We start from the raw sequence: 72,089 nt of genomic DNA, 5'->3' as shown, positions 1-72,089 counted from the left end.
ATCATCATCATCATCATCATCATCATCATCATCATCATCATCATCATCGTCATCATTATTATTGTTGTTGTTTTTGTTATTATTATTATTATTATTATTATTATTATTATTATTATTATTATTATTAGTGGTTTGTGTTCAGTATGTTGTACAATAGTGGTTTTTGGATGCATTTTTTAAAAATTTGGATGATTATTTCATGTTTACTTACAGAAAGGTAGAAGAAAAAGTATTCATGTGTTTTTCTCTCTCAAGTGTCAAAATAATTTGTCCAGCCTTAGTAAGCAGAAAAATTATTATGTTATGATTACTGCTCATTTGATCCTGGAAGGATAGAGACACTCCAGCTAGGATGCTACAATAATCACTGTAAATATATGTGAAGTTTTGGATCTAGCAACTCATTTTACAGCAATTTTCCTCTATGTATAATTCATGCAGGAACCCACAAATAAGGTTCTTTCGAGTAAAAAGCCTCTGGGAACTGTATCAGCTAAAACTTTCAATAGCTGCTACATGACCTCCAAACAGAGGCCTTCTCTCAGCTGCTTGCCCAATCAAATCTTCTTTTCAAATCTGCCTAATATCATCTTGCATTTGGAACGAGCGAGTCACTATGCAGTTTGTATGAAAACTAAGGTGATGAGTGGACAGAAAATGGGAACATGGAGGTGAATTTTCCTTGGGTAGTTATGGTAACTGTCAGAATTATTAGATGGAGCTATTCATTTATGTTGCCATCAAATTTCATTGGTGTGATTTTTGTAAGAGTAAAAAAGGGAGAGGGGTTGGATTGGCATGTGACCTATGAATTGTCACTGCTGCCCTAGGGTTTTTCTAGAAATTTGATAGGACAAAAAGCTGATGGAGTTCTAATGAACCCTCATTTTATGCTTAATATATCTATATGTATAAAGTTACTATTGCAAAAAAGAAAAACCTCATAATGACTTGGGTGATTTAATATGAAATAGTTAAAGATTGGCATTTGTAAAATGGAAGTCTACTCTTGAAATTGCCAACACTGCAGGTAGCTTTGTCAATCTTATTCAGCAGTGGGATGATTATCAGCTAACCAGAGATAGAAAGGTGTGCCAGAATCGCTTCTGGCTCTCTTCCTCTTTTTCAAAACTCACCCCAAGCAGGTTTTGCTGGTGATCTAAGGTAGACAACTTTAGCTGGAACTCATTTTCTGTCCTGCTGACATAACTGTTCTACATCGGGAAGATGCTTTCCTGGCAGAAGCTGCCATTCTTCTGGTGAGACACATCATCCGTCAGACAGAACATTAAACCATTTACAATGAAGGCCAAACCTATTAAAATGAGATCCATTTGGGGAATATTGCACAAAAAAAGGCTGGTCTTTAACATTAAGAGCAGCAGCCTACTTCCTGCACTCAGCATTTCCATTTGAAAACAAGCCTGCTAAATGACTCTTCTGCTAGCATTCTCATTTGCATCCCCAAGAGAAGGCATACAGTCCATGCTAGGGCATTTACTGTATCTCTTGACTGCAGCCTCATCAATTTTTCTTCTTGTCAGGGAAGGAAAAAAGTTAACCAAACACATTAGTAATTCTGATTAACTGCAAATGGCTTAAGCCCAGAGGTGTCCCCATGGTGCAATTACCAGTCTCCCCCTTCACAGTAATACAAGAAATATTGGTTTATGTTCATGTAAGGCTATGATTCTGCAATGACTCAGTTCTCAGTATCCAAATATTTGCAGCTAGACAGGCTCTCACACTAGGAGGAAAAAGCCTCTTAACTTTATGGAGCAATCCATAAAAGTGTAATCCCAGAGATTTTTTGTTTTATTGGGAAAAAAATATGAAAAAATCAGGAAAAATATGGTCTTTTGTTTCTTAATGCACAATTTGACTTGAAACCATAGCACAGTTGTAACGTAATGCACAAACATTTCAAGCATTTAGTTTCATTTGGAAGAAGAGAACCTTGCCTGATTGCTTGGTGGCCCCCACGTTTGCTTACTTCTGAAGCACCGCATTACTGCTGTGAAATGAGGACCATCAAGGGAAAAGGTCACTGTTGAAAACAATTTCTACATCTATGCTGTATAAAAGTGTAAAGGTCAGCACTGACTGAAGAAGCAGTAGCCAGAGACTGGCTGAAATTCATTGCTGCTAGCTCCAGTCACACCAGAGACACAACATAGGGATAACTACCCAAAGGAAAACCTAGAGTTCCTTTCCAGGGTGATCTGCTTCCCTTGGAAGTCTCCTTATCAGAAAATGAAGCTAAACCCTGAGATGTGGACTTGGCTATATTGATGCTTGAGGTCAAAAGTTCTGCATACTCAAGAAGAGAAATCAAACACCATTAAGCTCAGAAGAGTTTGGGAGAGTGAGGAATAGATTGGACAGTTGTGGAAGGCAACCACACGCAACTATTGAATGGACTTGTGGTCTGAGACAATGTAGATGTAGGTCACCATGTGCTTATTTTCTTCAAATTCAAAGTATAGCACATATCTGAATTTGATCTTTACTGTCTTGTACCCTAGCCAAAGCTTAAACTGTGAATCTGTATGATTCACTTACCTATCTTAAACATTATTCAATTGACTCAACTTGCTAGGTTTCATGATACACTGAATAATAAATTAATCACCTGTGTTATGTACTGGGCTCATAGTAATACCACGTGGGTTGCTGGAGCAGCTAACGGCTCTCCAGCAACCCAGACTACAAGTCTCCAGCGCTACAATTGGCTATCCCTAGGTGGCAATGGTTGTTTCAAACCTATTGGCTGCTGCCTAGGGGCTAGACTATATATTGCGGCTAGTTGCAGCCATTTGCTCAATACAGATTCTGCACGAAATAAAATATGAGTTTCCCTGTAGTCAGCTACCTCGTCTTCATTCCTGTGCCAAAGAACCCGCTATTTAACAACCTGGATTGAACAAAGAGAACATGTATGTTAAAATGTAGTCAGCTATTTAAATGTAGTCAGATAGTTTGAGATTCAATGTGTTGTTCAAACACAATCACACCATAAACTACAGCTTGGCTTTAGACTCTATTTTCAAATACCTGAGAGTTTCTATCCTAGCAGAAGGAGTGTTTTATTGCTTCTCAGGCAGGACACAGAGGCAAACATGCCTCTCCAAGGTAAATCTGGGGCATTGGATGAGGTGAATGAAGGAATTGAAGCTTGAGAAATGAAAATGGAATAGGTGGCAGTAACATTTTTTTTTCCTGTTCTAGGCTTACTTTTCTCCTTTGTTCTTGAGGGCAATAGGGGCATTTCCCTTTTTTCAGGGATGCTGGATGGCCAGTTCCTCAGTCAGTAAAACTATGTGTGCAAGGATTTTTATATTCGTATTCCATGGCTTCTTGCAGAATGATTGCAGAGTCATCATTCCAAATAGTTTTAGAATCCTCCCTGGAATTTGAGCTATCATCAACAGAGATGGATGACTTCCCAGCTGGGAATCCTCTTATAGAACTCGGAACCAGTTTAAAGAGGACTTTTAATCATCATCTCTGTTTCATACTGAATAAAGGAACAGCAAGAGTGAATGATGGGACTTTTGTGGCAGAGAATTGTTTTGGTGATGCACTAAATCATAGATGCCACCTCACAGAGACTGGTACTCATATAAGAGCAATAATGCAGGGCATGAAGCCATAATTATTCAAAATTTACTGCTGTTTTTTATGTGTGACTTCAATTTTCTCAGCAGAAGAATGCAACCCTAATCAAGAGGCAACCCAAACTTTTTAAGTTCATGACAAGATAAAAATATTATTTCTCAATAATTTAATTCTGACTTTTCTTCTAACTTAGTAGCAGAAAATGCAAAGTACTTCTGTAGGTGCCATACACCAAATAAATAAATAAGGAGCATAAAGTAGCTAAACAAAACAGAAACAGGAAGCTTGCTTGTTTTCTCATCATGTGAAAATGCAAGTGAAAGATAAACTCTAATACTAGAGTCCACTTCACTGAAGATGTTACCTAGCCTGGTAACAAAATGTTCAAAAAACAACCCACAAGCTTGGAGAAAGAACCTTCACCCTCAAGTATTATTATCAACAGAATGTTGACTGATTGCTAACCATAATATTTAAGGGGTGCACCATTTGCTTCTAAATAGCTGACAAATACTTTTTGTAATGTATTGGCCATTTCTGTTAAAATCACTTGCTTAATGTCTGATCACTTGCTTAATGTCTGACCTACTTTTCTGTGTTCTGTAACAGTTGCTGTTACTGAGCCAGACTTGCTGTCTCCAGGCTGATAATTAGGTTTGGGGAGGAAAACTGTTACTTTAAACCTATTGGCCACTGCCTAGAGGCCAATGGTATAAATAGCTGCCCAGCAGCCATTAGCTTGCTTCTGTTCTGTTTTGAGTTAATAAACTTGTTTGCTGTTTCAACACCTTGTCTCGCTTAATGCCTAAGAACTGAAGTTATAACACTTTTCTTCTCCTTCTTGGTATGCTGCACTATTCAACCAGAAAATATCTTGCCCATTTCATATACCTATATATTTGCTTTTGCTAATTTTTGGAAAGACACTATTTCTTCTAGTTTTAGATTTTACCTGATGTGTGCAACTGTTCTTAGTGGTGGACTATATTAGGTTTTTTTTTTTACATTTTATTATTATGCAGTAGCTTCCTAATAAAGTAGTTTTGTGAATAATTCCAAACTTCTACCATTAAGGTAGCCTGCTGTTCTTTTCCTAGAGAATGGTATGTATTTTAAGTGGAAGAATATTCACTATGGTAATTCTGCAAGGCAATCAAAGAGAATGCCAGCTAAAGGGTAATGTTATCATGCTCTGACTATCAGGACAGATGTCTCATTTTCATTTCATTGCTCCTTTCCCTTTCTATTTTTCTCAATATCTTCCTTTGATACAGGTTAAATTCCAAAATCACCGTTTTAAGAGACATATAGGATTTGTCAATTATGCCAAACCTAAAGTTAGCTAAGAATCTCAATAAAAAAGTCCAGTCAAGTTCTTATAATGGTGAACTTGCTTCAGATAATTGAAAGAATTAATGGTTATGTTTCAGGGCCATGTGTCATACCAGAAGTGGTTTTAAAATTACAATAGTACTATTCAAAATGAAAGGATCAAAGAGAAAATTACACTTTGAATAAAATACTACTGAATACAATATCAAATCAAATACCAAAAATAAAAAAGCATCAGGTATCTTACACCTGATATAATATGGAAAACGTGCTAGTCGTTTCCAACTCTAGGGGCCGGTGCTCATCTCCATTTCAAAGCCAAAGAGTCAGCATTTATGAAGCCGCTGGGTGAGATCATTCGTGGTTTCGGGGTGGGGTATCATCAGTACGCTGATGATACCCAACTTTTTCTTTCCACCCCGAACCAACCCAGTGATGCCCTCGCCGTGATGTCCCGGTGCCTGGAGGCGGTCCAGGTCTGGATGGGGAGAAACAGGCTTCGTCTCAATCCCGCCAAGACTGAGTGGCTGTGCATATCGGCATCTCAGGTCAACCAGACTATTCCATCTCTAACGATGGGGGGTGAGGTGTTACCCCCCGTTGATAGGGCTCGCAACTTGGGCGTCCTCCTGGATTCACGACTCAATTTTGAAGACCATATAGGAGCCGTGACCAGGGGGGCTTTTGCCCAGGTTCGCCTGGTGCACCAGTTGCGTCCCTATCTGGACCGAGATGCCCTACGCACAGTTACTCATGCGCTCGTGACCTCCCGTTTGGACTACTGCAACGCTCTCTACATGGGGCTGCCCTTGAGGACCACTCGGAGGCTTCAACTGGTGCAGAATGCGGCCACGTGAGTTGTAATGGGGGTCTCCCGATACTCCCATGTACTCTACTCCACGAGCTGCATTGGCTTCCGGTTGCCCTCTGGGTGAAATTCAAGGTGCTGGTCATTACCTATAAAGCCCTACATGGCTTGGGTCCGGGGTATTTGAGGGAACACCTGCTGCCAGCATCAAGTTCCCTTCGTCCAGTGTGCTCCCACAGGGAGGGTCTTCTCAGGGTCCCACCGGTAAGAGATTGCCGGCGGGTAACACCCAGGGATAGGGCCTTCTCAGTGGGGGCGCCTGCCCTCTGGAACCAGCTGCCAGTGGAGCTGAGGACTGCCCCCGACCTCCGTTCATTCCGCCGGGGCCTGAAGACCTGGCTCTTCGAGCTCTCTGGCCCAGGCTGAGGATTAATTTATTTTAATTGGGGTTTTATTTGTACAGGGACAAATTTAATCTTTTTTAAACTGGTTTTAACTTTTTTATTTTTGGTTTTTAATTCCCTGTAAACCGCCCTGAGTCCTCCGGGAAAGGGCGGTATATAAATGTAATAAATAAATGACTTGATGCCAAAGGTGCACAGAACGCTGTTACCTTCACACCGTAGTGGTCCCTATTTTTCTACTTGCATTTTTACGTGCTTTCGAGCTGCTAGGTTGGCAGAAGCTGGGACGAGTAACAGGCGCTCACTCTGTTATGCGGCACTTGGGATTCGACCCACCAAACTGCCGACCTTCTGATCGACAAGCTCAGCGTCCTAACCCACTGAGCCACTGCGTCCCTGATATAATATGAGCACTATATAAATGCAATAAATAAATAATAAATAAATTGAGATTTTCCAAGATGGCCTGTGACATGTGACACTTAAAACAGAAAACTGATTATGACCTTCTAAGATATTTAAAGCGCAGTTAAGAATTTGATATCTTTTAATACCCCTGAATATTTGCTAATTTCAGTAGTTGCCTTGCCTAGTATTAAAATACTTGACCTCTGCTTACTTATCTCTATACTGATTGCTTTATTGCCCATTCTTTCAGTTTGGAGAAATTCTTTAGTAGTTGTTTTGTGTTTGTTTTTGTTAGGAAAATCTAACTTGGCTGTGGCAGCCAACATCCCTAATTTTCTGGTAACCTCTTTCAATTTCAATTCCCTTGTCAAGTTCCATGTTTCAGGGAGCAAGAACAACATGGATTTCAAGAAGGTCTTTCTAATACTACTCTGTCTATATACAGATTAAGGGGATCTGCAAGAGGGATTTGCCACCCTCTGTTACAGTGAGTTAATTAAGATGGAATCTCTTTGTCACTCCGTTCTCCACTTCTCTGAACACCTTTCTGCAGTAGACATACAACTGACATTTTTCTAGTTTTTCTGAAATCTCTCATACTCTTAAACATTAATTGGTATTAACTCACTGCCAATTCATCCATGTAGCTTTCTGCAAATGTGGTTCTGTGGTGGGAAGAAGGAATAATCTTGAGGAGCAGGAGGAAGTACTGCTACCAAGACAGTGGTCTTATAAAAGAAATCTGAGTCTAGGGCAGAACTGAAATGTGGGTATCTCAGACAAGACTTTCAGTTACAGTTCTGGCCTGGACTCAGATTTCTTTTATCCAACTGCGATCTTGGTAGCAGCTTTTCCTCCTGTTCCTCAAAGTTATTCTTCTTCCCTTTACAAGTTCAGATTTTTTACTGACATTCTTCAACAAATGCTGTAAAAGATGATTATGGATAAATCAGTTTTACCATAGCTTTTTAAGCTGCATGAAATGTAGCCCTATGTTTCATACTAGCCTTTCTTTTCCACTGCTCAAGCACTGAAGACCTTCCATTGAGGACTGTTATGATTCATACATGCCTTAACAGCATTTGCACTGTCAATATTTCAGAAGTCTACAAAGAAATCTTAGAACAGGAATCTCACACTTTAAAAACTAGGGTAGTTTAAGAAGCCATTTTTAGGCATCACAATTTCTGTTAAACACTCTTTAGGAGTCAGCAATCAATTCTCACTAGTGAACACTTTAAAAGGAGAAAAAAACCCTTTCAGACTTTCTGCTCTAGACAGCATATATTACAAAATTTGCTTAGCAATATTCATTCATTGGGCAAAACCACTGAGAAGCAAAAGTGGTCCCTGCTAATAAAGTGCATAGGCAGTGCTAGTCCATGGCTATATAACATCTCTAGGTTGCTATGACTGGGTCCAGGACAACTTACCAAGGCCAATTCGCCATGGCCAACTCACCGCAACCAACTTGTGATGGCCAACTCACCACAGAACAACTTATTGCGGGACAGCTCAACATTTCATTCAGTTACTTTTACTATTGGTGACCAGGTTTTCGTCAAAATTATTGTAACTCTTATATTTCTTGATTGACTTTATTTTATTATTATTGGCCATGGTTCCATCAAAATTAATTTGGCTTTTGTATTTGTTGAATTGTCCTCCAACAAGCTGTCCCATGGCAAATTGTCCTGCATGAGTTGGCCACAGTGAGTTGGCCATGGTGAATTCCCCATTCCAGCTGTAACTGGTGATGCCACCTCCTGCCAATATGAAAATTTTTATTTTTAGAATGATTCAGAAAGAGTATGGTATTAGTATTTCTATGCTTTGGCACCCTAGACCAGTGTTTCCCAACCTTGGTCACTTGAAGATGTGTGGACTTCAACTCCCAGAATACCCTAGTCAGCTATGCTGAGTGGGGAATTCTGGGAGTTGAAGTCCACACATCTTCAAGTGGCCAAAGTTGGGAAACACTGCCCTAGACCATTGCCTACTAAGTCTTACTCTAAAGCCAGTTATACATATAGGAGAGTGATCATGTATTTTAGGATATTTCAATTTATAGAAAGACTATAGGTAGTCCGTGCTTATGACTATTCATTTAGTGACCATTTGAAGTTATGAAAGTACTGAAAAAATGACTTGCAGCCAGTGCTCACACCATGTGAGGATTGTTCCTGCAGTCATGTGATTGTGCTTGGGTGCTCAGCAGCCATTGCAGATTTATATTGATAGCAGCTTCCCACAGTTACGCGATAACCATTTACAGCCTTCCCAGCCAGCCTCCCATAAGCAAAGATGGTTAAGAAGCCAGTAGGAGATTGCAACTTGCACTCATATGATGTTTCATTTAATGACAGTTTCATTTGGTGATGGAATTGCCAGCCCCAGTTAGGTCCATTAACTTACATCTTTTCTTTTAAAGAATATGATTATAGCTCCTTTAACTTCCTCATTTCTCAATTTTGCAATAATAATAATAATAATAATAATAATAATAATAATAATAATAATAATAATAATAATATTGCAAGGGACCTTGGAGGTCATCTAGTTCAACCCCCTGCTTAGGCAGGAAACCCTATGCCATTTCAGACAAATGGATGTCCAGTCTTTGGACAGTGTTGGAGCAGTCACAGCTTCTAGAGGCAGGTTGTTCCACTGATTAATTGTTCTCACTGTCAGGAAATTTCTCCTTAGTTCTAGGTTGCTTCTCTCTTTGGTTAGTTTCCATCCATTGCTTCTTGTCCTTTAATATGTGTATCTGCTTGTGGGAAGTGACACATTATGAATATCATATTAATTTGAATTTTAAACGCCTCTTATCTTAACTCAGGCAGACAAAGCCCACTTATTCCTCAAACTGACCAGGATAAATGCAGTTTATTTTGCACTTTGGACAGCATTCATTAAATCCTTAGACCCTATATGTAAAAGTAGAGGAAAAGAAGCAAGCAATTGGCATTTAGCTTCTGCCTTATTTTAGGATAAAATATACATTACATTAAATGTGTTATTTACAGCAGCTTCAAAGTTTTCTAAACAATAGTTACATGTATAACCTTGATTTCTCAATAGTTACATTGCATATGGAGGAAAATCTTAACCTTCCTTTCCTTTCTACAGCTCTATTAAAAACAAACAAAAACCTTAAGAAAGCTTTACTACAATTATCAAAATCAACAAAGCTAATGTAAATGCCAGTAAGTGTTATCTTTCTTATCATTATTTGCATATGGAGTGTTTTTCCACGGAGATTTTGGCAGAAAGGGATGACATGCATTGCTGTTCCAATAAAAATCAGTCTTAGTATGAATTATAATAATTTTTTAAACAATGTGATTGGGATCTTATACAAGCAGATGGTACAACAAGATGTATCCTTATTTCACAATACACTTCCAGCTGCACACTCCTCTTCATTCCATCCACCCTCAAATTTCCCAGAGTTCTTTGTTATGTCATAATCATCATGTCTACTATTCTGTAGGCTTGCTCGTTGCTGGGGTATCTTTTGCAGATTACCCCCTACCACCTCCCCAAGTTTCTGTTTGCACACATTCACATACTATATGACAACGTGAGAGTTCTTTTGACTAGGCTGGTATCTCCTACTACAGTGTTTCTCAACCCTGGTGGTTTGAAAACATGTGGACTTCACCTCCCAGAATTCTCCAGCCAGCATAGCCGGTGGATGGATACATTACAAACAAACTCTGCACACCTATTAAAAGCATAATATAAGTCCCTTTCGATATTATATCAGGATCAAAGGTCTTTGCTGCTATGAGATTAGTTATAAAGAGGCACTTTCCCTAGATTTGTGCCTTATGATTTATGTATCCATTACTGAAAATGAGCTGCCACACTGAAACCATTTGATCTTCCTAGCATGCTAAATCCTAAAATAATAGTAATGGAATTAAAAGGCACCACAGGTGTCATGCCTCTAAACTGGGACAAGAAATGCTATGCTTTAAATCAGGAATAGATTTTGCAGCCTCTCTTTAAAATTTATTTTAAATATGCACGTAAAATGTTTTTTAAAATAAACTGCCAAAAAGTATGAATGTAGTGAGGATACAGTTGCAAGCTTACGCATTATGCACTTGACTCTTTTCCCCTGCTGAATATTCTGCATTTTCTTGCTGCCTTCTAATGTAGAAAGTGACAGTTCATGATCTCAGGCCTAGAAGAAACTTAATCATGATCAATTATTTTAATTCTCCAGTTATGAGCAGCAGGTATTATTCTGTCAATCCAAAGATAGTTTATTAGCAATAAACCTCCCCAATATCAGCACTCCCAGTAATTGAATAGGCTATTGCTTTCAAGACATGAAAACATTTCTGTAATGAATGTGGTAAATCCCATTCCAAGTGATTTAGGCATTAAGCTGAAGTAAAACCAGATTTGAAGTATCCCCCCCTGCCTCCCAAAAAAAGGGGTATCAACCCATTTCCCATTTTTGTTTTTGCTTTTTTTCCCATTGGAATTCTTCCCATGGAGCTGAATGAAAGTTGAAAAACAGAAGCCCCAACTCATACAAGAGATTTGATTTGGAGGTCAGGAAGCTTGATGCCATATATTGAATCTATATGACTTTATATGAATTATACATGTACTGTATTCATTTGCTTTTGGGGGAGTCTGTGACCTGAGTTCAGCAACTTTGTGTGTTGTATTTGCAGGAGATCTGCATTGTGGAAGCAGCTGGTTGAGAAAAAGCATTTCAGAAGTAAATGCTCATGACTACTACCTTTTTCTTTTTCTCCTTTTGTGCCTTTCACCTTTCTTCCACTTCTTTGACCTTGATATATATAGGCAATGGCTTGAAATCTTAAACAATCCAGGATTCTTTTGGTTGCCCTTTACACATGTCTTTCTGACAACCAAGCTATTGAAGGAAGGAGGATTGTCACATGACTCTTCCTCAGAACTTCAGGAAAGAGAGGGATTTCTCCAGTGTAAAGTGATTGATGGCAGCGGAAAAACCCAGCCAGTAGTTTGGATTATTATGTTTGGCAAAGAAATTAGGGTTGGGGTTAGGTTTTCTTGGGCTTTATGTTTAGACTTAGTGTGAGTGTATGGAAAAATGGATAAAGTAAATACTTTTATTGACACAATACTAATGCCCATAATGCCAGTTCAAGAATTTTCCCTAGTCTATATTGCAGCGTTTACTTATACTTCTTACATGAACTAAAATCTACAATTGTCACAAAACCTCAACCTAACATTCATCTATATACTCAATTTAACCAAAAATCTGAATGGTCTAACTAACTCAATGCAAAATTCACCCAACTGGTAAATTAATAATATGCTCTAATCCAAATCTACACACACAATCACAACCACAACATAAACCTAAGGCTATGATTAACATAAAATCTCATCTTTATGCTAGCTCTCACACTACACTTATAACAGCAGACTAACCTAGCCCCAAATCTAACATTTCTCTCTTCAAGTTAGTTTTTGTGGATGGTTTAGATCACGGGTATCAAACTTGCTGCGTCACATGAGGTATCACAAATGTATTGTGACTTTTTTGCGTTGCCAGAGCTACAGTGGGCATGGCATCCACATGATGCAACCAGCCCATGAGCCGGCAGTTTGACACCCCTGGTTTAGATGATTTTTTTTACACACCTATGTTAAATTTAATATAATAAGGATGTGGTTCCCTGTTTGTCCCACACATAATGTTTTCTGCTTTCCATTGGCTCTTAAAAAGTTTCTGTTTCATTTTACACTAGTGATATCCTTCTCTTTTTGACAAATAATTGTCTGAAAAGTGGCTGGTATTGCTAAAAATAAAGCTTTAGCAACCATCACGCTAAAGTGAAAATTACGATTTTTGGAAAACAGCCAAAGTAGGTCATAATGGCTTGTTCAAAGATATTTCATAGAACTGTATACATGATTTAGAAATTGGACATGTGTTTTTAATGAGACAATGCCTTGCATGTTTATGAAGATTGCATTATGGTAGTATCAAAGAAAATAGAGCTTATTTTACATTTGCATTTTATGAAAGGGAGTAGCTTGTTGAGCCAATTTCAAACTCTGCTAGAACAAGGATTTATTTCAATGCTTGGGGCTGAAATTTGTGATTTGCAAATCATTGTATGATGGCTCTGGAAATTTTACAGAAAGATGTTTTTGTCAATGATGATTGGTGCTTCCATAAGGAGTTCCTGCTTTTTTTGTTCAAACTGAGCTCAGCCTCCTTTCACTGATCCTTTACATTTATAAATTTGATTAAATATAATAAACATCTCACAGACGGATAACAAGTCTTTGCTACTGAAGCGTTGTAAGACTTAGACACCAGTGCTCACTGATCAACTGCATTCATATTCTTTTCCATCTGTGGGTAAATCTGGGTTGAATCACCGTAGTGAGCTAAGAGACTGGAATGCTCATGCAGTTTAGGAATGTCTGATGAGCCATCATAGTCTTCATAGCAAAATAGCTGAGAATAGATCAGCAGAAGATAGTTATATAATCTCATATAAATTGTGCCAGCATGAACCTGGAGCTTTAAGTTTTCAAACTATGTCAGAGACAGTGATTTATGGGAGATACAATTAAAATCCAGGGACATTAAGATTCTGCATTCTTCTATCCCCAGATTAAATACCTGCCTCAATATTTGCTTTATTGTCCATTATCATCTTCTGCTCAGTACTTAAAATTCAGAAGATGCTTTTCATTCAAAACAATGATACTAATCAGTCCAAATAAACTAGCAGATGTTTGTTTATTTATATCTCATTTTTATTATTTTTACCAATAACTCAAGGCACTGAACACTGAACACACACCTTCCTCATTTTATTTTCCTCACAGCACTTCTGTAAGGAGAATTGGGCTGAGAGAGATTGATTGGCTCAGGGTCACCCAGCTGACTATCATGGACAAGGTGGGACTTGAACTCACAGTCTCCTACTTTTTAGCCCAGTGCTTTAACCAATACACACCAACACACATACACAGACACTCACAGTTACTGGATTTATGACTTCAGTAAACAGTGACATAGGCTGGGAAAATGGGAGGGTTTCGGAGTTTTAAAAGGATACTACTAAAATTTTATCTAAGAACTGAGTTTAATCAAAGAAAGCTTATGAAAATGACTAAAGAAAATAGAAATTTAAAAATTATGCTGAGAACAACACAATAAAATATTTCCAAAGCTCACCAAATGGACTAAAAAGCTTTCAGATTGTATTGCATATTTCTAGCGGAAACATTGTTGATACTCACCTGAACATTTCTCCATGTAGGAGAAATAATGCTTGAGTATCCTGCTCTATTTGGGTTTCAGTAACACTGGGAATTAGCAATAGACAACTACCATTTGCTCTGCTCTTAAATCAATTTAATTCCAATTAACTTACTCTTTTTCCAACTCTGATCTTTCCCTATTGCAGGAACTGAGTCATTCTTTTAGTGTTGTGGTCAGAAGCTGCTTGTAGAGTAAAAGATTTGGCTTCTAACTTCAAGGTTTTGTTTTTTTAAATTTTAAATTATTGTTGCTTGTGGGGCAACAGAAAGATTTCTAGATATCATTTTGCCTGTAAGGAAAGATTTGGAATAGTTTTCGGTGCAGTGCTGTTTCTAAGAGAGTTATATGCAATTTTTTTCTTTTGCTTCTTTTTATGATTTTTTTGAGCAGGGGCACTTTTCTCTGTTTTAGAGTATGATTTTGCCTACAGAGACACTGGCATAGCCAATACATGCCAATATGTCAGAATCATAAATAGAGGTATAATTTGTTATGTGTTATATTGTGCAGTATCTCAGTTTCATACCATAAGGGATAGATCCAAAGTTGACCCAGCCCTAATCCCCCCAAATAAAAGTGAGAACTAATGATCTACAAGTTTACTTAAGTATTTTTTTTATTTTTTATTTTTAATTTATTCAATTTATATACCGCCCTTCTCCCATAGGACTCAGGGCGGTTCACAAGGTTTTTTAAAAAACAGATACAACAATTACAAAACTTAAAATCAATTAAAAGAATTATATAAACCTTGCAATAAAACCCCAGGTAAAAAACAGTTAAAATCCCAATTAATATGCTCAGACCAGGCCAGAGAGCTCAAAGAGCCAGGTCTTCAGGTCCCGGCGGAATGAACGAAGGTCAGGGGCAGTCCTAAGCTCTACAGGCAGCTGATTCCAGAGGGCAGGCGCACCCACAGAGAAGGCTCTCCCCCTGGGTATTGTCCGCTGGCAATCTTTTACCGGCAGTACCCTGAGAAGGCCCTCCCTGTGGGAGCACACAAGTCGAAGGGAGCTTGATGCCGGCAGCAGGTGTTCCCTCAGATATCCCGGACCCAAGCCATTTAGGGCTTTATAGGTCATCACCAGCACCTTGAATCTCACCCGGAGGGCAACTGGAAGCCAATACAGTTCGCTGAGCAGAGGTGTTACACGGGAGTATCGGGAAACCCCCATCACAACCTGCGCGGCTGCATTCTGCACCAGCTGAAGCCTCCAGGTGGTCCCCAAGGGCAGCCCCATGTAGAGAGCATTGCAGTAGTCCAATTGGGAGGTCACAAGCACATGAGTGACTGTGTGCAGGGCATCTCGGTCCAGATAGGGCTGCAAATGGCGCACCAGGTGAACCTGGGCAAAGGCCCTCCTGGTCACGACTCCTATATGATCTTCAAAACTGAGCCATGAGTCCAGGAGGACGCCCAAGTTGTGAGCCCTATCGACGGGGGTAACACCTCACCCCCCATCATTAAAGGTGGAATAGACTGGTTAGTCCGAGATGCCGGTATGCACAGCCACTCAGTCTTGGCAAGATTGAGACGAAGCCTGTTTCTCCCCATCCAGACCCAAACCGCCTCCAGGCAACGGGACATCACGGCGAGGGCATCACTGGGTTGGTTCGGGGTGGAAAGAAAAAGTTGGGTATCATCAGCGTACTGATGATACCCCACCCCGAAACCATGAATGATCTCGCCCAGTGGCTTCATATAGATGTTGAACAGGAGGGGAGAGAGAACCGACCCCTGAGGGACTCCACAAACGAAAGGCCTCGGGGTAGACCTCTGCCCTCCCATCAACACCGATTGCGAACGGCCCAGGAGATAGGAGGAGAACCACTGTAAAACAGTGCCTCCCACTCCCAACCCCCTGAGACGCCGCAATAGGATATCATGGTCAATGGTATCAAAAGCCGCTGAGAGATCTAATAGAACTAGGACAGAGGAGCAACCCCTGTCCTGAGCCCACCAGAGATCATTCACCAGTGCGACCAATGCTGTCTCCGTGCTGTACCCAGGCTTGAAACCTGATTGGTACGGGTCCAGATAATCAGTTTCCTCCATGAACAGAGGAAGCTGATGCACCACCACACTCTCCACAACCTTCGCCAAAAAGCGAAGGTTGGAGACAGGACGATAGTTGTCCTTCAAAGCGGTGGGGAACACACCCTCACTCAAAGAGGCAGATATTACTGCCTGGAACCAGCTTCGTGTCTCCTCCCAAGCCGCATAAATCAGCCAAGAGGGACAGGGCTCCAATAAACAGGTAGTGGAACTCAGCCTCCCCATAATCCTGTCCACATCATCAGGGGAAACAGGATCAAACTCAGTCCAGATAACATGCTCAAGACCATCCAATTCCTCCACATCCGACTCTGCCCAGTTAGAGTCCAAACCGGCCCGGATCTGAGCGATTTTGTCCATCAGATGATGACTAAACTCCTCGGCCCGCCCCTGCAAGGGCTCCTCTCTCACCTCCTGATTAAGGCGGGAGCGAGTCACCCTAAACAGGGTGGCCGGGCGATTATCTGCGGATGTGATGAGGGCAGCGAAGTAATTAGCCCTCGCCGTCCTCATCGCAGCAAGATAAGACCTTATAAAGGTTCTTAGCTGCAATCGGTCAGATTCGGAATGGCTGGACCTCCAACCGCTCTCTAGACACCGTCTCCGACGCTTCATCTCCCGGAGCTCCACAGAAAACCATGGAGCCCAACGGGATCTGCGCCGAGTCAGAGGTCGCAAGGGTACAACACAGTTGAGTGCCTCAGTGGCTGCCTTTTCCCAGGCATCAACCAAGGCATCAACTGGGTTGTGAGTAGTGATTCATCACCGCAGAACAAATTATGATGCAATAAAAACCTTTCAAAAAGTTTATTGCTCTATCACTCATTGTATGACTTGCATCAAGAGCTCATTAGCACTTGGGGGAATTTTAAATTCTTTCATATTTGGCCTATGTTTGACATAACCTGAAATATTGAGAAGTTACAGGATTACCTTTCACAAAAGGCATATGTATGTTTTGTTTATTTTCCTGGATGGCTTTTAACATCTCTTGCCTCCTGGAAAGCTCAAGAAACTAAACGTAGTTTCATGTTGGTTTGGCTTGGATTTCTTCTTAGACATGCAGTAGTGCAACAAGAAGATATTGAAAATAAAATACTGTTCTTGCTAAGAGAAAGACTTCATTTCAGTTGTGCAATAGCTTTGAAAATAAAATACGATTTTGGAGTGGAAACTCCCTTACCTGGAGCAATAATGCAGTTTTTAAAAATAAAATATTGACCTTTGTAAGAGAAATTTTTTATTTCAGCTTTCAGGCATTTTAGAAAATAAAATATTGTTGCATATGTAAACATCCTTTACTGGCAATAACAATCTCAGCCATCCCATTATATATCACACTACGGCATCTGCTGGCCTCTGTGTTTGTGTATGTATGCATACACAACATACACACATATTTTAGTCACTCCCATATCCTTTTTTATGGTGTGATAACTAAGAAAACACAGCATCTAACATGGTAGTTAAACAACATAGGCAACAATGTTCATAGAAGTATGATGGCAATAGCAATGGGAGAAATCCCTCCCTTTTCTGATTATTTCTTGCCTGTTGTAAAAATCAGATTTTTCTGTGGCAGATTTTTTTTTGTGAGATAGCCTCATCCAAACTGACTGACTGACACTGCCACATTGGAACAATATTAACTGTAGGAAAGTTCTAGAGAACATTTTGTTGCAGCAAAGTTGCTACCGAATCTTGCACTACTGTTCTGATGTGAGCTCATAACAATCTCCTTATAAATTTCATTAATTTAATAGATTTTTAAATAGTTTTTGAACTGTACCTTTATTGAATTCAGTTTAGATGCTGCACAACTGAAAATGGGAAGCTCACAATATAATAATCAAAGTAAGATACAGAACCAAACAAAATGGGGTCTGACTATGTTTTTGCCCTATAAGCAGGGCCCTATCCATCTTAATCCAAGGCCTGAGGAAAAAAACCCAAGTCTTTAAGACATGAAACACCAACAGAGGGGGAGCCATGCAGATTTCAAGGGGAACTCATTCCAGAAGGCAGGCACTGTTAAGTTTGAATAGACGATCAACACCGTGAGGTTTAATGCAAGAACGTTTATTACACACACATAAGTCAACTGCCGATTAACCGTTTAACTCCCCCTTATATAGTCTACTACATTCAAACAATGGCCAATCCCCAGCCCAGAAACTCCCGCCTAAATTGCACTAGCCAATAATTGCACCCAGAGGTTCTCGCTTCTAGGATGGCCATTTAATTAATCTACAGACACAACACCCCTTCCCCCCCACTACTGTTATTTATTAACATACCGTATATACTTGAGTATAAGCCGACTCGAGTATAAGCCGAGACCCCCAATTTCACCCCCCAAAACTGGAAAAAGTTATTGACTCGAGTATAAGCCGATCCGCCGTTCTGCAAGCCTGAATACACAGGAATACCCTGTGTGGCCGCGGCTCGTCGGCAGGTCTCCGTTCCTCCTGCCGACCTTTGGGGAGGTTTGGGCGCCTCCCCAAACCTCCCCAAACCTCGGCAGGTCTCCGTTCCTCCTGCCGACCTTTGGGGAGGTTTGGGCGCCTCCCCAAACCTCCCCAAACCTCGGCAGGTCTCCGTTCCTCCTGCCGACCTTTGGGGAGGTTTGGGCGCCTCCCCAAACCTCCCCAAACCTCGGCAAGTCTCCGTTCCTCCTGCCGACCTTTGGGGAGGTTTGGGCGCCTCCCCAAACCTCGGCAGGTCTCCGTTCCTCCGCGCAGACCTGCCGACCTTTGGGGAGGTTTGGGCGCCTCCCCAAACGTCCCCAAACCTCGGCAGGTCTCCGTTCCTGTTTGGGCGCCTCCCCAAACCTCCCCAAACCTCGGCAGGTCTCCGTTCCTCCGCGCAGACCTGCCGACGTTTGGGGAGGTTTGGGCGCCTCCCCAAACCTCCCCAAACCTCGGCAGGTCTCCGTTCCTGTTTGGGGAGGTTTGGGCGCCTCCCCAAACCTCCCCAAACCTCGGCAGGTCTCCGTTCCTCCGCGCAGACCTGCCGACCTTTGGGGAGGTTTGGGCGCCTCCCCAAACGTCCCCAAACCTCGGCAGGTCTCCGTTCCTGTTTGGGGAGGTTTGGGCGCCTCCCCAAACCTCCCCAAACCTCGGCAGGTCTCCGTTCCTCCGCGCAGACCTGCCGACCTTTGGGGAGGTTTGGGCGCCTCCCCAAACGTCCCCAAACCTCGGCAGGTCTCCGTTCCTGTTTGGGGAGGTTTGGGCGCCTCCCCAAACCTCCCCAAACCTCGGCAGGTCTCCGTTCCTCCGCGCAGACCTGCCGACCTTTGGGGAGGTTTGGGCGCCTCCCCAAACGTCCCCAAACCTCGGCAGGTCTCCGTTCCTGTTTGGGGAGGTTTGGGCGCCTCCCCAAACGTCCCCAAACCTCGGCAGGTCTCCGTTCCTCCGCGCAGACCTGCCGACCTTTGGGGAGGTTTGGGCGCCTCCCCAAACGTCCCCAAACCTCGGCAGGTCTCCGTTCCTCCGCGCAGACCTGCCGACCTTTGGGGAGGTTTGGGCGCCTCCCCAAACCTCCCCAAACCTCGGCAGGTCTCCGTTCCTGTTTGGGGAGGTTTGGGCGCCTCCCCAAACCTCGGCAGGTCTCCGTTCCTCCGCGCAGACCTGCCGACGTTTGGGGAGGTTTGGGGAGGCGCCCAAACCTCCCCAAAGGTCGGCAGGAAGAACGGAGACCTGCCGAGGTTTGGGGACGTTTGGGGAGGCGCCCAAACCTCCCCAAAGGTCGGCAGGTCTGCGCGGAGGAACGGAGACCTGCCGAGGTTTGGGGACGTTTGGGGAGGCGCCCAAACCTCCCCAAACAGGAACGGAGACCTGCCGAGGTTTGGGGACGTTTGGGGAGGCGCCCAAACCTCCCCAAAGGTCGGCAGGTCTGCGCGGAGGAACGGAGACCTGCCGAGGTTTGGGGAGGTTTGGGGAGGCGCCCAAACCTCCCCAAACAGGAACGGAGACCTGCCGAGGTTTGGGGACGTTTGGGGAGGCGCCCAAACCTCCCCAAAGGTCGGCAGGTCTGCGCGGAGGAACGGAGACCTGCCGAGGTTTGGGGAGGTTTGGGGAGGCGCCCAAACCTCCCCAAACAGGAACGGAGACCTGCCGAGGTTTGGGGAGGTTTGGGGAGGCGCCCAAACCTCCCCAAAGGTCGGCAGGTCTGCGCGGAGGAACGGAGACCTGCCGAGGTTTGGGGACGTTTGGGGAGGCGCCCAAACCTCCCCAAACAGGAACGGAGACCTGCCGAGGTTTGGGGACGTTTGGGGAGGCGCCCAAACCTCCCCAAAGGTCGGCAGGTCTGCGCGGAGGAACGGAGACCTGCCGAGGTTTGGGGAGGTTTGGGGAGGCGCCCAAACCTCCCCAAACAGGAACGGAGACCTGCCGAGGTTTGGGGACGTTTGGGGAGGCGCCCAAACCTCCCCAAAGGTCGGCAGGTCTGCGCGGAGGAACGGAGACCTGCCGAGGTTTGGGGAGGTTTGGGGAGGCGCCCAAACCTCCCCAAACAGGAACGGAGACCTGCCGAGGTTTGGGGACGTTTGGGGAGGCGCCCAAACCTCCCCAAAGGTCGGCAGGTCTGCGCGGAGGAACGGAGACCTGCCGAGGTTTGGGGAGGCGCCCAAACCTCCCCAAACAGGAACGGAGACCTGCCGAGGTTTGGGGAGGCGCCCAAACCTCCCCAAAGGTCGGCAGGTCTGCGCGGAGGAACGGAGACCTGCCGAGGTTTGGGGAGGTTTGGGGAGGCGCCCAAACCTCCCCAAACAGGAACGGAGACCTGCCGAGGTTTGGGGACGTTTGGGGAGGCGCCCAAACCTCCCCAAAGGTCGGCAGGTCTGCGCGGAGGAACGGAGACCTGCCGAGGTTTGGGGACGTTTGGGGAGGCGCCCAAACCTCCCCAAACAGGAACGGAGACCTGCCGAGGTTTGGGGACGTTTGGGGAGGCGCCCAAACCTCCCCAAAGGTCGGCAGGTCTGCGCGGAGGAACGGAGACCTGCCGAGGTTTGGGGAGGTTTGGGGAGGCGCCCAAACCTCCCCAAACAGGAACGGAGACCTGCCGAGGTTTGGGGACGTTTGGGGAGGCGCCCAAACCTCCCCAAAGGTCGGCAGGTCTGCGCGGAGGAACGGAGACCTGCCGAGGTTTGGGGAGGTTTGGGGAGGCGCCCAAACCTCCCCAAACAGGAACGGAGACCTGCCGAGGTTTGGGGAGGTTTGGGGAGGCGCCCAAACCTCCCCAAAGGTCGGCAGGTCTGCGCGGAGGAACGGAGATCTGCCAAGGTTTGGGGACGTTTGGGGAGGCGCCCAAACCTCCCCAAACAGGAACGGAGACCTGCCGAGGTTTGGGGACGTTTGGGGAGGCGCCCAAACCTCCCCAAAAGTCGGCAGGTCTGCGCGGAGGAACGGAGACCTGCCGAGGTTTGGGGAGGCGCCCAAACCTCCCCAAACAGGAACGGAGACCTGCCGAGGTTTGGGGAGGCGCCCAAACCTCCCCAAAGGTCGGCAGGTCTGCGCGGAGGAACGGAGACCTGCCGAGGTTTGGGGAGGCGCCCAAACCTCCCCAAACAGGAACGGAGACCTGCCGAGGTTTGGGGACGTTTGGGGAGGCGCCCAAACCTCCCCAAAGGTCGGCAGGTCTGCGCGGAGGAACGGAGACCTGCCGAGGTTTGGGGAGGTTTGGGGAGGCGCCCAAACCTCCCCAAACAGGAACGGAGACCTGCCGAGGTTTGGGGACGTTTGGGGAGGCGCCCAAACCTCCCCAAAGGTCGGCAGGTCTGCGCGGAGGAACGGAGACCTGCCGAGGTTTGGGGAGGTTTGGGGAGGCGCCCAAACCTCCCCAAACAGGAACGGAGACCTGCCGAGGTTTGGGGAGGCGCCCAAACCTCCCCAAAGGTCGGCAGGAGGAACGGAGACCTGCCGAGGTTTGGGGAGGCGCCCAAACCTCCCCAAAGGTCGGCAGGAGGAACGGAGACCTGGGGAGGTTTGGGGAGGCGCCCAAACCTCCCCAAAGGTCGGCAGGAGGAACGGAGACCTGCCGAGGTTTGGGGAGGCGCCCAAACCTCCCCAAAGGTCGGCAGGAGGAACGGAGACCTGCCGAGGTTTGGGGAGGCGCCCAAACCTCCCCAAAGGTCGGCAGGAGGAACGGAGACCTGCCGAGGTTTGGGGAGGCGCCCAAACCTCCCCAAAGGTCGGCAGGAGGAATGGAGACCTGCCGAGGTTTGGGGAGGCGCCCAAACCTCCCCAAAGGTCGGCAGGAGGAACGGAGACCTGCCGACGTTTGGGGAGGTTTGGGGAGGCGCCCAAACCTCCCCAAACGTCGGCAGGTCTGCGCGGAGGAACGGAGACCTGCCGAGGTTTGGGGAGGCGCCCAAACCTCCCCAAACGTCGGCAAGTCTCCGTTCCTCCGCGCCCTGCCTGCCTGCTTCTTTCCGCTGCGGAAAGAAGCAGGCAGGCAAGGCGCGGAGTTTGGGGAGGTGCGCGCGCACCTCCCCAAACCTCCCCAAACTTCGGCAGGTCTCGGACGGCGGTGGCTTGGGAGAGGTGCGGGCGATCCCGGAAGCACCAAAGCCTCGGCCGCGCACAAGTCCTCGGTAAGTTTTTTTTGTTGACTGGAGTATAAGCCGAAGTGGAATTTTTCAGCCCAAAAAGTGGGCTGAAAAATTCGGCTTATACTCAAGTATATACGGTAGTCTTTCAAATATAATGGTGGCTTGTGAACCCTGGTAGGGTATCTATTACTCTTGTTGGCAACAGTCTCATTTGCTGTCTGGCCATTGGCTATCATTCCAGATGTTTGGGCCACTGGCTCTGATGACACAATGTCAGTGTTTTGTTGTTGTTGTGTTTTGTTTTGTTGTTGGACTGGGCGTCTATGAGATACACTTGAGCTACCCACCGGAAACAACTCCCAATCATTATTGCCCAGTTGTGGCACTGTGTTTGGTAGCCCGATTTGCGTTTCCACTCCTACCTCACCATATCCGATGGTTGCTGAGCTAGGGTGGTCAGGATTGAATGTGACATCCTGAGCCTGTGGGTATGGGCCCACATCGTCTTGCACAATTTCTGGGGCCCTTTTCCTTAATTGGTCAATATGTCTCTTAATTACTCTATTCCCTTCCCCCTCAATAGTGTAAGATAACGGCCCCGTGACATCAATGACCGCTCCCGGTACCCATTTGTCCCCCAGACCATAGTTCCTGGCCCATACTAAGTCCCCAATGTTGAGAGACCGGGTTGGTATAGCCGCCTCAGCTTCAGTGGGTAGTCTATCAGGGTGAAGTCTGTCCAGCTTTGTGGTTAATCTTCTTCCCCACCTCATTTCAGCCGGGCTCTTCCCTGTGGCTGTGCACGGTGTAGTATGCTGTGACAGAAGGAATTGTGCCAATCTCTGTTGCCAGTTGCCGCGGATGATCCTTTTCAGAGCGTCTTTTGTTGTACGGACATTGCGTTCAGCCAAGCCATTGGTGGACGGGTGAAAGGGTGCTGAAGTTGTGTGCCTAATCCAATTGGCCTTGAGGAAATCCTGAAATTCAGCAGAGGTGAATTGGGGCCCATTGTCAGAGACAATCATATCAGGTAACCCATGGGTGGCAAAGAGGCCCCTTAAAACCTGAATTGTTGTAGCCGAAGACATTGATTTAACAGGCACAACCTCCAACCACCGGGAAAAGCTGTCTACCACAACTAGGAAGGTTAGGCCCTGAAATGGCCCTGCGAAGTCAATATGAATGCGGGACCATGGATTCCTAGCCACCTCCCACTTGTGAGTTGTCGTGTGAGCCTGTTCCGGCCTAGAACGTTGGCATAGATAACACCCAGCTACGCACTCTTCAATTGCTGAGTCTAACCCAGGCCACCACAAATGGCTTCTAGCTAGAGCCTTCATGCGTACTATTCCCGGGTGACCTTCGTGTAGTTCAGCTAATACTGACTTCCTATGAGTCTCTGGGATCACTACTCGGCTGCCCCACAGAATGCAACCCAAGTGAGATGATAATTCATCTTTTCTCCTAAAATAGTGTGTGAATTTAGGGTCCGGATTTTTATTGGGCCATCCCCCTTGAACCCAGGCTGAGATTCTGTTAAGTATTAGATCTTTCTTAGTGGCCGCTGCAATGTCCTTTGCAGTTAACGGGCACTCAGGTATTTCATGTAAGGACAAAATCTGGCCCGCTGGTGCAGGATCACCCTCAGTGTCAGTTAGAGGCAGTCTGCTTAAAGCATCTGCATGGCCCATCTCTTTGCCTGGTCTATGTTTTAGGGAGAACGAGTATGCTGACAGGAAAATAGACCACCTCAGCATCCTAGGAGACATGATCTGAGGTGTCTGCTTATCCGTGGTAAACAATCCCAGTAAAGGGTTATGGTCAGTGTATATGGTAAAGTTCCTACCATAAAGGTAATCATGGAACTTTTTTACACCTGCCACTATTGCTAATGCTTCCCTGTCAATTTGGGCATAATTCCTTTCAGCTTTTGTAAGCGTCCTGGAATAATATGCAATAGGCTTTTGTTGACCCTTGTCATCCATATGGCTGATGACAGCTCCAACACCATAAGGTGAAGCATCACACGCTAAATAAATTGGCTTATTTTCAATAAAGTGTGTAACAGTGGAATGGCTAGACAAGATGTCCTTTAAAGTTTGAAAACTGATTCTATGTTTTTCCTGCCATTGCCAAGGGGTTTTCTTGTCTAAAAGTCTATGCAATGGTTCAGCAATAGCAGCTTTATGTGGTAAAAATGTATGATAAAAATTAACTAATCCTAAAAAGGCTTGTAATTCAGCCTTGTTCCTTGGTTCAGGTGCCAATTTAATTGCTTTAATTTTTTCACTTGTTGGGTGAATGCCCTTCTCATCAATTCTAAACCCTAAAAATTCTGTTGATTTAACCCCAATAAAACATTTTTCCCTTTTTAATTTAAGTCCTGCAGATCTAAATTTCCCCAATACCTGTTCCAACCGGTCAGCTAAAATTTCTTCAGTTTTTCCAGCAATCAGGACATCATCAAAGTAAGGGCATACACCTGGTATGCCCTTTAAGGTCCTCTCCATCACCTCCTGAAAGATGCCTGGAGCTGCTGCAATTCCAAATTGAAGCCTGTGAACTCGAAACGCCCCCTTGTGGGTAACAGTTGTTTGGGCCTCGGCGGCTTCCTTAGACACGGTAAGCTGTAAATACGCCTGCGCCAAGTCAAGCTTGGCAAAGATGGTGCCGTCCTGGATCGTCGCGAGGACCTGCTTCACCGTAGGGACCGGGTAAGCGTGTTTTTTCATTCCTAAATTTAGAGTGGCTTTATAATCGGCACAAATCCTCACATCCCCATTAGGTTTTAGGGGTGTGACGATTGGTGTCTCCCACAGGCCTCCCTCGACCGGTTCTAACACGCCTTGGCCTACAAGCTTATCAAGCTCGGCCTCGATTTTTTGTTTAAGGGCGAAAGGCACCCTCCGGGCCTTCAACCTAATAGGTTTTACTGCGGGGTCCAAATTAAAATTAATGGGGGGGCCTTTATATTTACCTAAAGTTCCATCAAATACGTCTGCGAATTCATCGCAAACAGATTTGAGGGTCTTACTTTGAATTGTATTTATTCCCCCTACCCAAATTCCTAAAGCAGGGAACCAATTGAGGCCTACTAAACTAGTTCTTTGGCCCTTGGTCACTAACAGGTCCAATGACCCATTGAACCCCTTATAAGTAACCCTAATGGTGATTTTTCCTTTAATTGTTATGGGGGATTTTTGAAAATTGGCTAACTGGATTTCGGTCGGTTTAAGTGGAATTTTGTGACCACTTTTCCATTCAATGTGCTTCAGGGTTTCGCACGAAATTATTGATACTGAGGCCCCTGAATCTACCTCCATTTTGCAGGGTATTCCTTGCAATTGGACTACAATTTTTAATTTAGGCCTCAGTATGTGATTGATTTTTTGTTGTCCTATGTGGTTGACTCTCGCCCCCTCCCCGCGGTTGGATTGTCGTACCCTAGGTCTAGGGGTCTCTATGCCACGAACCCAGGGGGTTACCTTACCTTCGGCCCAGACGTCCAATTCGTGAATTCGGTTGTCTCGCGTCCGGTTGCGGCAAATGGCCTGGATGTGGCCGGTCTTCCCACACGATCTGCATTTAGCTGAGCGGAATCTGCAAGTTGATCTGGGGTGGTTACCCCCACAGCTCCCACATCTGGTGTCCGAGTCTCTCGGTCTGGGCTGGCTGTCCCTTGGTAATCTTTGCGCTGCTTGTGGCTGTTGTCTCCGGGCCTGGTCTGGAACTTCGGTGCGCGATGGTCTGGCTGCCATTTTACCGAATCTTCTGGAGATCTCAGCTATGTCGGCCTCCCATTGCTGGTCCACCTCCCCGCTGTCCACATGGCTTTCAAGATTGATTTCGGCTGAAGGCCCCATGCTATTTTGGGGGGGTCTCGCGTTCCCGTTGATTCATAAGTCAGTAACTCATCGAGGACTTCCTGCAGATCTCCCGTGGGCTTAGCGATTATTCGATTTTGTAGATTTTCGTCCCGCAAGCCGAGCACCACTCGATCTCGGATCCTAATTTCGAGGTTGTCATATTTGCACCTCAAAGCCGCCTCTCTCACCGCTGCCACGAACTGTGTAATCGATTCGCCAGGTCTTTGATTCCTTTTTTCGAAAATCCGTCTCCAAAATAATTCAGACCTTTTTGGCGTGAAGTGAACCTTCAATTTCGCCAATAAGTCTGCATACGAGACGCTGGACACCGGCAGCGGTTGACACAGGCCGACGGCAATCCGATACACGAGGGTACCGCTAATGGTCAAAAGAGCTGCGGCTTTCTTTCGGTCGTCCGTAATGCCGTTTACTAACAGGAACCCTTCAACCTGGCCAACATATTCTTCCCAGTCTTCTGGAAATCGCGGATTGAACTCTTTCAGCGAGCCGACTTGTGCCATTATTAGATTTTATTCGGCAGCGTTGAAATTTGGTTGACTGCATTTAAATTTTCCCGCCTTGCACACAGCTGTCATTCGCCATTCCTTCACGGATCCGCCGTCTATCCCACCTTCGTCGCCAATTGTTAAGTTCGAATAGACGATCAACAACCGTGAGGTTTAATGCAAGAACGTTTATTACACACACATAAGTCAACTGCCGATTAACCTTTTAACTCCCCCTTATATAGTCTACTACATTCAAACAATGGCCAATCCCCAGCCCAGAAACTCCCGCCTAAATTGCACCAGCCAATAATTGCACCCAGAGTTTCCCGCTTCTAGGATGGCCCATTTAATTAATCTACAGACACAACAGGCACCATAACAAAGAAGTCATCTTTCTGGGTCCCAATAGATGGCACTATTTAATTGAAGGAAGCTGGAGCATGCCAATTTTGTAAGCATGTACCTGCTAGGCAGAAACCACGGGAAATAGGCAGTCCCTCAGATAAACTGGTTCTTTGCCATATAGGCACACTAAAACATATGGGCAACCGGTGCAGTTTATAAAACAGAGGTGTTATTTCAGCATACTGTGTCCATAATAGTCCATGTCACTGTATTGTATGTTTATTAGAGGTATATTATTAAGCTTTATTCACTGTACTTCATCAGAGTTATCTTGAGCCTGACTTAATTTTATCTGTTGCAATGTCTTTGCTGCATGAAATTTATCCACTATGATCTTCACATTATGTTTTTGTCAAAACAACACTGATTATTCAATCAGTCAATAATACATTGATGTTACTTCCTGTATTTAAGGACAAAATTAGGATATTGGGAATATTTATGATCCACTAACAGCTTTCAAGTAAATGTTATCAGCCTTTTTATTTTGTATCTCAGACAGCCACTGAATGCAGCATGGATGCACTTTAAAATTTATACAGATAATGACTACTTATTAAAACAGAAGCAAGAACAGAAGCATTCACAGCTTCTGAAGGCAGCTTGTTCCACTGATTAATTGTTCTAACTGTCAGAAAATTTCTCCTTAGTTCTAGGAGTTCTAGAAGTTCTTGCTTCTCTCTTTGGTTAGTTTCTATCCATTGCTTCTTGTCGTGCCTTCAGGTGCTTTGGAGAATAGCTTGACTCCTTCTTCTTTGTGGCAACCCCTGAGATATTGGAACGCTGCTATCATGTCACTCCTCGCCCTTCTCTTCATTAAACTAGACATATCCAGTTTCAACAGCTGTTCTTTATAGGTTTTAGCGTCCAGTCCCCTAATCATCTTTGTTGCTCTTCTCTCTACTCTTTCTAGAGTTTCAACAACTTTTTTACATCATGGTGACCAAACTAGATGCAGTATTCCAAGTGTGGCCTTACCAAGGCATTATAAAGTGGTATTAACACTTTACATGATCTTGATTCTATCTCTCTGTTAATGCAGCGTAGCACTGTGTTGGCTTTTTTGGCAGCTGCAGCATACTGCTGGCTCATATTTAAGTGATTGTCCACTAGGACTCTGAAATCCCTCTCACAGTTACTATTATTGAGCAAGGTACCATACCTGTGGATTTGGTTTTTCTTGCCTAAATGTAGAACCCTACTTTTTTCATCATTGAATTTCATTTTGTTAGATAGCACCCAGTGTTCAAGTCTGTCAAGATCCTCCTGTATCTTAAGCCTATCTTCTGGAGTGTTGGCTATTCCTGCCAGCTTAGTGTCATCTGCAAATTTGATGAGTTTCCCATCTATCCCCTCATCCAATCATTGATGTAGATGTTGAAGAGCACTGGGCCCAGAACAGATTCCCCACTACACACTTCCTTCCATGTAGATGCAGTTCCATTGAGGACCACATGCTGAGTACGGCTAGCTACGAATCCATCTGGTGGTGATGATGTCTAACCCACATTTTTATATCTTATCAAGTAGTAGGTTGTGGTCTACTTTATCAAATGCCTTACTGAAGTCCAAATAAATTATATCCACAGCATTCCTTTGGCATTCCTCTGGTCCACTAATTTTGCCACCTGGTCAAAGAATACAATAAGATTTGTTTGGCAGGATCTCTTTTTGACAAACCCATGTTGGCTTTTGGTTATGACTTTGTTTGCCTCTAAGTGTTCACTGATTTGTTGCTTGATTATCATTTTCAGAATCTTCCCAGGTATTGACGCCAGGTTGATAGGTCTATAGTTTCCTGGATCCATTCCCCCCCCCCTTTTTTTAAGACAGGAACTACATCAACTCTTTTACAGTCCTCTGGTAGTTCCCCAGTGCTCCAAGATCTAGTTCAGTGGTTCTGAGATCACATCTGCCAGTTCCTTCAGAACCTTGGGGTGTAATCCAGCTGGTCTTGGTGATTTTGAACTCATCTAGGGTGGACAGGTGCTCACTTACCATTTTCTTCCTATTTTAACTTGTGTTGCTAATCTGTTTTTTATGGTACTATTTTTGATAGGTTGGACTGTTTTTTCCCCCCTTTGTGTGAAGATGGATGCAAAAAACAAGTTAAGTAGTTCTGTTTTCTCTTTGTTGCTTGTCATCTTCTTGCCACTTTCTCCCCCTAATGGACCAATCATTTCCTTATAATAATTGATTTATTATAAGTTCAGCTGCATTCACTTTGGACAAAAACTGGAGTTTTCTAATTTCCTATTTACATTAAATTGAAAGATCCTTCTGAAGCAAAATATAGAAATGTCAGCAAAAGTTTAAAAAGCTTCAGTAAGCTTATCAGAGGAAATCTGCATAGAGCAATCTTCACATATCTATGTAAAAATATAGTTAAGTAACAAGATCTGTGTGGAAGCATTTTGAATAACAGTAGCATATGCAAACAAATATACACACTTATGGACACACAAAAATAATGGCAAGATTCCACACTTTCCAAGTTATAGAAAAAGATGCTTTTTCATACAGTTTTAAGGAATTACTACTTAATTAAACTTTGTTTTTCTTCTTCTGTCATGGACTGTGGACCATTTTTTTCTATGTTGATCTTAATTAAACTTAAAAACAGCCACAGATTGGTCTGGATCAACATGGTGGATAAGGGTTTCCTTAATTAAGGTTTGCTGAATAAACTCAGTAGGCTGGATTTACAAATTGTACTAACTCATAAAACATTTTTTACAAGCCACAATGCTTGGCTCACATAACAAACATGGATATGTCTGGTTTTGGTTTAGCATGTTGTATGAGCAAAGATGTCCTGTATCTTTATGTGTTTATGTCCTGTACTCAATGAACAGTCCTTAATGGTACTACATTACAAGATTCCGTCTTGGGCTTAAGATTCCGTCTTCAATATCTGCATAAATGACTTAGTTGAGGGAATAAACTCATCAAATCTGCAGATGACACTAAACTGGCAGGAACAGCCAACATCTCAGAAGACAAGCTCAGGATCCAAAAGGATCTTGACAGACTTGAACAATGAACCCTATCTAACAAACTGAATTTTAATGTGGAGAAAAGCAAAGTTTTACATTTAGGCCATAAAAACTGAGGGTATAAGTACAGATAAGGTGAAACCTGGCTCATAAACAGTAACTGTTTTTGAGCCAGATTGTTGGGGGCAATTAAGCTGACTTTGTAATAATGCCGCTTGGGGTGTGTGTGAAAGCCCTAATAAGCAGGCATATACATAGAATGAAGGCTACTGCTAAGCTTGTAAGCCGCCCTGAGTCTTCGGAGAAGGGCGGGATATAAATGGAATTAAAATAAAATAAATAAATAAACTTTGAGATAGACCTTGAAGTCCTAGTGGACCATCACTTAAACATGAACCAGCTGTGTGCATCAGCAGCCAAAAAAGCTAATATAATCCTTGGTTGTATAAACAGAGGCATAGAATCAAAATCAAAGCTATCCTCCACCCTCACCTGGGCCCCTCTGACCATCTCTCAGTGCTGCTAATTCCAGCATATAAACCTTTATTAGCCAGAGTGAAACCTAAGGTAAAGCAGGTGAGGGTTTGGACAGAGGGAGCTATAGAAGCATTACAAGACTGCTTTGAGTGCATGGATTGGGGCATGTTTAAGGAAGCAGCTACTGATAACCAACATACAAATGTTGAGGAGTATGCCACCGTGGTGTCTGCATATATTCAGAAGTGCATAGAAAACGTCTGTGTCCTAAAAAGCATTGTTGTGAGGGTGAAAGAAAAACCGTGGCTGATTTATCAGGACCGCAAGATGCTGAAAGCATGGAATGTGGCTTTTAAATCTGGTGACATGCTGGCACTTAAAACAGCCAGAGCAAATCTGAAAAGTGCCATAAAAGGTGCAAAGCAAGCCCATTGCCAGAAAATCCAGAACTTTTTTAAGGACCCAAAAAACATCAGGCGAATGTGGCAAGGAATCCAGGCCATTATGGATTACAAGGTGACTCCATTGAGATGCAAGGATGACACAAACTGAATGCATTTTTTTGTAGATTTGAGGCATCAAATAGCACTCCTGCTAGGAAAGCTGTCCCCCATCCTGATGAGCAAGTGCTAAGCTTTGATGTCACCTCTGTCTGGAAAACACTGAGGAAAGTTAACATTTGGAAAGCAGCAGGCCCAGATAACATCCCTGGACGTGTCCTTAGAGAATGCACAGATGAGCTGGCTTGTGTTCTCACAGATATTTTCAATCTCTCATTGCAGCAGGCAGTGGTCCCATCGTGTTTTAAGATGGCCATCATCTTGCCAATACCAAAAAAAGTCCACAATTACAGGCCTCAATGATTATCGTCCAGTTTCACTGTTATCCACCATTATGAAATGCTTTGAGAAGCTGATAAAGGACATTATTGTATTTAGCCTCCCACCAGCATTTGACCCACTTCAGTTTGCCTACCAACCAAATCGCTCTACGGAGGATGCTATTTCTTCCATTCTCCATCTGAGCTTGAAGCACTTAGAGGAAAGAAATACTCATGTGCGTTTGTTGTTTGTTGACTTCTGTTCGGCATTCAACACAATCATTCCCCAGCATCTAGTAGACAAACTGGGCCTTTTAGGCTTAAACACTCCTTTGTGCAACTGGATTCTTGATTTTCTTACCAGCAGGCCCCAATATGTGCGAGTTGGACAAATACCTCTAATATTTTTATTTATTTTTAATTCCATTTATATCCCGCCCTTCTCCGAAGACTCAGGGCGGCTTACAAGCTTAGCAGTAGCCTTCATTCTATGTATATGCCTGCTTATTAGGGCTTTCACACACACCCCAAGCGGCATTATTACAAAGTCAGCTTAATTGCCCCCAACAATCTGGGTCCTCATTTTACCTACCTCGGAAGGATGGAAGGCTGAGTCAACCTTGAGCCTGGTGGGATGCGAACCTGCACTAATTGCAGGCAGCTGGTGTTACTTAAGGAGGCATTAGCCCACTGCTCCATTTTCTTGAGCACAGGTTCTCCTCAGGGCTGCATCCTAAGTCCGCTGCTGTTCACCCTGTTGACCCATGACTGTTGTGCTAGGTTTGCCACCAACCATATTGTGAAGTTTACAGATGATACAACAGTAATGGGCCTTATTCATGATGACAATGGGGGCACTTACTGCAAGGAGATCTAAGGGTTGGTGAACTGGTACAGCCTAGTTTTAAATACCAGAAAAACCAAGGAAATCATTGTCGATTTCAGAAAAGGCAGTCACAGCCACACTTCTTTGTGCATTAATGATTCACCTGAGGAGATGGTTGCCAGCATCAAATTCCTGAGTGTGCAGCTAACAAGTAGGCTGGCTTGGCCACTCAACAGTGGGCACAGCAGCACTTGCATTTTCTGCGTCACATGAGAAAAGCACATCTTCCTTCTCCTCTCCTTACCACCTTCTACAGGGGGGCGATCGAGAGCATCCTGTCATACAGCTTTATAGTCTGGTTTGGAAGCATCACTGCTTCAGACAGGAAGGCGGTGCAGAGAGTGGTGAGGATGGCCGAAAAGATCATTGGAAGTTCCCTCCTTCCCATCCAGGACATAGCACAGAAGCTTAAGCAGGGTCTGCAAGATTGTCTGGGACACTACACATCCTCTTCACAACCTGTTTTCCTTGTTACCTTCTGGGAGGAGGCTTCATGGTATCCGTAGCAGAACATCCAGATTCAGCCGTGGTTTCATTTGATACAGCATTAACCTTGTGAATTCTCAAGCTTCCTCCTTCCATTATATTTTCAAGATGGACAGTGTTTAATATTTATTTGTTATGTATATGTAGGGATGTGGGTCTATACATATGCTGTATATAGTATGTTAGGTGTGTGTCATGTATGTGTTCACTTTGAGAGCGGGTAACTAAATTTCATTTTTGATGTGTGCCATTGTGCCCACAGTAAAAAAAAATGTCAATAAAGGTCATCTTATCTTATCTATCTTATATGAAGTATTGGTAGCGCTTTATAAATCCTCAGTAAGACCACACCTGGAATACTGTATCCAGTTTTGGTTACCACATTACAAAAATGATGAGACTTTGGAAAAAGTGCAAAGAAGAGCAACTAAAATAATTAAAGGCTTGGAGACAAAAATAAGAAAGGTTGCAGGATTTGGTTTGGCTAGTCTAAAGAAAAGGACTAGGGGTGACATGATTTTCCATTATTTAAGAAGCTGCCGCAAAGAAGAGGGAGTCAACTTATTCTCCAAAGCACCAGAAGGCAGGACAAGAAATAATGGATGGAAACTAATCAAGGAGAGAAGCAACCTGGAATTAAGGAGAAACTTCCTAACACAATAATTAACCAGTGGAACAGCTTGCCTTCAGAAATTGTGGGTGCTTCATCACTGGAGGTTTTTAAGAAGAAATTGGACAGCCACTTGTCTGAAATGGTGCAGGGTCTCCTACTTGAGCAGGGCTGGACTAGAAGACTTCCAAGGTGCCTTCCAGCTTCTCTTCTCTTCTCTTCTCTTCTCTTCTCTTCTCTTCTCTTCTCTTCTCTTCTCTTCTCTTCTCTTCTCTTCTCTTCTCTTCTCTTCTCTTCTCTCCTCTCCTCTCCTCTCCTCTCCTCTCCTCTCCTCTCCTCTCCTCTCCTCTCCTCTCCCTTCTCTTCTCTTCTCTTCTCTTCTCTTCTCTTCTCTTCTCTTCTCTTCTCTTCTCTTCTCTTCTCTTCTCTTCTGGTTTGTGTGAATCACTAGCACAATTCCTTTTATAAAACTGAAGTTTGGCCTTAAACTTTGGCTATATTGGATGTGACCTAATAGTTCTACATGTTACAAGATAATCAATGCTGGCACAATTGAGCCAAGATTGTCTGCATTTGTGAGAAGCCAAGGTAAGCATCAGTTTTCTTTTCCAAATTGATCTAAAAAAATCTTTGATGGAAACAAGCCTAGGATCATCAAGTTGTTAAATTGTTTAGCAGATTATGAGGAGGCATAAAGGAAAGAAACTATTGCTACTGATCAATATGGCAGTGGTAAACCAACAGCCGAGGTGCCAGTCAGGAAGTCTGCAAGTATGATGATCTTATTCCACTGCTACACCTAGCCCTGGATTACTTCTTTTGACATCTTGGCCCCCAACCTACTTTTCCAAAGCCATTTCCCAAAAGCCCAAGATTTTTCTTTCATTTCCATACTCCTGATAACCAAAGTCTCAGCATATGTTGTACTGGAAGCATTCTAAAATGATTGACAGAACTTAGCATTTAATTGTTTGGGATGAGTTGTCTAATTAAAAAAAGAATTAGTTTTCTAGCTGGCCAAAAGCAATATGCAAAACAGAGGAGGAGGAATGGCATCTTATTTTAATTTCTTAATCAACAAATGATTTGAGTCTCTCTCTCTGTGTGTGTGTGTATGAGAGAGAGAGAGAGAGAGAAAGAGAGAGAGAGAGAGAGAGAGAGAGAGAGAGAGAGAGAGAGAGAGAGAGAGAGAGAGAGAGAGAGAGAGAGAGAGAGATCAAGAAAAATGATTTGCTTGACTCCAAGACCACTCATATAATATTTCTAAGATGGATGCTGTTAAATAAAATTATCTTGTATCTGTGGTAAGGATCTTATTTCATTTTAATTAACAGCTAAAATGGAGCTTCAGCTTTTTTAAAGAAAAAAAATAAAAGCATTCTTTCAGATGTTAAAAAATAAAGCTCCCATTCATAATCTGATCCTCTGAAATACATCTATTCCTGCCTTTTAAAAAGTAATCAATAACCACCTGAAAACCTAATCAGTGATTTATGAATAATAAATCAACTTTCCATTTTAATGGATATAAGAACATTCCTATAAAAGGTCATAGAGATATGATCTTACCAAATGTTCATCAACAAGGGGGTTAAATTGAGATAATCCAAGGTTGTGTTTATTCATCTTTATTTATCAATTATTGCTGTAGCTTTTGATCCAGCCTGATCACAGGAATATTTTTAGCATTACATCTGGATTAGCAAAACGTATTGTGGACATCCTGTACCTTTTTAAAAAAATTCACTTGGATGAAAGAGAATTTGCTCTTTCAAATTAAATTGAAGAATTGAAGAGCATTTTGAAATTCAGAAGAGATTTGTCCATGGATAGTGAATTTTCATTATGAAGTGATCAAGGGATGTATGTGTCTGTGTAAACATCCTGTTAATCTCATACAATTATCTCTCCAGTGGCTTGCAATTTCCCTGGCTTCTCTAGACAGACATAATTCGAGAGAATTTGAGATTGTCAATAGCTGCTCTGCTCTTACTAGTAAGAGACAATCTAGCCCTTAAGAGAATATAGGAATATTTAGTCTATTCTGGAGAAACTCAGGGAATAATTCACTGAATGTCCATAAGTTTAGTGGAGAGTTTTAAATGGTTATTTGGGTCTATGTTCTGTATAGGTTTGGTGTGTGCCTTTGCAGTGGTGATCTGTCTGTTAAGTGAGTTTCTATGTATTTGTGAAAATTGTCAGATGAGCTTTTCTATTTAACTCTTTAGGTCCTCCAGGTGTCTTGATCTAGAGACTAAGTCATGCTTCAAAACAGATCTGGATTTCTTCAGAATAGGAACAACCAAAATAGTCTGGATATTTCCCAATGGCCTGGACAATATCCCTTTTATTTTTATTGTTTAGGTTATTGTATGGATTTATACTGTTACTCCAATTTTATTTCTACCATCTAAGAGATGTATAAGCATCATATTTTAGAACAAACTATGCAGCTCTTTCCTCCAGTCATACAAATCTTAGGATTGCCCATGAATGAAGTGGGATTTAATAATAGTTTTCATTCTGGCCTGTTGAGTACCTCTAAGGGCAGAAACATTCTTCCACAATGCGCTTGTGAAAATGTCCTGCTGATTATGATGTTAAGCTAATGCATATGTTTATTATTATTAGTTCCAATCTGTTCTTATTTATTATTAGTGGTTGCATTATTAGAGTTGCAAATATATTTTCTTGTTTAAATATTCAAAGCAGGCTAGACAGAACTAACTGATGTTATAAACACCATAGAATAAATGTGAGCTAAAATAGGGCATGAATATAGTTTCTAATAAAATCATATTCATTTATTGCAGACCAAAATGACTATAGCCATTTGGATTACTGTTGATTACAAGACTTTCATCCAATTCTTAATCATCTGTTTGTCCAAAAGTTTTTAAAGCTAAACAATAGCTTTTGCTATTTAGATATTTTAATATCAGTTTAATTTTCAATTCTATTATATGTGAGTGTGCTTTTTTGAAAAAATGCCTCCCACCCCCTTCTGTATATACACCACAGAATTTCACAGTTTAAACAAATTACAAAGAGATAAACTACTTTATTTAGTACACTTGGAACAGTTTGATCTCATAGACCTGAACATTTATTATTATAAATCATAAATATTTAAGATGTTCCTGGAATAAAGTTTCCCATAAACTTAGACTACAGTCTCAGTCCTACCCTCAATTATGTTTCTTGTGTAAAGTGACAATTAGGGAAGTCTTTTTTTGTTCATTAAGTTTTCATCATTCTAATTGAGCAATGAGCTAAACATTTATTTCTTCAAACATAACTGGAGAAAGCTCTTCTTATTGCTTGTGGCTCCTCTCCAGCTTCTCTTTTTCTTCAAGCTCTTCCTATACAGAAGCATACATGGTTAGTGTTGGAAATGGCTATTTAGGGTCCATCAAACCTAAACCCTTACTCAGTGGTGGGATTCAAATATGTGAACAACCGGTTCTCTGTGTGGATGCTGCTTCCGGAAGTCCATTCTGGGCCAGAGCAACAAAAAATTAGCTACTGGTTCTGCCAAAGTGGTGGGAACTGGCTGAATCCCACCACTGCTCTTACTCAGTGCAATGGTCCAGGTCAAAGCATACATAACAAAATTCTATCTAGTCTCTTTTTGATGTGCTATAAAACCCTGTCCACCTAGCAGTTTGAAAGCATACTAATATGAGTAGATTAATAGGTATCACTTTAGTGGGAAAGTAACAGGGTTCTGTGTGCCTTTCACATATAGCTGTGCTGGCCACATGACCATGGAAAATGTCTTCAGACAATGCTGGCTCCATTGGCCAAGAAATGAAGATGAGCATCGTGCCCTAAAGTTGGACACGACCGAATGGGGAAACCTTTACCTTTTATAAAATCACGTACTCCAGCTTTACATGGAATTTTCCTCGACTATCTGCTTGATTTTGATTGACCAATTCTTCTCTTTTTATTAAGATCAGGTCAAAGTCCGTTGATCTCATCACTCTTTCCTTCTTCCTTTGAAAGAGGACATTGTACATCCAAAGTGCACCCATGCTTTGCAGAATTTATTTGCCATCAGCTATAACAATATCTGAAATCAGAAGTTGCCTGTTACCATCAGTTCTTGCTTATCTGAAACTTCTGCAGTTTGTTTCAGGCATCATTCAGATTCCCCCCCCCCCTTTTTAAGATGGTAGGCTATAGTCAATTTCAACTGTAAAGTTGTTTTTATTTTCTTCCCCATTTAATTTTAACCAGATGCTCTCTGAGTTTTTTGTTCATTCTCTTGAATTTCTCTATGTACAGTTTTAAAGTCAGATAATGGCCCTCAATTTCTTTTCCTATTGCATTTATTCTCTTTGAACTTGTTATTTCCTTTCATTTCTGCACTCCACCAAACTTCAGTTACAGTACATCTATCAAATCACATTTACTTTTCTTTAATAAGAGTTCAATTTAAGATTGTTTATTTTTGCATATTCCATATCTACGCATTATAAACTTCAAAAGTCATGGATATTATTTTTCTGACATCTCACCTGCTGTTTTGTGGGAGGAAGGTTGCTAAGATTTCTGAAAACTCCTCCAGTTTTTTTCTTTAATATCTAAGATAGAGTCAAGAGCTTGGGAAATCAGGAGATTCAGGCACTTCAAATGAGTATAAAGATTTATTACAGGCTTAAACTCTCCACAAGAATTTGACCAACTGGCCATTAAGGGAAATGCCCCAGAGATAAGAGAGGCATTCAAGATGGGCTGGACTTAGATCTCTTGCAGGTGTGCTGGAATCATGATTTATGATGCATTTGAGCCTCCCTCAGGCTCAGCCTGGTCATCTCCTACAGTTAACTGTTAGGTACCGGTGAGACAGATGACAAGACGTCGAGGTTTCAACTGAATCTTTATTGTGGTTGAACTGAGGAGCCTTCACAACTCGGCTCCTTTAAATACTGTTGCCAACAAACCAGTAACCAATCCACATCCTTAAATGGTCCCGCCAGAACGGGCGGTCCAATGGGACGGGAGTTAGGACGCCACCTGTTGTTGCCGGGCGCCTCACAGCTGATGTTCAGCTGGCTGTCAGCATAACTAGCTTTAACTTATCTTACTATATAACATTCCCTTCCCCCCCCAACATGAGAACACAATAACAACAATAATATCCTTTAAACAGATGACCTATGACCTTACAAAATCCTGCAGGTATGCTGGGGGCCTGCGGATCCTGTTGGAACGTCGCAGTGGTAGTTCTGCCCTTCCAGGAGATTGGCTAAGGTCTTCCCTGCTAGCCACTGGGCTGGGATTGGGGTCCCCCATTTGTTCCCCCAGGTCTTGGGATGCCTGACTAGTGTCATGACTGTCCCAGGTATGTGTGTTTGGCATGTCGTCAAGAGAGGGCCCTTCAGGTGTTAGAAGGGTTGCTGGGTCAGATGTTGCTTCTCTAGTGTTAGTCTCACCCTCTGGCTGGTTTTCGGGGGATCGCTTCCGCAACTGATCTAAGTGTCTTCTAAATTGTCACCCCCCTTCCCCCTCAATAATATAAGATACAGGACCGGTTTTAGCAATCACCACCCCTGGAACCCAAAAGTCCCCTGATTTGTAATTTCTGGCCCATAAAAGGTCCCCCACTGTCAATTCTTTTACGGTGGGGTGATGGTCTGGTTCTGTCGCCACACGATCAGGGTGTAGTCTGTCCAGCTTTGTCTTGAGACGACGGCCCCACCACAGTTCCGCTGGGCTTTTGCTGGTGGTGGTGGATGGGGTGGTGTGTTGGCTCAAAAGGTATTGTGCCAGCCTTTGGTGCCAGTCTCCGGTGATGATGCGTTTCAGGGCGTCTTTTGTTGACCTTACCATGCGTTCTGCAAGGCCGTTAGTCTCCGGGTGGAAGGGCGCTGATGTGATGTGTCTAATCGAGTTGGATCTGTTGAAGGCCTGAAAATCAGCAGACGTAAATTGTGGGCCATTGTCAGACACAATGACATCAGGTAGGCCGTGGGTGGCAAAAAGACCCTGCAGTACCTGTATGGTTTTGGACGAGGTCATGCTGGATACTGGAATTACCTCCAACCATTTTGAGTAACTGTCCACCACTATGAGGAAAAGGCGGCCTTGAAAGGGCCCTGCATAGTCAATGTGGATTCTTGACCATGGTGTAGAAGTTGGTTCCCATTTATACACTGGGTGGTGTGGTTGATTGGGCCTGGATTTTTGGCACTGATAACACCCTGTAACCTGACGTTTGATTTCTTTGTCCAGGCCAGGCCACCAAACATAACTACGGGCCAGGGCCTTCATCCTAACAATTCCAGGGTGCCCTTCATGTAATGCTTGTAATACCTTGTTCCTTAGGTTATCGGGGACTATGACCCTGCTACCCCAAAGCAGGCATCCTTTATGTAATGAAATCTCATTTCTACGGTTAAAGTATTGTTGGAAGTCTTTGTCTGGGCTATGTGCCTGCCAGCCTGTGGCTACCCAGGCTGATACTCTGCTTAAGATTCTGTCCTTAGCTGTGCTGTTGGCTATGTCTTTGGCTTGGATGGGTGAATCTGGGAGGTCCTGGATGGTCATGATATTACAAGCTGGGGCTGGGTCTGGCTCGATAATAGATAGGGGTAGCCTGCTTAGTGCGTCAGCGTGTCCCATGTCTTTCCCTGGTTTGTATTTTAAGTCATAAGAGTAAGCTGACAAGAAGACAGACCAACGTAAAACTCTGGGGGATAGCATTTGAGGTGTTATTTTGTTGGTTGTGAATAATCCCAACAGAGGTTTGTGGTCGGTGTAAATGACAAATTTCCTACCATACAGATAGTCGTGGAATTTTTTAACCCCTGCCATGAGAGCTAATGCCTCTTTATCTATCTGTGCGTAGCTCCTTTCTGCAGGGGTAAGTGTCCTGGAGTAAAAAGCAATTGGCTTTTGCTCCCCTGTATCTTCTAGATGACTGAGTACTGCGCCCACACCATATGGAGAGGCGTCACAAGCTAGGCAGACAGGCTTCCCTTCAATAAAGTGAGTGACAGCTGAGTTTCTTGAGAGCAAGTGTTTTAAAGTCTGGAAGCTGTTGTCATGTATTGTGGACCATTTCCACGGGGCATTTTTGTCCAGCAACCTATACAGAGGCTCTGCAATGGTTGCTTTGTGGGGTAGGAATGAATGATAGAAATTGATTAACCCCAAGAAAGCCTGTAGTTCTGCCTTATTCCTAGGGGTTGGGGCCAGCTTAATAGCTTTTATTTTAGAGTCAGTGGGGTGGATGCCATGAGCATCAATCCTAAACCCTAGAAAGTCTGTTGATTTTACTCCTATGTGACATTTTTCCCTTTGTAGTTTAAGCCCGGCAGTCCTGAATCTGCCAAGCACGGCTCTAAGCCTGTCAGCTAGCTGATCCTCCGATTCCCCGGCGATCAGCATGTCGTCAAAATAAGGGCACACACCAGGGATACCTTTCAGCATTTTTTCCATGATTTCCTGGAAAATTCCAGGAGCTGCGGCAATTCCGAATTGCAAACGATTTACGCGAAAGGCTCCCTTGTGTGTGACAATTGTTTGAATTTCAGCTGTTTCGCGGGAAACTGGAAGCTGGTGATACGCCTGCACCAAGTCAAGCTTGGCAAAGATGGCGCCGGACTGTATCGCTGCGAGGACGTGCTTTACTGAGGGGACCGGGTAAGCATGAGGATTCAAGGCCTGGTTAACAGAAGCCTTATAATCCGCGCAAATTCTTATTTTACCGTTTGATTTTAGGGGGGTGACAATAGGCGTTTCCCATTCTCCCCCCTCCACGGGTTCTAGAATTCCCTGCCCCACTAATTTATCTAGTTCTTTTTCTACTTTTTCCTTTAAAGCGAACGGAACCCGTCTCGCTTTGATTCTAACGGGTAGAATTTCTGGGTTAAGTTTTAATTTTACTGGGCCCCCGGTGTATTTTCCCAACCCCCCCCAACACGTCTGTAAACTTGTTACAGATGGAGTCTAGGCTATTGGCTTGTACGTTATTTATTCCCCCTAGCCAGATGCCCAGGGCTGGGAACCAGTCTAATCCTACTAAATTCGTTCTTTTGCCTTCGGTTATTAGAATTTTTAAAAGACCCTGGTATTGTTTAAATTTAACTTGAACCGTGGCCTGTCCCTTTAATTTAATTGGGGAACATTGGAAGTCTGTTAATTTGATTTTTGTGGGTGCTGTCCCGATTTTCTGTCTGTTCTTTGAACAGATGAGGGAAAGGGTCTCTGCTGAAATTAAAGAGACCAGTGAGCCTGAATCCACCTCCATTAAACACGGGATTCCCTCTATGCTGACAGTAATTTTGATCTTAGGTTCTAGTCGGGGGTGGATTGCTGACTGGCAAGCCACTTCCAAGTTTTCTATAATCTGAGGTGCCCTAGTCCCTGGGTTTTTTTGGGGGGAAATGATACCTGCGGATTGCTCATCAACGTCGTTTATGTTGTCGCGGTTTCGGGCTCGGCAGACAGATTGAATGTGGCTGGTCTTGCCACAGGCATGGCATTTAGCCCCACGGAAGCGGCAGGACGCCCTGGGGTGATTGCCCCCGCAGCTGGCACAATTTCGGCTGTTACTGCCGGTGTTGCGGTTGGTGGCTGAGGCATTTCTGCTGGCCCTGGCCGGCTTCTTTTGGTTTAGGTTGTGCTCACGGCGGTTCTTGAACTTCTCCAGCCTTTGTAGAATAGCGCCGATTTCGGCTTCGCTGGCTTGTTCGCCTTCTCCGCTGTCAGTAGCATTTTCTTGATGCACGGAGCCGTTCGGGTTGATGTTCGGTTTGAGAGAGTTCTTTTTGTTAATAGCCTCCCGAGCCATTATTTCGTTGATCACTTCGGACAGGCTCAGGGTAGGTTTGGCTATTATTTTCTGCTGGAGGTGCTCATCACTCAGGCCGAACACAATTCGATCCCGGATCCGATCTTCCAGGTCCGGGAACCTACACATTCGGGCGGCTTGTCGCACGGCGGCCACGAAGTCCATAGCCGATTCGCCTGGCAGCTGGTTTCTCTGGATGAAACGTAGCCGCCAGTGGATTTCAGACTTTTTTGGCATGAAGTGTTGGCTCAGTTTGCTGACGAGGTCGGCGTACGGTAGTGTCGAGACAGGATCTGGGATACACAGCCCGACAGCTACATCGTACACAGCCGGCCCGCTGATGCACAGCAACGCCGCTGCCTTCTCCTTATCTTCAGTGATTGTATTCACAAAAAGATATCCCTCGACTTGCCCCAAGTGGGACTCCCACTGTCCCGGGTGGCGGACATCGAACTCACGGATGTGTCCGATTTGCGTCATTCTGTCCGGGTCTGGCTGCTGCTTTCCGGGAAGGAATTGATCGGGAGAGTTTTCTCTTCCCTCCTTTCCTGCGAGTGCTATTGCTTCAGCTCTAGTGACTCAGCTGGTGCTTCAGCTCAGCAGCAGAATCCCACCTTCGTCGCCACTGTTAGGTACCAGTGAGACAGATGACGAGACGTCGAGGTTTCAACTGAATCTTTATTGTGGTTGAACTGAGGAGCCTTCACAACTTGGCTCCTTTAAATACTGTTGCCAACAAACCAGTAACCAATCCACATCCTTAAATGGTCCCGCCAGAACGGGCGGTCCAATGGGACGGGAGTTAGGACACCACCTGTTGTTGCCGGGCGCCTCACAGCTGATGTTCAGCTGGCTGTCAGCATAACTAGCTTTAACTTATCTTACTATATAACAGTTAACAGTTACCTTTCTGGTCTATATTTCTATCCTTTAAATTCCTTGTAGCTCTGAAGCCCCCAAAATTGTATTACTGAATTACAGATTGATCTTTTGTTTCCTTGAAAATAAGCAGAAAAATATATCAATTAAGTGTCCAATTGTGTAACTTTTCTTTTAAAATATCTCCAAACTACAGAATTTGTGGGGGGGGGAACCCACACAAGCCTGGCAAAATTGCAGTTTTGAATTAGAGACTATATCAGCATAATGTTCCTCTGAATACAGCCAAAAATATAGTACTTTAGAGCAGGATTGTCAAACTCGCAACGTCACATGATGTGTTGTGAAGTATCGCAACTTTTTGTCCATTGCCGGCAATAAGGTGGGTGCAGTTTTGCCATGACACATCCGGCCCGTGGGCCAGCAGTTTGACACCCCTGCTTTAGTGAGATTAAGTCTTGATTAGGTGCCTTTTTTATGGTTTGTTTTCATTGGGACAATGATGTCTTTGTGCGTATAAAAATGTTCATCTCGTCCCTTTTATTATTGGTTTGTTAGATTTATGTCCCACAAAGATAATACTTTCTCTTCCCATTTATGCCCCACAACAACTTAATTCCATTAAGTTAATTCTTAAAACTTACTTTGATCTTCTTACCCCACATGATCTGACAGTGCCGGCATACGCTTGGTCCCTTTGATTAAGAGGGAGATCCAGGCAGCAGACCTTCTCTGTGTCTAGAGCAAAACCCCTCCCTAGATTTGTACAGCCCCCTATTTGGTCCAATTTAAATGAGCCCTTATGATCTAGTTCTATTCTTAGGGTTTAAGTTTGAGCAAGTGATGCGGTTCTAGTTTTGAAATGATTGTTTTTCCCCCCCAGACATTTGATTTTTTTTATGGTATGTTGTTTATTGCATTTTGTAAGCTGTTCAGTGTTGTGACAGTTTGGAGAGTTTTCAGTGAGGATTCATAGCCCTGAACAAGTGGGAATGGCATTGCAGTGAAAATTGGCAGCAGGCAGAAAAGGGAAAGATTGTGAGATTACCTACTTGCCTTCTGGACAGATGATCTTCAAAAGCAGACTGCAGGAAATAAGGTTTTTATACTCAGCTTATGAGTTGAGCAGCTGGAGTCAAGGAATTATATATATGTATATATAAATAAATTAGAAAAAGATGCCTGGACCAGACTATCTTAAAGTAAATGTTTTGTGGATAAACTTTTACACTCTTTGCAAAACACAACGAACTCTATCCTATAGAAGGTTGCAAAGAGGCCCATATATAGTATTAATACTGAAAGGGACATATTTGACTTCAACAATAATCTGTAGATGTGTGAGATGGTATCCACAGGGTGGAGCTGGGGTGCTGGATTATAGTGAAATGGCAGTTTCCCAGGAAGGAGGGAACACATTCTAGAAAGGGAAGAGAGAGAAGAAGCAGCACAGCCCAGAGCTGGATAGGAGACAGGAGAGAGTAAAAATAACCACTCCCTAGAATCTCCCAGGGTATTTCCATAGGCTGGGAGTAATAAGGGTTTAGTCTGGTAAGATTATGTCTGCTGTGTGTAAGTAAAATAAAGAATAGGACTCTGGCTGAATTGTTCCACACTGTTCTTGGGCTTCGCCTGACAATTGGCCAATACTATTGTTAAATAATGATTACAAGTTGTCCACAGTGATTCTAGCTGATAGAGCAAAAATAATTTTGCAAGATGTTATTCCCGAGGATCAGTGTGTTTCCCCCCTAAAAGACAGTTAAAAGACAATGTTAGAAATGTGTTGGACATTTTTAGAATATTTGGAGCAATATAATGAAAAACAAGCCACATTGATTTTCTTAGGGGGAAAAAAAGGCAGAGAAGGCCTTTCACAATTTGAACCAAGCTTTCTTGGAGAGAACTTTATAAAATGGCTAAGATCGATTTACAGAAAGCAGAAAGCACAAATAATTATTAATGGAGGTCTAACAAAACTCAGTGAGATACAAAGAGGAAGCTATTGTCTGCTCTCTTGTTTATTTGTGTTCTTGAAATACTGAGTAAAGATATAACATAAGAGAAGAGGATTGTGGAAATAAGGATTTATAAAAGAAACTCATAAGTTAAGGGCTTTTAAGGATGATGGGTTGGTTCTGGAAGATCCTTTAAAAGGAATTGAAATTTATTTATTTATTTATTTATTTGTTTGTTTGTTTGTTTGTTTGTTTGTTTGTTTGTTTGTTTTTATAAACCGCTCTTCTCCCGAGGGACTCGGGGCGGTGTACAGAGTAAGGTAGGTATACAGATTGAAACAATACTGAAAAACAATAGTCAAAACAAACTGGGACCCCAATTAGAGCTATCAGGCCAGGCTGGACTGCTGGAACAGGTAAGTTTTTAAGTCGCGCCGGAAGGTGCGGAGGTCGGGGGCCATCCGGATTTCAGTTGGCAAGCAGTTCCAGAGGGCTGGCGCACCCACTGAGAATGCCCTCCCCCTGGGGGCCACCAGCCGACATTCCTTGAGCGGTGGCACCCTGAGGAGGCCCTCTCTGTGGGAGCGCACAGGACGGTGGGGTGTTGACATTGGCAGAAGGTGCTCCCGTAGGTAGTCTGGACCCATGCCATGTAGGGCTTTGTATGTCATTGTTAGCACCTTGAATTTCACTCGGAAGGCAACCGGAAGCCAGTGCAGCGCACGGAGGAGAGGTGTGATATGGGAGTATCGGGAGGCCCCCAAAAATATTAATGGACAAATTAAAAAAAATGCATTAGCAGGTTTCAAGAATAATAAAAGAGAAGACAAAAATGTTAACAAAATATGTGAATAGACGATAAAACAGAACTGATGAATAAAATTTATTTATTTATTTATTTATTTATTTATTTATTTATTTATTTATTTATTTATTTGTCAGAAGAAGGGCTGAGAAGATGTCTGCACATCCCTCAGATCCTGGACATAAACTGTTTCAACTCCTTCCTTGGGATGGTGCTATAGAGCCAAAAAACTAGGCACACGGACAGTTTTTTTCCCATTGTGCCCTCACTCTGCTGAACCCTTAATTCTCTCATTTCTGCCTAATGTCTATTAACACATGCAGTGTGGCTGTAGTAATATAATTTATCCTTCTCATTATCTACCTTACTCCCCCTTTTATTAGCTTTATTATTATTATTCTATTGCTTGCATGTACGATGAGTGTTTTTGCACCAGAGACAAATTCCTTGTGTCACACTTGGCCAAATAAAGAATTCAATTCAATTCAATTCAGTTCAATTCAATTCAGTTCAATTCAATAGGTTTTAAGATTTAGAAGAAGATAAAATATATGTCTCGCTATGACAAATATAAATAAAATGAATGTTTTTCCTAGGATGATGTTTTGTTTCAGACAATAACTGTTTTGACAACTGATGCCCCATTTGAACAGTGATAAGACGTATTTAAAATGTATTGTGTATGTATGTGTGTATATATGACTGTGTGTGCGCGTATGTGTATACTTTACATTATGTTACATTACATTATTATTGCATTACATTACAATACAATACTATACTATATATAGGAATAATTTGGTCTAATCTGTAAATTTAATAAAGAAATAAAAATAAACCTTGTATGGCAGGTTGATGTGAGTGACTGACTGGCCCAAAGCCATCCATGGAATTTGTGAGGCTGCTCTTAGACCTGGGTCTCCCTTGGGCCAGTCTAACTTTCACCCTTACACCACACTGGCTAGATGGAAAGGATTATTCTTGGAGCTCAACTAATAGTATTTCAGTTCAGATCAATTAGATTTACATTGGAATTCTACTGATAGCAAATGAATTAATTTAAGGGAAACTAGCTAGGGCAGCTTTATTTAAGCTGGTGCCCTTTAGATATGTTAGGAACAGTAGGAAGATAAATATAGGGTTGATTAACCCTATCAGAATACATAATATTTCAGTCTTGGAGGCTTTTCTCTTTTATTTAAAACTTGATCAGTAGATCTTTTATCCTGATATATCACCAATGAAATAATATGATAAACCTGGATCAATTAATTCCTAAACAAAAATTTCATTTAATTTTCTTTTTTCAAATAAACCCAATTTACCTGCATAGAAGTGTGACAAGTCTGATTAAACATAGTGCTGGGGGGGGGGAGAGGGGAGAAGCAGGAATGAAAACAGGAAGAGGGGCATTTTATACACTATACCTGGTAAGTATCAAAGCTAAAACTAAGTTCCTCAGTACTTCTATTAATCATTCAAAGGTGGCCTCATTTCAAACATCCCTCTCTAATTCTTTAATTAGAAAGATAATTAGTTCTGATTCTGATGAAGGAGGAAATTTAAAGGTCAGCTTTTATTTTTTAAAAAAATAAATAAATGAAGGAAATTAGAAAAATCTGGTGAAGATAAGTAAGTCTTGTATCTGTTGTTTCCTGTACAATAAGACATTTTCTCAGCCAGATGGCTAGGGAATTCTGAGAGTTAAAATTCACACATTTCAAAGTTGCCAAGTTTGAAAAGCACTGCTCTCAATGTGCTTCTTTCTCAGAAAATCTCATTGCTGGTATTTCCCATCACATAGGACTTTAACCATTATTAGTTCAATAAGCTTCTATGCTTGAAAAGGATATTTGGGGCAACCTGACTTTAAAAAAGGTTTACATCATGTTTTACTGTATAATGTATAGCACTGGTAAATCGAGGGTTAAATTTTAAAAAGCATTTATATTTGACAGAGATTTCCATGTTATAGGAATTCTGTGAGCTACAGAACACCCTGTGGTAGTTGCAGACATATTTTGTAACAAATGAAATCAAAGATATGTTTCTCTAATGGTCCTAATTCTCACATTCATCCTGAAAATTAAATATTTTTCCACTGAAAATGGGAAGATAAGAAAAACATGACTCCTCTGAACAAGGAAGCAATGTTAACTACTTTTTAAAATGGCCTTTCTTACATTTTTATTGCAAGGAATACTTTTCAAAATGTTAGAACAGAGTGCAGCATAGGAAAAGAACTTAAATTGATAGGAAATGTATGTTTGTCTAAGTGTATTTGTTTCCAATCCTTTTCTCAAACATCTTTTACCCATGTTTGCAACATATTTCATTTGGATGTGAAACAAGAACTATAAAACTTAATATATACTGCTATTCTGTCAAATGACCTAACCTATCTAATAATGACATTATTTGGTTATGTTCCATATACATATAAGTGTTTGTGTGTGTGTGTGTGTGTGTGTGTTTGTGTGTGTTACTTTTGCTTGCATGTGTAGATGGCATTTGCTGCGGGATATATTTATTTATTCATTTATTTAGTCTGTCAACCTGCCTGACTTCTAGATCAGCTTATTCAGAGGATGCATTCAGCAGCTTGAGTTTCCTATCAATATTGGAGATTACTTATTACTAGCCCTAAATATTTGTCTCCAGGCTATTCAAAGAGTCAAGCCATCTTTAAACAACAGCACAGTTTTTTCTCCTCTCTTTTTCAACTGCCATTCACTGAAGCCTGTGATGGAGTTATAGCTCTGTGTTATAATTCACATCTTTCTGTGGTGGTTGACATCTAAATCTGATGTGGTGTCTCATAATAGTTCCGAGATGAGTGTTTAGCATCTCTAAGCTGCATGAATTTCTGTCCCAGAATACTGATGCTTAGCTAACTCTGGTGCACTCTTTGCTCATGAGTCAGCATCCAGGGTATAAATCAAACCAGCAGAGTGAGACTGAGGCCTGTTGCTTGAAGATAAAAGTCTGTGGCAGATTCTTTTCTGTTTCTTCACTATTTTTCAATCAATTACCTTTCAATTTTAGAGACAGCAATATTGATTCTCAGATCTCTTGCTCTCATACTCATCAATAGAAGTTCAAGGTTGTTGAAGTTAGCATTTATCTTATTGATTTGATTCCTTCAGCTCTTGCAATGAACATCATATATACCATTTTTATTAATGATACAGCCAAAGATGTCTTTAATACAAAAATTGTAGTATATGCCATGGGGCACTTTTCATGAAAATTCTACATTTCCCTCTTCTGAGAAGAGGAATAATTGTGATAAAAGGATTCAAGGGTTCCAGCATATGTTGAAGAAATATAATAGGAATTAGGAATATAAATCAGAAGCTTCTCTTTTTTGAGGATTGGCAGGATAATTGGAAGTGTGGTGTATAGAGGAATGTATAGTCATTCCTCTTACCAACATGATTTTGGGTGACTAGCAACATTGAGAAAGCAAAAAAAAAACACAAAAAAACCAAAGCAAAAACAAAAAACAAAAAACAAAAACCCACCAAGGAACAAGCAGAACCAACATACTATGATAATTGAGCTATTACCCCCCATAGATAGGGCGCGCAACTTGGGGGTCCTTCTAGATTCACAGCTCTCTTTAGAAGAGCATATCGGAGCTATGACTAGGGGGGCCTTTGCCCAGGTCCGCCTGGTGCGCCAGTTGCGACCCTATCTAGACCGGGATGCCTTGCGTACAGTCACTCATGCGCTCGTGACTTCTCGTCTAGACTACTGTAATGCTCTCTACATGGGGCTGCCCTTGAAGTCCACTCAGAGGCTCCAACTGGTGCAAAATGTAGCCGCGTGAGTTGTGCTGGGGGTCTCCTGATACTCCCATGCTACACCTTTGCTCCGCGAGCTGCATTGGCTGCCGGTTGCCCTCTGGGTGAGATTCAAGGTGTTAGTAATGACTTACAAAGCCCTACATGGCATGGGTCCGGATTACCTACGGCGACACCTGCGGCCGGCGTCAACTTCCCTCCGTCCAGTGCACTCCCACAGAGAGGGCCTCCTCAGGGTGCCTCCGATCAAAGAATGCTGATTGGTGGCCCCCAGGGGAGAGCGTTCTCTGTGGGCGCGCCAGACCTATGGAACCGCTTGCTGGTTGAGCTCCGGATGGCCCCCGACCTCCGCTCCTTCCGGCGGGACTTAAAAACATATCTATTCGAGCAGTTCTGACCTGGTCTGATGGGTTAGGGTTGGGGTTTTAATATGTTTTAATACTGTTTTAAACTGGGCTAAATATTTAATCGTTTTTTAACTTTTGTATTCCGCTTTTTTGTATTTATTGCCCTGTACACCGCCCTGAGTCCTTCGGGAGAAGGGCGGTATAAAAATATAATTAAATTAAATTAAAATTAAATAATTGAGGAAACCTGCTACCCTCTGGTTTAACTAATATGATCAGGAAAATAGCCAAGTTGTGATGACATTCTGAAAAGTTAATATAGTTGGACCTAACCTAATTTCACATGATGGTGTTCTAGAGGGCAGCAACTGAAAAGGCACACTTCCTGAGCTCCCCAAGATGGCATTCTATAATGTTTGGGACCAGGTGTATTCCTTTCCTGCCAGATCAAATGAGATTGGTAGACAAATATTAAAAAAGCTTTTTCCTCAGCTTCATATTCTCTTATGGTTTATAGATGACAACCAGTGCCTTGAATTGCATCCTAAGTCTACAGTAAACCAGGACAGTTTATGAAGTAAAGATGTAACATAAGTGTCTCTACATCTATCCATAACTGTTTATTCCATCACATTCTGGATCTATAGCAGCTTCTGGAATTTTTCAAAGGCAGCCCTATACAGAACACATTGCAGTGATCCAAATGAAAGGTGATCAAAACATGAGTGATTGTACTAATTGTCTCCTGATCTAGGAAAGGGTACAACTGGCAAACAACACTAAGCTGTGCAAAAATCATCCCAGTGAGTAGCTGCATGTAGATGTTAAAAAAGAACAGGAAGTTGTTGAGCCCTGAGAACCCCACACAAAAGGAGATATAGGTTAAAACTCTACCCTATCAACACTGACTGGAGCCCATCCTGAAGGAGGAAGGAAAACAGTTGCCGCCATCTCCCAATGCTCAGAGCCAGTCTAGTATATTATGATTGATGAAACTGAAACTGAATTATCAAGGAGGCAAGGGTGGACATACTTCTATCTCCTCCCTTCAGAGATTATCCACAAACATGATCAATATCACCTTGGCCCCATACCTAGATCTGTAACTCTACTGAAAGAGGTCCAAATAATCTCCTTTGACCAGGGATCTTTGTAGCTTGACCACCTTCTCAACAAATTTCCTAAAAAGGAAAGGTTGAACATAGGATAAAAATTGCCCATAATGGTCAGGTCCAGGGATGACTTTTTGAGGAGGAGGTGGGTCATTGCCTCCTTAAGCGCTTGACAGGGCTACCTCTTCTCATGAGACACTTTTACCATTGCCCATACAATACATCATAAAAAAACCTTAGCTAAAGAACATGGATCTACAACAGAGTTCATAACTTAAGGAAGCCTAATCATTTCCTTGGTACTAATTAGGATGAAACTAAGCCCAGATAGCCAAGTGAAGTTTCAGCCTCGGTCAACTTCACAGGATATGCATCATAAGCTGAGAAAAACCTGGAATGAATCCAATCCACCAGATGTCTAAAATGTTCCTCAGCCTTGTAAATCAGACTCCAACCCTTTCTTCCCCATAAGGGACTGGACCACTCAAAACACAGCAGCCAAATGATTATCGGCAAATTCAATAAGGACAGAGAAGTATTTACACTTCCCGTTCTTTACTGTCATGAGGCAGTAGTAATGGTTCTAACTCATGCTCCATTAGATTCATCCCTCATTAACCTCCAGTAGCCTCTAGGCCAGTGATGGCAAACCTTTTAGAGACTGAGTGTCCAAACTGCAGCCCAAAACCCACTTATGTATTGTTAGATGATGGGTGGGCGTGGACCATTGGGTGGGTGAGGCCCATTGGGTGGGCATGGCCCATTGGGTGGGTGTGGCTGCAGTGGTAATGGCAGACTGGGTGGGACTAAAAAGTTCAATCAATCAATTCCAACTTTGCGAGATTTTTTTTCCCCCACGAGAAGTTGATTGATTGAAACTTTTTTTTTTACACACGGTGGCAGAGGCCTAAAGTGAAAAGGTTTTATAAAACCCAGCTGCAGGCCTAGGACTGGGGTGACGGTGCACGTGCCCACTTAGAGGGCTCTGCATGCCACCTGTGGCATGCGTGCCATAGGTTTGCCACCACAGCTCTAGGCATTTGAGAAAATATATAGCAATGGATATTTTCACAAAATGGCTCTTCCAGTTAATACTGGGAATCACCTATGCTTACTTGTGATTTTCAGATTTGTAAGATTCTGTTAATGTGGTCTTACAATAAAGTAGATTGAGCTCTTCTTGTCATGATTGTCATCTGGTCTACTTGGGAGGCTGACAAGTGTGAAAGTACACAATTTACTAACTAATGTTAGGCGAATTCTTTCTAGATTTCTTTCTTTGCCTGTTATCCATGTATGGGCTCCCTCCCCCCCCCCTTGATCAGATTGTTCCCTAGGCAGCATTTCTTCCTCTTATCACCCAAGGTCATTCTCACTATTACAATTGCAGAGATTCTTTCAATTTTTAAAAGAATGTCTATGTGGAGCCCAAAGATATTGTTAGGAAATAAAATTATGCTGAGGTTTAGTGTTTTGCTTCACAGTATGTCAAAAATTTTATTGGGTTTGTTGTTGGGTTCTTTTATTGGTAATTGCAGAATCTTTAATTAAATAAATAAAACAGTGTGAAGTTTATAGTCACATTACTGCCCACAGATACCACATTAGAGGCCGAATGCATAAATCAATATTCTGGAGAGATTCCCAGATATGAGGACAGGAAAAAAAAGCTCTGTTGAAAATAGAATATCCAGTACAAACTTTAAGCAGAAGGAAGAATCAAGACAAAATAATTGTTTGCTGGACATGTGACTTTTCCTGTGTCAGATTATACATAAAAGAAGTGCGGCAGATAGCAGAACAATTCAAGCTTGTTGAAAATTAGCATGTTAAATAGTATATAAGAATAAACTTACTAATGTTATGAGCAATAATAGCTCTGTTGTGATGTCTTCATATTATGCATTTTTGTTTTGCAGTTTGTTACTATCCTATGTAAATAATATTTAAAAATATTAATTTGATTAGTATATTAGAACAAGTTGTTATGTAGTTGTGAATGGTCAGTTTTTGAGGTAACTCATAAATACAGAGATGGCTTATCTTTATTAAATAGATGGCATACTTAGAAGGGCACCCATGCGCACAACAGCACCTGAATTCCAACCGAACTAGGTTGGAACAATTTTAGAAAAGACTACATAACTCTTAAGGTAGATAAGAATCCAAGGATTCTTTAAGGCAGTGCTTTTCAACCCATGATACATGTACCACTGGTGGTACTTCAGCATCTGGCAGGTGGTATGCGTATGACAACTTGAAAAGCATGGTTTAAAAAAAATGTAAAAAAAGTGTAAAAGTGTAGCAGGGGGATGAGTTAAAACAGTGGCAGTACCACACAGGCCTGTGGGAGAGTCAGCTGTAGCTGCAGTGTTGCTGAGGCTCTGCTGAGCATCCAGGATCAGTGCTAGCCTCCAGCTGATTGGTGCACGGCTCCAACTGATTGGCACTTCCAGAAGCAGTGCGTAGCTGGAGGTGCACCAAAGAGAAAAGGAGGGGGGAGGGGGGAGAGAGGAGAGGATGTAAAAGAAGGAGGTTTTGGTAGGAAAGGGAGAAGGAAAAAAAGACAACAGGGAAAGAAGGGGATGAAGAAGAGGCTGTGGAAGAAGGGCCCAGCAGGCAGGGAGGAAAAAGAGTGAGGAGAGGGAGAGAGGAAGAAGGGACGACCAGCCAGCTGACTACCAAGGTAGTGGTGCATATTAATAAATATGGATAAATTCATCATACATCTGCCAGTGCAAAGGAAAAGTGATTCAGCAAAAGAACCGCCACAGAAGAAATTAAAACCAGTATTTTTTTCCTTTTCACTTCCTGAAAGTGATACAATCTGTGAAAAGGTTGAAATCCCTTGCTTTAAGGGACCTCTATGTGTGTAATTAGGGATGCAGTGGCTCAGTGGGTTAGGACGCTGAGCTTGTCGATCAGATGGTCAGCAGTTTGGCGGGTCGAATCCCGAGTGCCGCGTAACAGAGTGAGCGCCTGTTACTCATCCCAGCTTCTGCCAACCTAACAGTTTGAAAGCACGTAAAAATTCAAGTAGAAAAATAGGGACCACTACGGTGGGAAGGTAACAGCATTCTGTGTGCCTTTGGCATCTAAGTCATGCCAGGCACATGACCACAGAGACATCCTCGGACAAGCACGGGCTCTTCGGCTTTGAAACGGAGATGAGCACCAGCCCCTAGAGTTGGAAATGACTAGCACGTATGTGCGGGGGAACCTTTACCTTTACCTTTATGTATGTAATTATTTCATACTATGTTAGGATTAAAGACTATAAGAGATTTTAACTCACAAAACACTGGCATTTTTGGCATACAGATCCATGGAAAGACTGTTGACCACCCAGTGACCCAAAGAGATTGATTTCTAGAATGCTACCCATCCACTACCTGCAAACTTTGAGGCAGAAGCTCAATGGGTATGCTTAGGAAAGGACACATCAGCACCCTTCTTCCTCTTCCCCAAACCTAATCACCATAAAATATAATGTGACTCCAATACCATGATTTTATTTTGATCTTATTCCCAAGCCAACTTCCCAGTGGCTGCAGTCAGCCATGCTTTCATAAAGGAATATTATTCCTTCTTATAATACCAATATTGTTATCACCAAAATATTTAACCACATCAACCACAACAAACTGGTCAACTTGTTGATTTTAGAAACACTTTAAAAGACACCCAACTTTTATTTAGTTCCCCAAAATAATGCTTTGTGCTCCCCCTGCTGGCTTTCAAGCAATAGTTTAATGTAAAAGAATCTCCTTGTACATTTAAACAAACACAGTGAGGTATGGTTTCAGGACATTATTATTTCCTAAAAGTTGCCTTAAAAATCCATACTGCATCATAGAGAGAAAACATATTCAATATTGCTTCAGCTTGATTAGCTGAAAACAGCAGTGTATGTAGCATATGAATCACTTCCAGAGTAGAACGGAAAAGAAAAAAATATCTGGTAGTAGAATCCATTTATAAAAATTTGGAGATCATAGTTAGATTTAATGTACTTCATTTCCCTTCTCAAAAACATATCTGCCAACCCCTCCAGCACCCACATTGGATTCTGAAAACAATTCCACTTTCACACAAAAGCCTATGAACTCAACAAATCTTCATACCCAGGTATTTATTTACAAATCTACAAATCTTTCTTTACAAATTTGGACTACTGAAAAAACTCTATTTTATTGATTTCAAGAGCATTTCAAACAAATAAAAGTGTCATGTGTATTTCATATGGGTAGAGCTTATTAGAAGACACCAGAGTTTACCTCCTCTAACCTGGGTCCCTGTACATGAATGTGATCTTTTATACAATGCCTCTCCCCAAAGTTTTTATCAGCCTGGGAAACAGAAGCATTGTCAATAAATATATAGTAGTTCTACAGCACAGCCAGCATTCTGAAGAATCAACTCAAGAGGCTGAGCCATCATAAGGAACAATCTGCAAAAAAACCCCCTCTTGCTGTGATGGATCTGCCAGACTTTCCCCTTATTCTAACAGTCTAATTGGAGAGACAAGAACATGGTATGCCTTTTAGAATAAATCAGGGATAGCTCATTAAGTGCTTTGTTCTAGACTTCTTGAACCATAGTCAGGGATTGCAAAGAACTCTAAAAGTAAAAGAAACAAGAAAACTCTCACTTAAAACAAAATCTGTAGAGTTACTTTTTACTGTTTTTTAAAACTTATCTGGTGGTTGGTATGATTATTGATCTTCTATCATTCAGTCAGAACTCCTTTCAGACCAGGATTGTTGATTCTTATGCCATTTTCATTAAACTTTAATATCTGCCCTACATGCATAGATTGTTCCAATAATCCCAGTAAGAGTGTCGTATCTTCTAAATTTCATTAAACCTTATCCCAGAAAGTGCTATAAGCTGAACTGCAAAGATTTGGTTCTGTGCCCTATGTCTAAATTAGCTTTGTTCAGATTATATCATTGTACTCTCTCTGAAACTGCTGCATTCCTCTTTTTTAAAATAAATATTCAACAAAAATTGCATCTGCTTTTCTCCTTGATGGCTTTCCTTCTCTAAGGGCAACAAATCAAGTATACTCTGAAATTGGCATCCCATATTGAATTGGCTGCTGTTGCTATCACCATTAAATCAAAAAGACCTACATGAATCTCTAAGAAAATGGAGCCATGAAAAATTAACCACGTAGATTTATGGGGAACAAATCATACACCATTAACCTAATCATTCTGAAGTTAAATTGCAAGGTTAATGACAGAAAAAAAGGCTCTGTGTTAACAATGGGTGGAGGGTTATTCATACTTAAAATTGCTCTCTGAACTTCAAATAAACAAATAAAGGTCAATAGTTTGGGAAAAGTTATCCAATGGATATCCTGGAGCTTCAGGTTAAGTGCTCTTTTATTAAACACTTTTATAAATGATCTGGATGAAAAATTCAAGATCCAGATAATGAAATCCTCAGGGATATTACATAAAAATAGCAGAATGAACATAAACACGATGCAAATTCCATTCTGTTTTCTGTATATTCTTATACCAAATCCTTTAATGAAATTATTTTGTCTACAGAGGTGTGAAACTGCAAATAGGAATTTGGCATATGGATATAGAAAAATGTACTTTTGCTGATTTCAAAAGGAAGTTAAATAATGAAAAATATACTTGCTATAATATGCAGAATAAGATTCTATGAGAGTCATCTTTGCCATAATTGGGAACTTATCCATACACCTTGTCAAATCTAGTGGTAAAATTCTGGTTTCTACTGTCTTTGGCATTTTATAAAACCTATGGAAGTAGCCTTTACATTTTTTATTTAATAGTCTTGTTTATTACTCACAAGACATACTTATACAGGACAGCATTGAACAACCTGATTCCCTTTACTATTCTTGAATTTTGGAATAATAATTCATTTTCCTATCCTGTAATATGCACACACAGTATAACCCAAACTTGTATTAGATACTTTGTATGAGCGTGTCTAGGAAATCAAGGCATTTTCATTATTCTAACACCATTTTTACTGTTACCGTCTCCTCATCCGTGCACTGAGGAGACATGTCTTTAGCAGAGAGGTTATTTATGCACATAGGATTCCCCCAAACCAAGGCTAAACTAAGGTCTAAGCAAATTAGGCCCCTTGTTTGGGGTAGGATTAGGGGTAGGGGTAGGCCTGCTAACCATAAGTGTTATATAAATGCATTCTTATGCTCCTGTGATTTGTGTTAGTTGTGCCTCATTATATGGTACACTTTTTCTTCACAGTTACTGTTCATGTAGACAAAAAGTGTAAGAAATAGAGAGGGAGAAATCATCTTCTATTTCAAACATGCTTCCCCCAATGGGCTCAACTGTATTCCTGATGCCTTTAAATAAATAATAATTTCATCCTGTTGATTTCGGAGGTCAGGATAGAGATGCTGAATGACCCCCAGGGCTTCCCATGGGCTCCTACACTGGAGAAAATTCCTTCACATGATTAATATTTGGAAGAGCCTTTAGAGATTGCTATTTCCAGGCAAGCAGAGAAGATGATGCACTAAAAATCTATTTAGTAAAAGAAACGTTCTACTTGGATGTGTATAACATTGTTAAAATGAGTAGGGACTCTATTAGGTATACACAATGCTTTGGACTTGATTGTGAAGAGATATTTTGGATCAAAGATCAGAAGTGTCTCTTTCCAGGATCTAGCAAGTCTGCTTGAATTGAATACCTTAACAAGACTTGTGGGTAGAACCAAGACGAACTGAGAATCAAAATACCTTGGCCAATAAGCTAAACTTCTCCAATTGCCCATCTCTAGAATTCCTATCCAAAGTTCACAAAAGCTTTGCTGACTCAAAAATTTGAAAACTACAGGTCAACTCCTCTGGGGTGTCCCACATTGGCCATTAATTCTACCATACACCTTGACTCTGTTGGAGATGGTATGATATCTGAGCAGTGGGGCATGTGAGAAAGGGATGAGAAAGAGGGTCTTTTCATACTGTCCCTGAGACTCCTCTTCACTTATCCCTCCTGGGTTGTATCATGTATTTCTAAGTAAACACCAAATACAGTAAATGTCTGCTCTAACTCATTGATAGTTGGGCTAAGCCCATATTCTGCATCCAAGACAACACTTGCCTTTCTTTTTAGTGTGATGCTTAATTACTCAGTATAATTTCAGCATTCAGCCTATGTTCAGGAGTATATCTTTTAGCAAGGGCTGCTGCTGAATTGAAATATCTGAGCAGCCACGCTATTTATAGATGGTGATTTGAGGGGGAAAAAAGATGGATGGCCCCAGCTCAGTTTCCTTCATTCTTGTGTGCAATATATTTCTATGCAGTAGAACTCATTTCTTTTTTTTTTTCTCTAGGTGAAGAAAGACTAAAATATAATACCCAATACTGATTATCCATATTATGTAGATTACCCTACATGTGCCATAAGAAAGCAAGAAGAGAGCAAGGTGTCCTTTGCCAGAAAAGCCTGCTGTGCATGGAATGAGTTCCATAATAATAATTAAAAAAACCCAGAGAGTTCAGACTCCTGACTGTTAAGTAGATTGCCAATACTTCTCTTAACACAGGCCATTTTATTTTCAAGTTATGTCCACATTTAGCCACTCCAATACCTTTTAAGTACAGCACATTAGAATTCATTGCAAGACTATTCGTTCACTGTTCTTTCCCACTATCCCCTTAAGGGCTTCTACCCTTTACAGAGATGCTATGGAACATTTCCGAAAGACACTTATATTAGCATGCTGTTCACATGGTGACCATGGTATGAAGGGTACCCAAAGAGACCTAGCAGTTTTAGACATTCCTCCACTAACTGAACACTACCAAAAGGACATAATCGCACAAACCCTAACCTTTTATATATGAGAAGGCTGCCTAAAACTCCAATCAGGAAGATCTGGAAGATTGTTAACATCACAAAGGCCCTGGGTGAGTTCAAGAAATATTCTTGCCTGAAGCAAAGGAGCCCATCTGTGCTTTGATTCAAGGTGAATAGCATAGAAGGTAGAACAAGTTATGCTGTCTGAAACAGAATATCTTACAAACAGCTGGTAATAAAGGACCACAAAAATGAATGGAATCATTTGATTAGAAATTTGCAGAGTCAATGTGATAGAGATGTGTTGGATTAAGAGGGAAAACCCAGACTCCAATCTACTCTAGAAATAGCGGATGGTTCGACTTAACTATTGTAATTTGGTCCAGCCTATTTCATAAATTTATTGTTAGAGGGGAAAACTTGGATCTTCAGTTCTTCATAGTACCAATGTGTGTATAAGTATTTTGCTGTGTACACAGTGACCATAAACCAGTCTACAGGTAGTCTTTGATTTACAAACATTCGTTTGGTGACTATTTGAAGTTACAACAGCATTGAAAAAAGTGACTTAAGACTGTTTTTCATATTTATGACCATGGCATGTATTTATGATGGTTGCAGTGTCCCAGGGTCATATGATCATCTTTGCAACCTTCTGACAAACAAAGTCATTGGGAAAGCCATAGTCACTTAATAGTCATGTTACTAACTTAACAGCTGCAATGATTCACTTAACAATTGTGGCAAGAAAGATTGTAAAATGATTGTAAAATGAAGCAAAACTCTTTTACCTGTACTGCATTTTAGCACAGCATGTTGCATGAATTAAAAACTGAGGTTAAACTAAAAATATGTATGGCCTGAAAACACAGCCTATTAAATAAGCAGCTCAGTCTGTGAATTTGAGAAGTTAATTCAAGAGATATAGTTTTATTTTCTATCTCTCCCAGACACTGACTTTTTTATACAACATGAAGGAAAAACGTAGTGTTGATTTTTTTAAAAAAATATGTATGTCCTGGTTTATCTATGCACCCTTTTATTTCATTGATGACAATTTTAGAGATATATTTTTTTAAAAAGCATGTAAGCTATACCAACTTCGGTAATTTGTAAAGCATGTAAATATTTTAGACAAAAGCATGAATTATTACAATTTATTAATATACATACAACCATGATCCCAAAGTTTTTCTCAGGTGCTCCATGCCAAACAATACCACATAGAAATCTGTTCTAATTATTCTTCTTGCTGTAGCCCATATTCTCAGCCAATACCTGAGCATTCTTTTTTATTTATTTATTCAGTTTTATCAATTTTTTATTTTATTTTTAATGATTTATGCTTTATAATAAAACCAAATGGAAACCCAGTACACATTTCTCTCTCCAGAGCACAGACCAACAAATGAAAGACAGGTTTAGGAGCCATGAACCAATTTTCAATTCCCCATAGAACTAGGTACATTGATGCTTAGAACCAAAAGCTGATAACAAAGCCTTCTTTGATTTAACTAAACAAGAAAAAGGCAAACTATCCAGAGAAGATCCTGAAACCTCGAAGCTAAAGCATTATTAGCCCTTATTCATAAGCTACATCTGTTAGTATATAACACTGCCTTTGTAGTCTGAAAATTCGAATGTGCTTGAAGCACAATTCTTCAGTTCTAGTATGGGAAAAGGCATGAAAAAGACTGTCTTCACTCTTAACATATATGAGATTTAATTGGAAGGAAGATCTCAAACTGTTATTTTGTAACATTATTTTGAATTGTGTCTTACTTTTTAAAAATAAAATATTATTCTTAAATAATATTTAACATTTTTGAAATGAACTAGAAATCAATAGAACTTCTTCAGAACTTAGACAAATAACACTGATGAGCAGTAAGCAAGCCAGCTCCTCAAGCCAGAGAGTATTAAAAAGTTGAAATAAAAATTCAGGAATGGGGACACGGGACTTATTTACTGAGCCCAGTGAATGCCAGTTATGTCCAGTTACAATTATAGGCTCTTCAACACTTCCACATAACCATATCATAAATATGCCCTAGTAATCCTTTTTTTTTTAACTCTCCCATGAAGTTTCCTTCATTTTGTCTCCAACTTATGGGTGAGTTAGGGTCATCTTTAGATATAGTAACACTATTGTGTGCATTCTCTTTGATACCATCCAATGGCGGTTTTAACGTATATAAAATGTATTAGATTTTGTCATTATGTTGGAGGATAGTCAGGTGATTGGCAATGACTGTGAACGAAGGACAAAGAGAAAAAACAGATGCACAACTGGGACAACAAACTTCTTTTCAGAATTAAAGGATCAGTGAAATGCAATTCCAGCTTTCAGTGGTAACTGTTCTTAATCCAGAAGCTTTACCAATTTGTCAAAAGACAAATTCACTCCTACACAGAAAAGATTAATTCCCTTCTAGGCAATTATCTAGAATGATTTTATGTTTATTTGTCTTTATTCAGCATTCCTACATTTCTAACTATACAGAAGGGTTTCATAAAGCAAGCTATATTTTTGTGCAACAATGAACATGTGTTGCACTATTTAAATAGGACTTAACATAAAGGTTATAAATACAAGTTTACTTGCTGGGATCAGCTGCGGTTTCCTGTTAAGTAGCAAATCCAGGAAATATAAAATGTTATTTCGGAAAAAAACTTTTAATTAAAAAGAACATCTGTGAAACCCTTGTTAATTTTTTTAAAAAAAGGAAAAAGGAAACAGGCTCAAGTGAATATGGGAAAATTTGATGATTCGACATTGTTGACTCAATAAAAACACCTGAATGGGATGAAATGTTACCACTACTTAATTTACAGTAAGTAATATCAGTGTGCATTGAGCCATGTTGTTCTTCTAAAATAAGGGGGGGGGGGGAGAGAAGCATGATTGATAGCCAATAAACTTTTGAAATTCATTTATATTTTGCTTAGAATGATTGATGTATATCTAAATTATGAATGGAATTATAATTTAGATTGGGATGATCAAGCCAAGTTGATTCTCCTTTGTGACAGTGAAGAGGTCAAAGAAAATGTTTTGAGACAATAGGAGGATAGCCATTAGTTATAGTTCTTTCATTCCTGTTTGCCAAACTCTCACAATGGTAAAAATCCTATATTAAGGTAATGGGAGCTCCATAAATATTCCCATATGAATTATATGAAAAACTGGCTGTAGTGTCACAGGATTAAAATGGGTGGGAAATCCTACATATCCAGTTCTGCACAAATATACCTTCACATATAGAATTCATATCTGTATGGAATAAAGACAGTAGACACCAGGGATGCCTATAAAGAGGGCTTCAAAAAAGTCAAGATGAAGGTCACAGTCATGAAATTCAAGCTCCACCCTTTTTTATACATTTTGCAACATATGTAACTAAAGGCTATACTTTGATCACATGATTGGTTGCACTATTTAGTTTTTTGACCCTCCACTCCCAGTGGATACCTCAGCATAAGAGAAATTTGGCTTGATCCTGAACTCCTTTTCAGATGTGTGGGTGTTCACTCAATCAAAAAAAGAAAAAAAAGGGAGCATTGTAGAACCTGGATTGTTGGGCAAGAACCAGGCAAGCTGGACTGAAGTCTCAGCTTTAAATGCTCATTGAGTCACTCTGTGTCAGCTATACTTCACGGGCTGCTTTGATGAAAAAAAATGGAAAGAGAAAGTGCAATGTCCATTTTTAACTCCTGAAGGAAAGTCAACATATAAATCTAATGAATAAGTAAATAAATAAGCTGGGATCAGTTATAATATTGCCAGAATCATTCATTACCTTGAACAAATTATTTAATTAAATATAGCAATCTTGTTAGAGATTCTAGGAGATTTTTCCCCCCCTTTGGTGCTTTTTGCACAATCCAGTTGAACTTCATTGAATTTTAGAAGTTCCAAACTGGAGGACAATCTGAGGGTTAATAAGAACAGCTTGTATGAAACCTTCCTATGTAATTTATATCCCTTTGGAAAAATCTGGAATAATGTCCAGCTTTATTTCCGCAGAATGGTTTGACTCTTGAACATTTCGAAATAATATATGAGCATATACCGGTGTGTATAAAAAAAGTTGAAGAGGTACTCAAGCTTGATGAAAATTATCCCTACTATTAAGTGGATGGTTTATTAACAGCTGGTACCTAAAGAGAGCATTCAGTTTAGACTTAATCATACGGACATTTCACAACTCCTATGAGAACTGTCATATATAAGGTTGGTGATAGAAATGAATGTTTTAAAAGCCAGTGAGCCTTATATCCATCCCTTTTTTAAAATTGATACATTAAATAATGATTTAATAATTATAATAATTATTAATAAATATTAATAACTAGTTAGGGAGCAAGTTTGTTATAGTGGTTAAGACATCAAGCTAGAATCTAGGAAAGTGTAAGTTCTAGTCCTGTCTTGGATCTAAAGATTATTTAGTGACCTTGGGCCAGTCACTTTCTCTCAGCCCTAAGGAAGGAGACAATGGCAAATCATTTCTGAAAACTTTGCTAAGAAAACTGGAAGGATTTGCACAGGTAGTTAACACTGACTTGAAGATGTGCACACAAATACACATAAAAGAAACTAGCTAATTATAAACATGATAATCAATCCTCAAAGCTCCATTGGAAAAGCTTGTTTTCACTAGTTAATGAAAGACCATCAGCAAAAGCAAGATTACTTTCTCCCCAGGAGAAGTAATTTCAAAATGTTGGTGTCATCACTGAAATAAACTACTTTTTGGACTTATTTCTGATCATCTCAGGGAGTAGTTGCAGCACAGAAGCTTTAAAATGAACAAAAAGAGGCAATATGAGTCTGTTTTTCTGTAATTGGGGTAGGTTCATGTCCTCCAATAAGCAGAAGTAAAGAGGCAAGGATCTTTAGGAAAATCCTTCAGAGAAGTAATGTGTCTTGTAATACCTACTTTTCAAAGAAGCTAACCTAATCTAATAAAAGCAGTGGTTCCCAACCTTTTTGGCACCAGGGACTGGTTTCTTGGAAGACAATTTTCCCCATAGACCATGGCGAAGGGGGGGGGGGAGAAGGAACATGCAACCCAGATCCTTCATATATGCAGTTTACACTAAGGTTCACCCTTCTATGAGAATCTAATGTTCGATGATCTGAGGTGGAGCTGTGGCAGTGATGCTAGCGCTGGGGAGTGACTGCAAATACAGATGAAGCTTTTCTCACTCACCTCCTGATTCTTACTTGCTGATTCTCTTCTATTGATCCTCATTCATTCCCTCTATAGGACTGAAATATCTCATTATACTTTTTCTGATTCAGGTGGTTCACTTTTGTATTCAAACCAGATTCATTTAGCACTCACTCATTCTTGACCATAACTACTTTTTAAGTAAATGATTCCTACTGCAGTCAGCTCACTATGATTTTCCCTCGATGTATTCAGCTCTTCCATATAACAACCTGGGTACAAACATCTCTCATAAACACCACAATTTTCACTTCATCTGACAAGCGTTCATTCCTCTTAATAAACTATTTCCTACCTTTAACCTTTCCATCAATGTTTGCATATATTTACATTTTCTGTATCTATTTTCCCAATAAGTGGCTTAGCTAACAGTACAGAGGAACTTGTTCGCTTCCTCAGGACTCACATAATCAAACTCTTTCCAGCTAACCAAGCGTACTATTTTTGATCTCCTTGGGCTGTCTCCAAGTAGATGGAACATTTTCTTTTCTTGTTTGCCATTGTACCCTCAGGCTAAATGTCTGCTTCTCTCTTTTCTCCCCAATGACAATGTGTCCCATAGGCTACCTATGTCAAGACTCTTGCATCCAGAGCTCCATGGATGAAGCTTCATTGGATTTTAATTTTTTCTCTCTCTCTCCTCTGTGAGACAACCTCCTTCTCCTGTTTATCTTTCTCCTAAATTGCCTACTTCTGTTTTCCTTAGAATTTCTGAACATCTCTTTCATTTATTTATGAGTCCTTCCAGTGACTTACTGAGAAATCAGATTCTTAGAACCAAACCTAACTTAATGTTTTGCAACTTTTATCATTTTGCAAAACAAGGTGTTTTTCCAAAGGCAACTGGACTTTGTTTTTCCTTGAAGACGTTTTCACTTCTCATCCAAGAAACTTCTTCAGTTCTGACTTCACTTCTTGGATGAGAAGTGAAACATCTTCAAGGGAAAAAAAAAGCCCAGTTGCCTTTTGAAAAAGTGCCTTTGGGATAACCATGACCTGGATGACTGAGAATCTCCATAGACATTTTGCACCACATTTATTTATTTTCCAAGTCTACTGCAATTTTATGGTTGGTAAATACATGTGACCAGAACCGAAGCTTCTTTTTTCAAGATGCTTTTTTTCAATGTTTAAATTCAGGGCACATGATTATCATGCACAGTCACCAGTCTATTAGCTAGACAGTGTTATTACCAACTGCTAACTGCTGCAGATAACCATTCTTAAAAAAACCAGCTTCAGGTTCCAAAGTAAATGATTCTAATTGGTGAAGACATTTTTCTCAGTTCAGTTTAAAAAAAAATACAAAAATACTTTTACAGAAATTTTTTTGCCACTAAGCAATGGACTTAAATTGTATTTGTTATTAGTACTACTATACATAGTTTAAACGTAAACAAGTATAAGTGGTGGAATCATTATTTTTGGATGATTTTGCAATAATGTTAAATACCCTGAAGATAATAGCAATAAGATGATGGCCCAGATAATTTTAATATAATAAGTGGATTTACTTAGATTGTGTAACATGACCTTTCCAGGACCACCTTACTTTCTACTTTGATTTAATCGCATTTTCTTGCATTCGGTTGTCAAATTTGGAAGCAAAGAGAAGTGAGGACTCAAATCTTTGCTAAAGTGGCAGTAAAGATTACATAGCAATATTATATTCTAAAGTAGAAATCAATGTGGTTTAGGTTTTAGTTCTCTGAAATAGTACACACAATCATGACTATGAATACATTGAGTTAAAGGAATTTGAGATTTAAATTATTTTTTGAATCTAATTTTTATATGGCCGTTCTCCACAAGCATCAGTAAAAACAAATAAAATGTCACAAGAAGCTCAGCAGGGAGATTGCTTTCCCCATCACCATGTGAGCTCTGCCTTTCATCTACCCCATCCCAAATGCCAGTTGTTCAGCTTTCGCGGATTTAAATTCAAAGATGATTCCCAAAGCCAATCGGTCTCTAAGTAGGACTTCAAAGGATTGTTCTTCCATATCCTGGATAGTTGCTGTTGGGCAATATTAAGCTAGAAAAACTAAAGGTCTGACTCAATGTGAGATGGTTCCCTATTTTTCAATAAAGTTTAAGCAGCCTAATTGGTGTTATAACCTCATAAATACATTTTATGTTGGTCTTGTACATTCTCTAAATACAAAACTGTTCTCTGCCCCAAAGAGTATTCAGTCTAATATAAGTTAACCTTCCATGGTAAAGCTGGGAGAAAATCTCCAAGGCAACAGAAATCCTCAGCTTAAAGTATATAGTGAGTGAGTGTTGCTGGAATCTATTTATAGAGATGTGTAGGAAAAACAATTAAGGAGACAGACAGTAGATTAATGGGAAACAGCTTAGTTATGCAATTTCTGAAATTCAGCTGTAAAGAAAATGGAATTATGTCTTTATGTCTTCAGCATCTACCCTATAAGGTAATCAATATTTTATATCCTCTCATCCTATATCTTTCTGTCTAATTTTGAAACTACTGTTTGAATAGCTGTTGATTTTAGACACACATACATGTAAAATGTAATACTAATTGAATTACATATTACAATCTTTTTTAATATTTGATCTTACTCCTATTTTTTTCATGGTGCTCTTTAATTTTCATTACAAGAGCTTCCAGGTCATTTCCATTTTCAGAATCAGAATAGTGTCATCAGCATAGTGAAGATTATTGGTGTATCTTTCTCCAATTTAAAAATCACACTTATCTTCTTCCAATCTAGCTTCCCTTAATATACACTTAGCAATTGATACACATAAATAAGAATATAGTATACAGCACTGTGCCACACATTTCATGACTTAGAGTCACCTTTCTCCATCTAGTCTTTGGTTACCTGACCTATGTATGGGTTTCTTATGAGAACAATGGGATGTTTCAGGATTACATTTTTCTAAACATATTCTACAGCTTGACATAATTAACACAATCAAAGATGTATCTGTAATCAATGAAGTATATATTAGCTTTGTTTTGGTATTCTTTGGCTTTTTTCAATTATCCAGTATGCACCAATAAAAATCTATCATGTCCCTCATCTTTTTTTAAAGTGAGCTTGAATTTATGGCAGGGGTGTCAAACTTGCAATGTCATGTGACATGTCGCAACATATTGTGACTTTTTTTCATTGCCGGCAATGGGGTGGGTGCAGTTATGCCATGATCATCTGGCCCACAGGCCGGCAGTTTGACACCCTTGATTTATGGCATCTCTTTTTCCATGTGGCCTACAATTTGGTGGGATGTTCCTAAGCATTATTTTGCTGGCATATGAAATTAAGGGTCTTGTATGTAGTTTGCACATTCTGTTAAGTCTCCATTTTTTGATATTAGAACATAGATTGACCTTGTTGACTACTTTCTTATTCTACAGATTTGTAAAACCTTTGATTAAAATAATTGGCTGTGGCCTGATTTAAGAGACAGCCCTGACCCATGATTCCTTGTTGGAATCAACTGTCTAGTCTCCAGCTCTTATGTGACTATGTAGATTTTGCTCATGAAATTCTGACCTCTGGATTAGTGACAGCCCTGACTTGGATCTAGGAACTCTGGATTGGATTTGAACTATTCTCCTGCATGGTCCTGTTAAAGCAAAACCACTTGGGCCAGTGTCTTTCAGAGACTTTATTTTGGTTTGCATTTTTTGCCTTCTGTTTTCTCCTCGATCCTCTGTAAACTGCTAATTTCCATAACAACTATGTGAGTGTATAATTGAAACCAGAAGCAGGACAATAGCAATGATATAGTCAATTTGATTTATGTGTACTTTACCTGATAATGTCTGGGTGTTTTTTAGGCTGTTGAAAGACTGTTAGCAATGAAAAAATCATCAGACTGTATCAAATTAATGTCATTCCTCTGATTAATTTTTATCATCTAAACCATATGCCACAACTTCACTTTCTCCTCAATATTTCCACTTTAGCCTTCTAAACCCCAACCACAAGCAACACAACTTGCTTGCATGTTTTGTGTATTTCCAAGTGAACTTGGCTATAAAAGTCATCAACTTTCATTTTTTTGTGCATCAGTAATTGGAGCACAAACTAATCATCATATTAAAAGCTGGTTCACTAAGTCCAATTATTATTATCTATTTACTGTCTGCCTTGTAACCAAGTACTGTGTTTACCATAGCCTTCCTGACTAAGAAAGCAGCAACATTATTTTTCACATCCTGAATAATAAACAATATGATCTTCTGATTGAACATCCAATCCAATCCATTTCAGTTCACCAAGGAATAAGGATTCATTTCATCTTTTACTGTGTTTCTCATATCAATATTTCTAATATTCCATGTTCCCACTATAAATCTATCTTTTCAACTTGGATTTTTTTTCCTTTCATGGCAACTCCAGCAACTATTTTTCAAAGGCTTTAATCTGGCCATATTATAAATCAGTAAGTGCAGTATGCTGATGACTCTGAAAGATCTGTTCTTCAGTTACACATTGAGTGCTATCAGATCTGAGGGCCCACCACCCACCACTATATTGATCAATTTATATTTTCTATCCATATGGGGTTCCCCCCCATAAAATACAGGAGTGGTTTACCATTGCTTTCTCCTACACTGAATAAAATTATGTCTTCTGCTGTCACTAAAGTGATCATCTGCCTCTAGCATCTTCCATTGTTGCTGCTGCCACATTTAGTCAGGCAACTATGATGACCTTCATGTGATAGGTGATCCTGCTGGGATTACATTTTATGCCACAATGAGGCAACACAACAGGGCTTGAGTGGGAAACCATAAATAAAATCCAGCAGGGACTACCATGATTATAGTAAAATCACAGTATTGACTAAAAATAATTTTAAGATAAGCCAGAACACCTGTGCAATTAAAAAAAAAGATGGCTATCAGGCCCAAGCCCAGACAAGAGACTCTAAAGTCCAATTGAATTCAGTCTTTTATTTGCTTACACCTAATGGACAGAAATAGGGACGCGGTGGCTCAGTGGGTTAAGACGCTGAGCTTGTCGATCAGAAGGTCGGCAGTTTGGCGGGTCGAATCCCGAGTGCCGCGTAGCAGAGTGAGCGCCTGCTACTCGTCCCAGCTTCTGCCAACCTAGCAGTTCGAAAGCATGTAAAAATGCAAGTAGAAAAATAGGGACCACTACGGTGGGAAGGTAACAGCGTTCCGTGCGCCTTTGGCGTCCAGTCATGCCGGCCACATGACCACGGAGACGTCCTTCGACAAGCGCTGGCTCTTCGGCTTTGAAACGGAGATGAGCACCGGCCCCTAGAGTCGGAAACGACTAGCACGCATGTGCGGGGGAACCTTTACCTTTACCTTTTTAATGGACAGAAAGGGACGCGGTGGCTCAGTGAGTTAGGACACTGAGCTTGTTGATCAGAAGGTCGGCAGTTTGGTGGGTCGAATCCCGAGTGCCGCATAACAGAGTGAGCGCCTGTTACTCATCCCAGCTTCTGCCAACCTAGCAGTTTGAAAGCATGTAAAAATGCAAGTAGAAAAATAGGTACCACTACAGTGGGAAGGTAACAGCGTTCCGTGTGCCTTTGGCATCTAGTCATGCCAGCCACATGACCACGGAGACATCCTCGGACAAGCACTGGCTCTTTGGCTTTGAAACGGAGATGAGCACTGGCCCCTAGAGCTGGAAACGACTAGCATGCATGTGCGGGGGAACCTTTACCTTTACAATGGACAGAATCTTATCAAACTAAAGCTACAGCCTTCTAGGCTATGAGATATATCCTGAGAGTTTCTAGAATGTGGCCACCCTTCTGCCCTCCAGCTCAGGACTGCACAGTCTCTTTCTCTAGGTCTCTTTCTGGGAAAGTTCTGAGTTGGCAAAATTCCCCTTTCCCACTGCTGCAGGTGCATATTCCATCACAATAGCTGTCACCAAATGGATCACATCTGAAATGGATACCAGACAAGCCTCCTATTTGAATAGTTTATTGAAGGTATTATTCCAAGTTTCAAATAATGAACAGTCCCAGAATTCTGGATAGAAATGCACACAACCAGACAAGTGCATGCATTTCTTTTGTTCCATATAATATAAAAACTCTAAATATGAAAGTGTAAAGGTAAGGAACCAGGATGAAACAGGTAGCTGATCAGAATGGTATATGTATTGCTACTTGCTTATGTACAGGAATCTTGCCTGATTAATGCACTCACTACAGAAACTATTAGAAACTATGCACTTCAAAGTCTAGGGAGCAACTGATCTCCTTCTCAGTGATTCCAGGCTAGCCAACCTCTTAACTCTCCGCCTCCTTTCAGCTCCACATTCCACTATAGAAAAGGTCTGGAGAGTAGGTATAAATAGTGGAATAAGCATGATTTGTCATCTTTTATAGGTTGATCTGGTTGATTGTTCTCTTGACCTCTGAAAGATCTTTATTAGAATGAGTCATCTTCACAGAACTGTCAAATGTGTAATTAAGGATAATATATTCTAGGTCAATTGTTAGTCTCCAGAGACAAACCTGAATTCAGTATCTTTATTTTAGGTCAATAAACATTAATAATACAGTATATGTTTAAAGACAGGCTGTGCAAGCTTCCCCCACCCCCCCCACCCCCCCCCCCCGAGACTGAGAACTGCAATTTTCAGTGGAATCATTGGGTGCACTCTAACTATAACCAAACTTCAATTTCAATTAGTTCAACTTAAAATAATGTAAATAAATAAATATAGATGATTGATCCCTACAACAATTCAGTAGTAATTTTGTAGGAATCTGAGGTTCTGCATGGGGTTTCAGGTTATGTACCCTATTTTTTTAAAAAAAGGTTTGTATTTGCCTAACCCATTATCCTTGTCTGGAGTGTTCCTTGGGACTTACTAAGCTTGCCTTTGATATGTGTCTAATGCTGCATGAAGAGAGATGTGGAAAAGTGCTGAGAAGGCAAACCTCAGTGTAAGAGGGCTTTATTTTGTTTGTTTGGTCACAGGTTTTGTTCTAGGAAGTAATAATAAGCTTAGCTGTTTGGAAACATAAATCAACAGAAGATGTTACCTATTGTATGTCATGGCCATGGTTTCTCTGCATAAATGTCAAGGGCAGAATTTTAAATGTGTCACTCCCCAACTTCTACCCCCTCTGTGCCTAGTTTCTTAATTTATAACCCATTTCATCTTGGTGCTATCTCAAGAGGCGCTGGCACTCATCTTCCTGAGATTTCCCTCCAAACTATCCAGTCTGACAGCATAATTTACTGTACTTGCCTCACAAATGTCTCCAGAGTCTGAGAAAACACAGATAACTGAGCCTGAAAGGATACAAAACAACCAAAGGGATGTGGCAATGCTGCAAGGAATAGCTCTTCCCCTGGTGTTTGTGACTTTACAATTGAAATTTTTCATTGTGGCTCTCATCTGGATGTCTTTGACAGCTTCTTTCTCTCTATCATTCCCATACCTGTGGCCCCATCATCTTCCATCATCTTCCATCTTAAGGATGAGCTAGCAGGGTGCTGCAGCTGCCAAAAAAAGCCAATGAAGTCCTAGCCTGCATCAACAGAGGGATACATCACGATCATGTGACATCATAGTGCTACTTAATATTGCGCTAGTGAGACCACACTTGGAATACTGTATCCAGTTATGATAAAAAAGATGCTGGCACCCTAGTAAGAGTACAGAGAAGAGCACATGATAAACAGTTAAAGGAACCTGGTATGTCTAGTCTAAAGAAGAGAAGGACTAGGAATGACATATTAGTCTTTTTGTACTAGAGGGGCTATCACAGAGAAGAAGGGGTCCATCTATTCTCCAAAGCACC

This window comes from Vipera berus (genome assembly GCF_964194415.1).
Source record: "Vipera berus genome assembly, chromosome: 6".
Classification (NCBI taxonomy): domain Eukaryota; kingdom Metazoa; phylum Chordata; class Lepidosauria; order Squamata; family Viperidae; genus Vipera; species Vipera berus.
Note: the sequence above shows the minus strand (reverse complement) of the source record.